Source organism: Lathyrus oleraceus, chromosome 5 (assembly GCF_024323335.1).
Source record: "Lathyrus oleraceus cultivar Zhongwan6 chromosome 5, CAAS_Psat_ZW6_1.0, whole genome shotgun sequence".
NCBI classification, from domain to species: domain Eukaryota; kingdom Viridiplantae; phylum Streptophyta; class Magnoliopsida; order Fabales; family Fabaceae; genus Lathyrus; species Lathyrus oleraceus.
Genome location: NC_066583.1, coordinates 626,306,744 through 626,378,832, shown reverse-complemented (window position 1 = coordinate 626,378,832; position 72,089 = coordinate 626,306,744). Strand labels below are relative to the sequence as shown.

Below are 72,089 nucleotides of genomic sequence, written 5' to 3'. Positions count from 1 at the left end.
ATCATACCAAACAATATCATCATTAGTGAGAGACATAAGTCTCTGGGACCACCATAGACATTGTCGGTTCTCCAAGAAAGCAGGTGTCTGAGGCAAGTGTGAAATAAACCACTTGTACAAAATAGGAACACACCACACAATAGTCCCACCACCTTTAGAATTCCTCAAATGCAAAGAGAAATACATGTCACCCAACAGAGTCGAAATAAGATTCCCAATCAAGAAAATTCCAATGGCGTTAACATCAACAACACCGTCAATGTTAGGGAACAAAGCTAGACCATAGATGAGCAATACCAAGATAGCTTCAAAAGCATCCATGCTACCGGCTTGAGAAAAAACAGTAGCTCTACCAATAAGGAAGTCAGAAGTCAACCCAAGAATCCCTCTTTTCTTCACCAAATGAGCATCAATCTCAGATTTTTTTAGATGAAAAGCTTCGGCTATGACGTGAGATCTCGGGATCTTCTCCAATCCACTAAAAAGTACCTTGTCGGATATGGGTATACCCAATAGATGAGCATGCTCCTCCAACATGGGTACAAGATGATAGTCGGGAAAAGTGAAGCACCGATAAAGAGGGTCATAAAACTGAACCAAAACACTCATAAGTCCTTCAACCACATCGATAGATAATACATGCAAGACCTTCCCATGACGTTGCTTGAAGTCCAATGGATCTAATACAAAGGATGATAACTTCTTTAGCTCTTTCAAATCAGAACATTTGAAACTGTACTTCTTAGTGTTCCTTCGTCCATAATCCATGGTCTGAAAACATTTGCACACAAGACCTTAGTTCCTTGAATTTTTTTTTATGATGAATGTTATGATACACATGTATGCATGAATGCAAGAATCACACACAAGGGATCCCACACAAGGCAAACACAAACAAAGGTCAAGGAATATTTTAGTACTAATGCATTTAAGAAGATGACACGACTCAAATTACTTCAACTTGCTGGAGTGAAACTTGATGGAGATTTTGAATATCTTTGAAGAGATCTAAGATGGTTGCCATGGAATGATTTTCCTTTAACGCACATGCCTACAAACCTTTATCGAGGAGAATTAGTTTCCATTGAGTTAGAGAACAGTAATGTTAACATTATGTGGAAAAAAGTTCAGGTATTGTTTTATTGTTGTTGCATTCATGAGTTATTTTTACTGTATGCATCTTAAATTGAATCACTATTTTATTATATGGTACTTTTAGGTATTGTTTTCGTCTTTGCTTCAACCGGTCTTTCAAATTTTTCTCGTACCAAAAGTTTTCCAAATATTCAAGATTTAAGTCTATATTTTATTTTACAGAATATGGATGTCAATAGGAGCGGTGGTTGTTTGTTCCCCCAATTATAGTTATCCATATTGGTTAACCTTTAATTCTGAAGGTTCTTCGGTAACTTTTAAAGTCCCTCGAGTGGAAGGGCATAACTTGAAGACAATGATGTGGATTGTCTATACTTTAACTCTAGATAACATAACACAAGATGACCTTAAAAATGTTTTAGTGAATAATTACACAAGACCACCATTCAGCTCTATAAGAGAGAGGCATTACTCTCTTTTAAAAATGGATTCAATTGTTTCAAACCACACTTGGGAACTTGTTGACTTACCAAAGGGATCAAGGCCCATTGAATTCAAGTGTGTGTTTAAAAATAAATATCACAGTGATGGTACCTTAAACACTTATAAGGCCATTTTAGTGGCAAAAGGATTTAGACAAAAGGAATGTATATATTACTTTGATACATATGCACTGGTAGCAAGGACAACCACAATTTGATTGTTGTTTGCCTTAACCTCTTTAAATGACTTTGTAGTTTATCAGATGGATGTTAAAACAACATTCCTAAATGGATATCTTGATGAGGAAATCTACATGAAACAACCAGAAGGCTATGTGCTTCCTAGAAATGAACTAAAGGTATGTAAGCTTGACAAATCCTTATATGTCTTAAAACAAACACTAAAACATGACATCAACAAAATTGATTCCATGATACTTTCAAATGGATTTATTCCTAATTCTGGTGACAAGTGTTTATACACAAAAGTGTGCAAAACCACTGTGATATATGTTGATGACATGCTAATAATTAGCAATGATTTGAATGGAATTCTAGAGACAAAGAGGTTTCTAACTTCCACTTTCAAAATGAAAGATCTTGGACTTGTTGACACAATTCCAGGGATCAAAGTTAAGCGAAACAATGAGGGTTATGAACTTAGTCAAATACACCATATTGAGAAAATGCTTAATAAGTTCAAACACCTAAAATTTAAGGAAGTAACCACTCCATTTGATCATGTCGTCAAACTTCAAAAGAACAATGGAAGAGCAGTAGCTCAATTGGAATATGCAAGTGCAATAGGGTGTCTTATGTACTTAATGCAATGTACCAGGTCCGATATATCATTTGCAGTTAGTAAAATGAGTAGATTTACTAGTAATCCAAGTAATGAACATTGGAAGGCAATCACGAGGATTTTTGGCTATCTACTAAAAACCAAAAACCTTGGCCATCATTATGGTAAGTTCCCTGCCATACTAGAAGGATATACTGATGCGAGTTAGATATCTAACGTTGAAGATCATAAATCTACAACTGGGTGGATATTTACACTAGTTGGAGGAGCAATTTCTTGGAAGAGCAGGAAACAAACATGCATTACTCTTTCAACCATGGAATCAGAGTTTGTGGCTCTCGCTTCCGCTGGTCAAGAAGCATAATGGTTGAGGGATCTTTTGTTGGAAGTTCCATTGGCTAAAGATAATGTTTCAAAGGTGATGATACATTGCGATAGCCAAGCCACTTTAGCAAGAGCATTCAGTGAAATGTATAATGGAAATTCTAGGCACATAAGACTTAGACATTCGTTTGTGAGAAAAATGATTAAGGATGGAATCATTTCACTCATCTATGTACGAACAAGCTATAATTTGGCCGATCTATTTACTAATCCACTGGCCAGAGACTTAGTAAAAATAACCTCGAGAGACATGAGGTTGAAACTCCTTGAATAAGAGTTCCAACAATGACGACAACTCAATCTTATGTTAACAAAACATTAACTTCAAGATTCAATGGGTAACAACAAGTCGTTGATTTGGATGTAAGTCAGGCATTGGGTAACAATGCTGACTATTTTAAATAGAGGGTATGAGGTTTTCAAAACCTCTTAATGAAGTTCATAATCGAGGAAAAGTATCTCAAGGAAAAGGATATAACATGAACTTCACCTATGTGAATTTCGAGATGGTGTCGTCTCAAAGTGAGAGTTGGAGTTTCTCTCATGGAAAATTCACGAAACAAGATAGAATATGGACATAAATATGTGCTAAGCGAGATATGTAGAGGAAAAACCTTTAAAGAGTGTGTGTAAGGTAACACTGGTCTAATCATATGGATTAATGGTTTAAAAGCATTGTTATCTGATATTCTGATTAAACTTTACGTTATCCTCACTGAAGTTAAGTTTTAAATCGAAAGATACCTAACTGTATTAACACTATTTATATCTCATTTTCTGGAATTAGTTTTGTCATTTTTAGAAAAAGTGGGGGATTGTTGGAAATTATAAAAAATAATTTCCATGAGTGTGTTCTAATATGACAAAAATGGGCAATTGAGTTAACGACAATAATGCATTGCAAATAATCCCACATAGAAAGTGGAGCTAATATTAAAAGCATTTATAAAGACCTTGAAACATTAAAGTCACCAAAGGAGCCAAAGATGATAAGGTGCCACATAGACATATATGGTGGTCGCAAGCATTATGCCACATGTCACATCCAAACAACCCCTCGTCGGTGTAGCCACCGGCAACACCGGCTCCGGATCTGGGACCAGTTCTGAGGGCATGGGCGTAGAGGAGCTAGTGGTGGCTTGTAGGAGAAACTTGAGCACTTATGCACGATGCATTAGAGCAATCAGGCTATTCACGACGTTAATGAGTCGGCACTCCGGCGGCCGACCTTCGGTTAACATGCTGCAAATTAATTCTAAGTATTGCTCAAAGATTTTGGTTGTTGCTTATAGTTTGAATTTCGAATTCAAAATATACAACACTTCATGAAATGGTGTATTGTATTATCATAGGTGAACCATTTAAACATATGGTGAAAAGGTGTTGTTTCATCAAGAGATGCAAACTTATGAAACAACACATGCATGACCTATAAATACATGATTATGAATTCAAAAATCATTCACTCAAAATCTGCACATCCTCTTAAACATTCCAGACACACTTCCTTGTATTCGAGTTCTTCACCCGTCTTGTACAAACTCGATTAACATGCTGAATTATCTTGGGTATTCTTGCTTTTTGACTCTAAGACATCAAAGAGAGCGCTTGAAATACTTTTAAGGAAAGCGACTTCATTCACGATTCAATCTGGATTCAACCGGTTTCATCTTACTATTTTTTGTTTAGTTGATGATATAGTGGTCTAACATTTGGTTTTAGTGTTGTTGTTTAAATGAAGTTTTTAAGGTGGTTGATGAAGTGAATATGAAAAATGGAAATGGCTTTGTGGTTGTGGTAGATGGTTTGAGTTCATAAAGGTGGGAATAGTTTTGGATTGGAAAAGTTTATGAGAGGTGGTTGGGGAGAGTAGTATTTTTTTGTTGTTAATGGTGAAGTAAGGGTTTGTTGTGTGGGTCGTGTTTGGACGGTGCAACAATAGTTGTTGTGCAAGAGGTTAAATGGTGGTTGGAATAAGAGAAAAAACAACAAAGAGTGATGGTTTTTGTTCGTGTATGGTTGTTTGAGAAGGTGATGAGAGTGTGTTATGGATACTGTGATCTGAGGAGGTTAATTGGGGTGTGTATCAGTGGTACTTGGTGAGGAGTGCTTGTTGGAGAGTGAGAATCATGATGGTGATGGTGGTGCAGGTGGTTGTTATGTTGTCATAATGAGTTTCTCTAAGCGCATGAGGGAGTAAGATATGGTATTGATATGTGTTGTGTTTTGTTGAAGAAGGAAAGAAAATAAAAGGTGGAAGAGAAGACTTGGTGGATTGTGTTTTTGTAGAAGGAGAAGAGGAACATAAAAGAACTATTTTAATGAATGAAATGAATAGTCACATGAAGATGATGAGCTACAAGTGGCGGTCAACATTGAAGGAGAATAGACTGTAGAGTATACGTGAATATGCACTATGAGTTTTGCTACTTCTTATTTTTATTTTTTCAATTAGTGTGTGTGAGTCTCAAAATAATGTTGGTGGTATGTATCATGCAGAAAAAATGGTGAGTGAGAGATATATGTTGTAGAGGATTTTCAAAAGTTGTTATGGATGAAGAATGTTGAAAATGTGTCAAACGTGAGTAGTGTGGATAATAGTCTCGCATTGGTTGGAAATGTGTAGACTTGAGCATTTATAAGTGAGAGAACTCACACACATATCATCTTAAGGTTTTAGGTAAATATATGGTGTGCCTCTCACAAAGTGACCGACTTACTTGTATTGAAGTCAACGACGCCAGTGTGGCGAATAAGAAATGTTCTGTTGAAGAGTGTCAACGAAAAAACTCCCCCAACAAAGAAGGGAGAAGCTAGTGTGTGTAGTAGTGATGTGTGGTCCCCTCATTCTCAATGAGAGAGAGAGAGCTTATGAGTATCTCCTGAGTCTCGTTTGGATTTTCATATACATGAAAAAATGGTTTTTCTTTTTGTTTCATATGAGAGAGAGTAACGTGTGGGTATGAGATGTCAATTTGATGGGTCCAAAATGAGAGGAAATGACGTGTTTTAGTGGAGAGAGAGGGAATCAAAGTGAGAGTTTTTTAGTTTTCTTTTTCTGAGTGAGGGGGACGCGTGTCCTATTTTTTTAAAGAGTCATTAGATCCTCTTTTGTTAACTATCATCCCATATTGCGCTTGAAAATGATAGGGGAGCTCCAATGAGAGAATGTCAAGTATCAACTTTTTACTGACAATTTGCTTCCTTTGATTTTTTCTATTTCTCTTATTATTTTTTAATTATGAAAAAAAGTGTTTTCGTAATTAAATTAAAAACAAGCACATAACATGAAATCAAACTAAAAATACATTTAATTCTAATTAATTCTACTTATTATTTTGACTAAAAAAACAAAAATAAAAGGATAAAAAATGAATAAAAACCGAGTGTAAAAATGCTCGAAAAATTAAAATGAATGCACTAAAATGATCAACACGAAGTAAATCTCTCAAAAATATATAGGTTTTGATTAAATTTTGAAGTGAAAAATGACTGGTTAAAAAGGAGTCGAAAAGTAAAACGGGCACGCCAGGTTAAACTACGCGAACTGTAGATTAATAAAACTGACATCTGCAAGTTCGATCTCAAAACTTTTTTCCCGCCAATTTTATATACATTCGAGAATCGATTCAACCGGTTTATCTGTAGAACCAAAAAATTATTTTGGTAGACATTTTAAGCATTATAAGGAATGAAATGCGTGCTATGATATGTAGATGATGCAAATGTCCTGACGAATATATTGATTTATTGATCTAGGGGCAAAATTAAGGTATGACAAAAGGATAGTGAAGAAAATCTTACTTTCAAAGCGTCTTCATCTGGGCTTGAATTAGCACTCTCAGTCGAGATTAATTTCCTCGCCATGTTGTAACACCTCAAAATTTGCCCTCCTCTTCTTGGAACTAGTTTAGCATATTGCATTTCATTTTTTAGGACATTAGGCATTGCATTTTGCATATCATCTGAAAATAAGAAAGTCATCCTCCAGAGTCTTTTCAGAGATGGAGAAGTTACATGATTCAAGCCTGAAGGTTTCCATGGATTGATGATCAACCATCTGAGGGGTTTATGCTTTAGTCAGGGTTTCTTGATTCCTCAAAGGTCTTGAGCATTATCTTGTTTGCAAGGGTATATTATCATCATCATGGTTCTATCATCCTCAAGGGCTTCATTATTCATCCTCAAGTTCTTTTGGATTAGGGTTCTGACCCATGGTCAACCCTGATCAGTGGCATTCTTCCAGCTAGGGCTTCTCAAGGAGATGAAGTATTTTTATTGAGATGGAGATCACATGGTTATATTGAGAAGATTACATGAGCTAAGGTTTCATTTCTGAGCAAATTCCTCAAGTGTTGGAGGCTCAAGCTGATCAGAGCATGTCAAGGGCATCTGAGGACCCTAGAAAGTCAACTGTGCAGTCAACTGAGGGCTATGAGGTGGGGAAATGAGTTTCAACACTTCAATCATGTTCAAAAGAGGTCCATTTGTCATTTCAAACATCTATCTTGAAGATTTTGAAGTCAGGGCAAGAGTTTCCCAAAATGGAAAGTGACCTGTAATTGAAAGTTTCCAAAAATGGCAAGTTTTTGGTACACACTCAACTTGACTTTTCAACATCAAAGAAGCTTCAAATGGATTTTTGTTGAACATGAAAGTTGAAGATCTTTCTCTCCTCTTTTCAAAATGTCCTATATCATGATCATCTGATGATTGGTTGAGAAGTTATGGTAAAATGATTACAAAGTATGCATGGAGGTTCAACTTGGCATAAGTTTTGATCCAAAACTCCAAATTGGTCCACTCTTTTTGCAAAATGCTCCTTGTGACCAAGAGATTACAAATGAATCACTGCCTTGCTTGAAAAATCTCATATGATCATCATTGTTCACATGTGCTTTTTGGAGGGAAATTCAAGAATTCAAATTTGGTTGATGCTACAAACAATTTAACACTTCCATTGTGTTTATTGGATGATTTGGAGTGAAATTCAAGCTCAGCATGGCACTGTTCACGTGCACATTGGTCATGCTAGGTGTATTTGGCAATTTTGCAAAACACCTCATTTTTCCTAATCATGTTTAGCCAAGGCTTAAGTGGGATTAGCAAAGTGATTAACAGGGAGTATATAAGCCTAATCATAACAGAATTTGCTCATAACAACACATTCTAGATCTGAAATTGGATTTCCCTCTCAAATTTCTCTCTCTTCAATTTTCAAATTTCTTCATCCAATTCCACAAAACTCTTGCATAATCGTGTTCAGCATGCATCATTGATGAGGAATCAAGGTTTGGATTGAAGAATTTGGTCAAGAATCGCGTATATCCAAAGCTTGAAGATGAACATGGAAGCTTCAAGTTAAGCTAGATCTGGTGGATTTCAATTTCTATTTCGTGCATAAAGCTTCAAATCAAGATTACTGGAGTGGATCTGGAAGTTCTGGAGCCTTGAACACGCGTATTTGATCACTGCAAGTTCAAGTAAGCTGAAATTCGAATCTCTTGTTTTGCCTTTTCATGTATAGGATCTTGTAGAGCTTGCTTTGCTGATGATGCTGATGGTTTTAGAATTTAAAATGGATAAGAATTTAGGAAGATATGATGAATTAAAGTTTGAGTGTTCATAATGTTTTTGATCGATCCATGCATGTTAGGACGAATTAGCCTAGATGAGTGTGAGATTTGTGATCTACGTTGCGAGACGGTTCCAACGGTATATAGTTTGTCCAATTCTGGAATTTTTGTTCTTGAGCTCCGCCGTGGATCCACCGGAGAAGAAGGCTGAAACCGCCTTGTGCCGCCGCCTGCTACAGTGCCTAGGGTTTCAGGCTTAAACGCTGCGTTTTGGCCTTGGAGCGCCTTTAACCATGAGAGCGCACGTTCGATACTGGCCTCGTGTGGTTTTTGTGATTTTAATTTGAGTGCTCATGGATCCTTGCGCGTCTGAGTTCGAGTCTTGGCAAGCGCATGTTTTGAATTTATTTTTGAGCGCTCATTTTTACCTCCAGCGCATGAGTTCGAGTCTTGGCAAGCGCATATTTTGTATTTTTGAGCGCGCCTTCAACCTTGCTAACATGTGTTCAAGTCCTGGCTATGCATTTTGTGAATTTCCATTTGAATTATCATGTTCCCTCCATTATTCCATGTATATTCCATTTTATTTGTTCATCTTCTAAAAATCATAAAAAATAGTAGGCATGTCCAAATTGATCCAAACTTTTTTTCACATTCTTGTTTTGATGTCTAGTATTTTTTTGATATGATTTGCATGAATCGCTTAATTCTGGATTTTTAATTGTGAATTGTTGATTGCATCATGTGCCAAATTGAAGTGCCATGTTCATTTGCTTATGAAATGCTATGCTTTAATCCAATTGCCTTGAAATTTGACATGCCTGATCATAACATGTGACATGATGTTTTGGCTTTTGTTTGGCATTTTTATCATTTGATACCACTGTTTTGGACACATGAACATATGTTGTGACATTTGGTGTAACATTTGGTGCCTTACACTTGTGCATTTTCATTCATACACCAATTGTTGTCTTCTGGATTTAATTTTTGGTATGATGCTTGTTCATAACATGTTAAACTCACATAAAAAATTTCATGATCATTGAATGCTTTTCTGTTTTAATGTGGATTTTCTATCTTTGATGTTCAATTTTGATCACATTGCTTGCCTTTGCCTTATCTTGTTCATGTGATGGCTTTGCCTTTTGAATTGGCTTTGGTCCTTTTGAGGACTCTTTCTTGTTTGATTAAATGTGCTTCATGTGAAATATTGACTTCTGTTTTGACTATTTGATTTGCCTTTGACCCTAGTCTTTGTACTAGTGGTTTGTACTCACCAATTGTGTTTTGTGTTTCAAGTATTTAGCACTAATGGTTGGTGATCTCATTACATGAGATGCCATTTGCTTTGATCACTAACTCTTGCTATTTTGTAGGTTCTAATTGATGCTCATTGCCTCACTTGATTGCTTGAGCATTATTCATTGAGTTGTTGTTTGTTTTCTCTATTTGCTGTTTGACTGTCTTACTGAGATACTAACTGGTTAGCTTTTGTACAGGTACATTAGTCGCTTTTAGCTCTTGCTTGAGCTTTGCTTTGGAGTGTGGTTGATACACCACTTAGGTAACCACTCTTTTACTCCATGTAGTCTGGAAGTCCTGCCACCTTTTTGGCAGGCATTTGGCTGAAGTCCTCCTTAAGAGGCCATGATTGTGTATGTTTATATTTGTGCTGAAGACGTCTAAATGAGGCATGTTATTTGTTAAGTCCTCCTAAGCGAATAGGCAATTGACAGATAGAAGGGCTTTGCAATCAATCCCCTGTTATTCAGTTGAGTCTTTCATTATGCTCACACTACGTGCTGATGCTTTTGAATAAACACCCAAGATATTGTATAGAGTCAGTCAAGTGGAATAGGGTCCCTCATTCTGGATCCCCACATCTTCTTTATCATAAGCTCACCCAGGCCAGGGTTAAGAGCATGAGGTCTCATCCTCATTTCCATTTCATCAGCTTCACCCTAACTCTCAATGTTAGTGGTTAAGAGCTACAAACCACCTTTGTATAGTTCGGCTTGTTTGTCGAGGTTGATATGACCCCTCTTGACTAAAGCCTTACCCTTGTATGTTTGAGCCCCTTGTTGGTGTGTTTACTTCATGTTGTATATGTTTTTGTGTGGTGTGATTGTATCCCCATAGGATTGCTAGACTTCGTACAGTCTCTCGTTTGCATGTCAATTAAGGTAGCACGGTTCCTTCGTCTAGGACTTCCTTTCTTGCATGAGCATTCCTAAAACACAAACAAACTCTTTGATTATCTTTTCTTAAGGACACGTTAACTCCTTCTACTACAGGTGAGTAAGTCTCCAAAGGTCGAGCATCCGGTAGATTGTGTAGTAACGTCGTTCATCTAAAAAACACAAAACAAACAGAAATAGGTCAGCCGAGCTACGGTGCTCTGATTCTCAACCCTTCTTGAGATACGTATGCAGCAGGGTAGGGCCTGTGCGAGCAATAACTCTTTAGTTTCCCTACTTTGATTTGCTCTCTTTTGCATTGCATGTAGGACTTTTTATACACACTTTATACATAAATAGCAAACGTGGATCCTGTGGAGTACCACAGACGTGAAGGGGTGCGATAACCTTCCCTTCACATAACCGCCCCCCTTACTCAGTTTTCTTTGGTTCGAGACTTTGTTTTATCCGTTCCCTCTTGGTTATGCAGTACTACCTTTCCCTCCTCTTGGGATAAAAGTACATAGCTGGCGACTCTACTCTTTTTTTTCCTCGCCGCTCTTTTTCGCGTTTGTACCTGGATTCGGGAAATCCTAGGGAGCGACACATGTCAGTCACTTTTTCACCTTTCCCTGCATAAGCTTTCCTCTCCTTCTTTGTTTTTGGAGTGATAGCTACTTTATGGCTAGGGGAGACTTTCCTAGCACCAACGCAAGTGTTTCTGGGTTTCTTTTTTTGTGAAGGAGATTCAAGAGACGAATCTTTAATTGTAATGGGTTTAAGAACGGTATCAGTAGTTTCACCCTTGATGGTTACATGATCAACTTGCAAAAAAAGAATAAGAAATTCAAGAAGTTAAAATGTTGTAACTATTTATGTTTGGCAACTTAAAAGTGTAGTTTCAAATTTTTTGGAAACTTACTTTAGTTTGTTTGGATGAAGTTGTTTCTACCTTAAGTTGTTGGAGCACTACTTTAGAACTGGCAGCGTCTCTTGTCCTTTTTTTTTGTGTTCGACAACTGTAAACGTACAAAATCAAACGTGAATACAAGAAGAAAGAGGTGGGAGTTAAAAGGTTGATGAAGAGATCTTGTGGCTTTCCCCACCCTCGTGTATGGGAGTTTAGACCCTGACATGATTTATATCGACATGAAGGTGGCCTTTGAAACTGTATATGTCATGCTTAGACGAAGTCACACGCTGAGCAAGTTTCAAACATCATTTTTTCGCACCTTCGAAAATTCCCCACAAACGAACCACCTTGGAAACGATGGGGGAAAGCCAAAGCCACCTCACTGGTGGACAAATGGGGAAATCTAGGAGGGTGAAAGTTTAAGGCGAAGGCATACTTGTCCTTCACGTAATCAAAAATGCGCAAGTTTGGAAGTTTCGCCATCATTTTTCCTTTAATGTAATCGTTGTTTCACGGATCATCCGACTAAGTTCATCAGGGTCATACACAATTTCAAAGTATTTATGGAAAGCCTTGATCTCCTTAATGTATGTTGGCTCTACCTTTTTTGAATTTTGGCTGCAGAACAGAAAACACCTCAGTTAGTTGTTGAGTTAATGTGGAAGAATTCATAAATTCCTTTGCATGGTACGTTTTACACCAAGTGTCGAACTCTAGAGTATGGTAGAGAATTGGTTGGAAAGCGAATAGAGTAAGCGTGAGGAGATCAACAACATGTCGAGCTAACCTTGGAAGGTACTTGTCTTTAGAGAAATCCATAGTGCAAAGGCATAACTCGCTTTTTCGTCAGCATCTGGGTTAATCGAACACCCTTAATATGTCTATCTCTAATGGTTGCATCAACATTGCTAGGCTTGTCAACATTCAGAGGAAGTTCAAAGGTGGCATTTAGCCAAAGTTGGAGTAGCCAAAAAGGTCTTGATAACAGCAAACTGTCTTTGGGTTGCAGATTCCTTAAGACTTTTGTGGCTAGACATAGGGATTCATAGAGGGACCCTAAGATCAGTTGGATGAGGCAAACATCTTTACCTTTATGTAGTTGGTTAGCCAAGGCAATGTGTCTTTTGGAAACTTTAATGATTTGCAGCAGAAGATGCACCTTGACAGCCATAATGTAAGAAAGGTAATGTCCTCTTCATCCAAAACTTTGTTGTTGTCAGTAACGTGGTAATCTTCAATGTACTTGCCAAAACAAGCACGATTATCGTCGAAGTTAATGGTGTCTTCGCCACTTTCGTTAGGGTCGAAAGTTTCACCAGTTGGACGAAGGCCAATGATGGGTGCTATGTCAAATAAGGTGGGTGTCAGCATCCCACAGGGGATGGAAGGTGTTAATTGTGCTTTCCTGTAAGTACAAGGATGCGACCAACATATTCTGGCAGTAAGCAAGACTAGTTCTCAACAATTGAATTAAGTTAAAAATCCCATATACTTCCAGGTTTCACTCATCTTCGAATCACTTTTGTTTAGCCATAGGATGTAATCGCCATGCTTTTTGGTAGGGGAGCTGAACAAAATACACATAACTTGGCAGTCATATATTTTAAGTTCAAGGGTTCTTTAATTCTCACTACAGGTTTTGTCCTATGATAAGTGGGGAAAAATCCATAAACTTAGTAAGATTCAATGAGGGATTGCGCATTTGACCCATGAGTGCATGGTGTCATACGGTGAACTGACTTTATGTGTTTTAATCGCAATGTCGCGGTTAGCAAGAGTCGCCACCGACTTTTCTTTTATCCCATAAGGAAAGGTGGAAAAGAACAGGAAAGACCTTAATTTAGATTCTTAGGTTCGGGAGGTACATTATACAAAGGGAAGGTATTAGCACCCTTTGTATCCATGGTTATCCATGGGCTCTTAATTGCTCAATCATTTATGTTTTTCTAGTTTGAAAAAGTGTTTGAAAAATGGGTAGAAAATGTTTTGAAAAGGAGAATTTAACTTTGTAATGATTCTTGTATGAATGTATACAAAGTGGTTATCTCGTTTAGTTTTGAAAGTTGTTTTGAAAAGGGAAGTTGTTTAGTTTTGAAAGTGGTTTTGAAAGTGGTTATGACTGAGCAATTAAGGGTTATACCTGTCCGAGGTCTTTCCGGGCATTTCCTATCCTTATGAGGGTAAAACTGTCCTTACTATTGAGAAGTAAGTAATTTTACCCTTTGGATGTAAAAGGGTCATCGTAGGGTCACCGATTGGTCATTGAAGGCAACAGTGGTGAGGATACCTTAGCATTCGAAGGGACTATCATCATTTAACCGTAGGCTACACCGAAGGGACATCGAGGGACAAAATCGTATTTTCGAAGGCAACATCCGAGGGACTATGATTTATTTTATGATGATTTAATCGAAGGGTCTTTACTAAGGGTATCCCCATATTCGCGGGACATGATCGTTATACCGTAGGGCAGCAAAGAGAGGTCCAAGATCACTTATTTAAGGTCATATTTTAAAGTCAATGAAGTAATTAAGTCCATACTAAAATCAATACATTAAAATTAATACATTAAAATTAATACATTAAAATTAACACATTAAAATTAATTAAGCAATTTAGGGCAGCTCTTCACAAGGGTATCCCACAAATAAAGTGGAAGGCCTAAACGGCGATCTTTTCCTGGGACATATGAACCTTTGCAAAATTCAACAAACGGGTTAGAGTACCAAATCCGGGTGTAATCGTGGATTACACCGTAAAAGAAAAAAACAACAGCAAGAAAACAGTGTATAATTAACATAGGATCGACCAGATACGCATAAGACATAACAAACAAAATATTGGCGGCTGCCCCGTTCGCCTCTGCCTCGCCTAGCGAAGGCCTAGCGAATACTCGCTACATGCTCGCTTAGCGATGTGCTAGCGAGCGGCTGCGGGTTTTGAATTTCAGAACAGTATGACTTCAACCTGCGGCATGGCTTATGGCATCCAACACATAATTATATGGTTCATCATTCACAATATCTAGGCACACTTAAATTCACATGCAAAACCTCAAATATGTTTATGAATTCAATTATAATATCACATGCAAGTTAAGAACATAAAGCGGTATCACATGCAAATTAAGAAAATAACACGATAATAGTAATGCAAACCTGTTTGCAATCGAATTGCAACCTTGAATTGGCTAGCCGGATTGAGTTGGGCGGAGGTAGCTTTGCGGCCGCCGGCTTTTCCTTCAGGGTTTTCCGTCTGTGAGCGCTAGGGTTGGCTTGCTAGGGTTCTCCTTTCCTCCCTTTTTCGTTCTCTTTCATTACTGAAGTGCTGGTATTTATAATGCCCTTTTTCATGACCTAATGGGCTCCGAACGAAGCCCGAAATTTTTTGTTGTCTGTCAGCCTCGCTAGGCGAGCTGGTAGCGAACGTTTGCTTCGCTAGGTGAGCGTGTAGCGAACGTTCGCTAGGCGAGCGTGTAGCGAACGTAACGTTCGCTAGGCGAGCGTGTAGCGAACAGGCCAGTTTGGGCCATTTTCTGGATTGGGCCATTCGTGAGCTGGGCCTTTGTCCCTTTAAGATCAGTGCCATAAAATGAGTTGGAATGCCCCTGAAAAATGTCTTGAACTATTGATGGGCAAATTTTGGGGTATGACAGCTGCCCCTGTTCAATATTCTTGAACCGAGAGAGTAGAATGGTATGTGTCGTTCGTGGTCTGGAGGTGAAAGATTATTGAACACTAGAATGCCCCAAAAATTTGCACTTGCCAATTAGTCTTGGTGGAGATGGGCTTAAAGATGCCATCCAGGTAGTTTGATGAGGAGATTTCCAGATTCTGTCGTACGTTAGACGATATCTGGAGACATGTATGTCACACCGGGTCGTACATCAGACCGTATAGTGAGTCATCCATTATGCTGTCGACTTCGCCGGGGAGTCGGAGTATGCTATATACTGCTGGGGATAAGGGATCAGGATGGATCATACACTGGACCGTATCTGAGTATCAGAGTGAGTTGTTCGTTAGGCGGATGACTTTGATGGGGATGAAATATCAGAACGGATCGTACGCTAGATCGGTTATGAGTTGCAGAATGAGCCGTCCGTTAGGCTGAATCTGCTTGAAGAGGGAGTAGTCGTATACCAGACTACCATTCAGAAATGTACCTGTCCGAAGGTAGCACCTGAGTAAGGGAGTAGCCGTATACCAGACTACCATTCAGGAATGTACCTGTCCGAAGGTAGCACCTGAGCAAGGGAGTAGCCGTATACCAGACTACCATTCAGGAATGTACCTGTCCGAAGGTAGCACCTGAGCAAGGGAGTAGCCGTATACCAGACTACCATTCAGGAATGTACCTGTCCGAAGGTAGCACCTGAGCAAGGGAGTAGCCGTATACCAGACTACCATTCAGGAATGTACCTGTCCAAAGGTAGCACCTGAGCAAGGGAGTAGCCGTATACCCGACTACCATTCAGGAATGTACCTGTCCGAAGGTAGCACCTGAGCAAGGGAGTAGCCGTATACCAGACTACCATTCAGGAATGTACCTGTCCGAAGGTAGCACCTGAGCAAGGGAGTAGCCGTATACTAGACTACCATTCAGGAATGTACCTGTCCGAAGGTAGCACCTGAGCAAGGGAGTAGCCGTATACCAGACTACCATTCAGGAATGTACCTGTCCGAAGGTAGCACCTGAGCAAGGGAGTAGCCGTATACCAGACTACCATTCAGGAATGTACCTGTCCGAAGGTAGCACCTGAGTAAGGGAGTAGCCGTATACTAGACTACCATTCAGGAATGTACCTGTCCGAAGGTAGCACCTGAGCAAGGGAGTAGCCGTACACCAGACTACCATTCAGGAATGTACCTGTCCGGAGGTAGCACCTGAGCAAGGGAGTAGCCGTATACTAGACTACCATTCAGGAATGTACCTGTCCGAAGGTAGCACCTGAGCAAGGGAGTAGCCGTATACTAGACTACCATTCAGGAATGTACCTGTCCGAAGGTAGCACCTGAGCAAGGGAGTAGCCGTATACCAGACTACCATTCAGGAATGTACCTGTCCGAAGGTAGCACCTGAGCAAGGGAGTAGCCGTATACCAGACTACCATTCAGGAATGTACCTGTCCGAAGGTAGCACCTGAGCAAGGGAGTAGCCGTATACCAGACTACCATTCAGGAATGTACCTGTCCGAAGGTAGCACCTGAGCAAGGGAGTAGTCGTATACTAGACTACCATTCAGGAATGTACCTGTCCGAAGGTAGCATCTGAGGAGATAAAGGTCCAACTTGGTCGTACATTAAACCTTACTTGAGTTGTTGAAGACCAGAGTGGATCGTACGTTAGATCGTATCTGAGCTGGAGGTCCAAATGGGTCGTACGTTAGGCCGTATTGGAGTTGCAGCATGAGCCGTACGTTAGGCTGTATCTGAAGAATCCGAGGACTTGACGGTCTAACTTGGTCGTACATTAGACTGTCACTGAGCAGAATCTGGTCTAACTTGATCGTACATTAGACTGTATCTGATGACTGGAAGGTCTAACTTGGTCGTACATTAGACTGTATTTGATGACTGGAAGGTCTAACTTGGTCGTACATTAGACTGTATTTGATGACTGGAAGGTCTAACTTGGTCGTACATTAGACTATATCTGGGCAGAATCCGAGGACTTGACGGTCTAACTTGGTCGCACATTAGACTGTCACTGAGCAGAATCTGGTCTAACTTGGTCGTACATTAGACTGTATCTGAGCAGAATCCGAGGATTTGACGGTCTAACTTGGTCGCACATTAGACTGTCACTGCAGAATCTGACTTGAAGGTCTAACTTGGTCGTACATTAGACTATCTTTGCAGAATCTGACTTGAAGGTCTAACTTGGTCGTACATTAGACTGTCTTTGAGTGGTATTTGAAGATTTGAAGGTCTAACTTGGTCGTACATTAGACTGTCTTTGAGTTATTGAAGGTCATAATGGATCGTATGCTAGATCGTATCTGAGTTGTTGAAGGTCAGAATGGATCGTACGCTAGATCGTATCTGAGTTGTTGAAGGTCAGAATGGATCGTACGCTAGATCGTATCTGAGTTGTTGAAGGTCAGAATGGATCGTACGCTAGATCGTATCTGAGTTGTTGAAGGTCAGAATGGATCGTACGCTAGATCGTATCTGAGTGGAAGGAGTTATATGTTGAGATGAATCAAAATGAACCGTACGCTAGGCTATATCTGATAGTATTTGTATATGTTGTATTTGCGATAAATGTCTGGGATGAACTTATAGATGCCATCGTTAGGAGGATGTCTGAATGAATATTGACATGGAGTATATCTGAAAGATGCATCTGAAGAAGAAAGTAGTCGTACGCTAGACTACACCTCGGAATGTACCGTACGCTAGGCAGTATCTGAGGGATATAGTTGCATCTTGAATGTAATTGATAAAGATGTCCGTCTGAATGGACCTTTGTTTTGACTATGTCAGGAGGATAATTGACCTGAAAAATAAAGTTAGCTTCATGCCATGTCATGATGCATGAGATGCAAATGTTGTATGCATGCGTATGCTGTGAAATGATGTAATGAGCGAATTATGCGTCTGGAATAAATGAGAGCATTGTATACATGTATTTGTTATGAAATGATGTAATGTATATGATGCGGAATGAAATAAATGTGAACATTGTATGCAGGTATGTGATGTGAAATGATGTAATGAATGAATTATGCGTCTGAAATAAATGCGAACATTGTATGCATGTATATGTTATGAAATGAATGAATTATGCGTCAGGGGACTCTACTGGGGAAATAAATCTCAGTCTTCTGGTCGGAGATATTTGTATTGATGACCCTGTCTCAGCTGGGGGTATTTGACCTTTATCTGATGGCAGAGATATTCAACAGAGCCTGGCTGGGGGTAGAAGAGATGACCAGTCTAGTGATGCCCATTTCTTCTGGGGAATAACTGGCTTAGCCGGGGAATAGAATTGGCAACAGATTCATTGGAAATCCTGGTTAGACCTTCTCCTCGATCCTGAAGTCCTTCAGTAATTGTCATTGTTATTTTATGCATGTATTTTGATAAACATTGATCATATTCAAATGCATATATCAATTCAAGTTAAATCAATGGACGTTTACGCAAACAAAACAGAAAAGGTAAAACAAAAGCATCTTTTTGGAAATGAAATTGTATTGATTTTGCAAGAGGGCCTATAAACAGGCAATTCGTGTACAAGGAGACAGAAATCCTAGTAAGAGGAAATTGTCAAGCAAACAAAGAGAAAGCTATGCAGAAAAAGTCCTATCGATTCTAATTCCACCACTGTCATTATGTCTTCAAGCATCTCATCTCCTACTGTCGGATAGAAGTGATTGGCTTGTTCAGTCCCTTGAACTTGGTTGAAGCAGACAGAGAACGGGGCATAGTCATACGCTTTAATCCCTAATTTTTGCCTGGACCGCCTTTTCAGGTTTTCAGTCCACCGGGATACCCTTTTTTGCTCAAGCCGCCTTTTTAGGTTTTCGACTTGCCGGGTGCATATTTTTTATGTTTATCCCTAATTTTTGCCCGAACCTTTTTGGTTTGCCGGGATGCCCTTACTTTTGCCTAGGTACGTCGACCTAGCAGGTCTCTTTTATGCGTAGTATTTTTTAACTATGTCCGCGTTCACAGGATGCGGGAAGTCTTCGTCGTCCATTGTGGCAAGTATCATGGCTCCACCAGAGAATACCTTCTTAACTACAAATGGCCCTTCGTATGTGGGAATCCATTTGCCTCTGGGATCACCTTGTGGTAGAGTGATACGCTTGATAACTAAGTCGCCGATTTGGTACACTCATCTCTTGACCTTTTTGTTGAATGCCTGGGTCATGCGCTTCTGATATATCTGCCCATGACAAACAGCCGCAAGTCTCTTTTCATCAATCAGATTTATCTGATCGAGTCGAGTTTGAATCCATTCATCCTTATCTAAGCCCGCATCTTTCACAATTCTTAGAGAGGGAATCTGAACTTCCACTGGTAAAACGGCTTCCATTCCATAGACTAAAGAGAAAGGGGTTGCCCCTGTCGAAGTGCGGTAACCATGAAGAGCAAAAGGTAACATCTCATACCAGTCTTTGTATGTTACTGTTATATTCTTGATATTGTTAGCAGCCTCCACGGCGTCGTTCGTCTTTGGTCGGTACGGAGAAGAGTTATGGTGTTTTATTTTGAACTGCGTGCAGAGTTCAGTTTAGTACCATTATCAGTGATAACTCTTTCAGGAGACAGCAGGTTCCTCGAATGTATATTTGATAAAATCCATCTTAGAAGTCAATAAAGTGGTATGATTCAACATATATTGTCTTAGTCGGCGAGCAGCCCAAGCCAAAGCGCAGCAAGCTTTCTCGAGTTGTGAGTATCTTGTTTCACAGTCGGTACCTTTTGCTAAGGCAGTGTATGACATGCTCTTTTCGACCAGACTCGTCATGTTGCCCCAGCACACCCTATTGAATTTTCTAACACGGTCAAATACGTGATTAAAGGTCTTCCTTCAACTGGTGGCATCGGAACTGGAGGTTCTTGGAGATATTTCCTGATTTTGTTATTCATCATTCCATACCATCTCTTGATTTTTCTTTTTTAGTAATTTGAAGATGGGTTTGCAGGTAGCAGTCAAGTGTGGAATGAATCGGGCAATATAATTCAAGTGTCCCAAGAAACCTCTGACTTCTTTCTTGTCTATTTCAGTACCCAGATTTGCAATTTCAATTGATTCCTCTTGCGGCTGTATGGTCTTTTCTTCTTGCAGTAGTCGGGCAAGTTCTCCAGGGACTTCACAATCTTCCTCACTTCCATCCTCGGCTTGGTAGATCGGATTTTCAAAGTCATAATGAACAGTAGCAGAGTCATTACCAACAGGATCCAGAGTGGATATGGATCGGCAAATTGTTACGTGAGTGTGTGCAAGAAAACATAGCTTATTTGAAAAATGACAGGAAAGATAAAGAGCGCAATATTTGAATGCAAAAAGTCCATTGATCTATTGAATATGAATATGCTTATGAAATGACAAAACCCTTAACAAATTAGCTATTGTGCCCCGGGCATAGACACAATGCTTTTGAAATACTAAAATAGCAATAACAATTACTCATGACTAAAGGAAATCGGGATAGTGTCTTCAGCCTTCCAATTATTGAGTCCGTCGCCAATTGTTGGGGAAATCCAGCTATCCAAGTCATAATCGTTATCAGTATCTTCCACAGCATTGACAGTCTCGCCCTGATTAGGCAGAGGAGCAGTGATGACCTTAGGAGTCTCAGGCGGATCCAATTCAAATTCTCCGGCGTCGATCATATCCTGAATTTTGTTCTTCAACGACCAACAATCGTTTGTATCATGCCCGGGGCTATCGGAGTGATACGCACACCTGGCATCGGGATTATACCTAGGAGAAGTAGTGTTGGGTTTTGCAGGAGGATCTCTGAGGGTAATCAAATTTGCCTTTAGCATACCCTGCAGTGCCTGTGTTAAAGTCATATTGATCTTGGTAAACTGCCTTCTTCCCGGGTTAATGTGCCTCACAGATTTCTTGTCTTTTTTCTTCTCGAACAAGAGAGCCTTCAGTTCCTCCTGCCCCCTGGATAAGTTCAAGATCATCTTCTGGAGTTGAGCATTCTGAGCATGGAGATCTTTGACAGTTTGTTCGAGGTCCATTTTTCTGTGTGGAGGAAAACCGTGAGAACACTGATCCCTTTAGAGTACCTGTTATGCAATGTTATGCTATGCAATGTATGAAATGTTTTCAAGGACTTTTGGAATTTAACTTTGCATAAACTACCAAAAAAAAGAAACTTTTTTATTTTATTTTATTTTATTTTTTTTATTTTTTATTTTTTTTATTTTTTTACAAAACGGAGCAAAGTTAAATCCCTAAGTCCTCGAAATGGTTAGTATAATGCCATGATGTTATGATGTCATGATGTTATGATGTTATGTAGATAACAAGCACAAGCAAATCACACAATAATCATTCCTAGGTTTTAAGGCTTGCATGAGTTCCATAGGTAAGTACCCTCCCCACTGAAGCTTGGTTAGTTCAACCTGTCCTAGAATAGTAATCGGGTTCTAGAAGGATCTCAGATCATCGACCTTTCCTTAAGTCCACTTCAGTGCAACACCAAGTGGTTGACCGAAGCTTCCCTAAAGTCCAATCTCAAAGAGTGTAGTATCGAGTCTCAACCAACCCCAGTCGGAACCGAAGTCAGTTATCTCACTACTTTCTAATGGCCAGGATGAGTCAATTAGGGTTCTAAAGGTCTGGTTAATGCTTTGATGACACCACGCGGAAGCCAAATTTTTCCTCAAATAACATGAGGACCATCAGGACAACCAAAGTGTCGCATTAACCGTAGCCATCATTTTAACCATTCCAGTATACGCCGGATAGTCGCGATGATCTATTGCTACTTACCTAAGGTACACTAGATCCGGGTGTAAGATCTTTCACTCAAAAATTCCCTTAAAAGAAGGAACGATTTGAAAACATAAATGATTTTTTTTTTAAGGTGACCTCTCTTTGTCATCCCCAGTGGAGTCGCCAGTTCTGTCATACGGTGAACTGACTTTATGTGTTTTAATCGCAATGTCGCGGTTAGCAAGAGTCGCCACCGACTTTTCTTTTATCCCATAAGGAAAGGTGGAAAAGAACAGGAAAGACCTTAATTTAGATTCTTAGGTTCGGGAGGTACATTATACAAAGGGAAGGTATTAGCACCCTTTGTATCCATGGTTATCCATGGGCTCTTAATTGCTCAATCATTTATGTTTTTCTAGTTTGAAAAAGTGTTTGAAAAATGGGTAGAAAATGTTTTGAAAAGGAGAATTTAACTTTGTAATGATTCTTGTATGAATGTATACAAAGTGGTTATCTCGTTTAGTTTTGAAAGTTGTTTTGAAAAGGGAAGTTGTTTAGTTTTGAAAGTGGTTTTGAAAGTGGTTATGACTGAGCAATTAAGGGTTATACCTGTCCGAGGTCTTTCCGGGCATTTTCTATCCTTATGAGGGTAAAACTGTCCTTACTATTGAGAAGTAAGTAATTTTACCCTTTGGATGTAAAAGGGTCATCGTAGGGTCACCGATTGGTCATTGAAGGCAACAGTGGTGAGGATACCTTAGCATTCGAAGGGACTATCATCATTTAACCGTAGGCTACACCGAAGGGACATCGAGGGACAAAATCGTATTTTCGAAGGCAACATCCGAGGGACTATGATTTATTTTATGATGATTTAATCGAAGGGTCTTTACTAAGGGTATCCCCATATTCGCGGGACATGACCGTTATACCGTAGGGCAGCAAAGAGAGGTCCAAGATCACTTATTTAAGGTCATATTTTAAAGTCAATGAAGTAATTAAGTCCATACTAAAATCAATACATTAAAATTAATACATTAAAATTAATACATTAAAATTAACACATTAAAATTAATTAAGCAATTTAGGGCAGCTCTTCACAAGGGTATCCCACAAATAAAGTGGAAGGCCTAAACGGCGATCTTTTCCTGGGACATATGAACCTTTGCAAAATTCAACAAACGGGTTAGAGTACCAAATCCGGGTGTAATCGTGGATTACACCGTAAAAGAAAAAAACAGCAGCAAGAAAACAGTGTATAATTAACATAGGATCGACCAGATACGCATAAGACATAACAAACAAAATATTGGCGGCTGCCCCGTTCGCCTCTGCCTCGCCTAGCGAAGGCCTAGCGAATACTCGCTACATGCTCGCTTAGCGATGTGCTAGCGAGCGGCTGCGGGTTTTGAATTTCAGAACAGTATGACTTCAACCTGCGGCATGGCTTATGGCATCCAACACATAATTATATGGTTCATCATTCACAATATCTAGGCACACTTAAATTCACATGCAAAACCTCAAATATGTTTATGAATTCAATTATAATATCACATGCAAGTTAAGAACATAAAGCGGTATCACATGCAAATTAAGAAAATAACACGATAATAGTAATGCAAACCTGTTTGCAATCGAATTGCAACCTTGAATTGGCTAGCCGGATTGAGTTGGGCGGAGGTAGCTTTGCGGCCGCCGGCTTTTCCTTCAGGGTTTTCCGTCTGTGAGCGCTAGGGTTGGCTTGCTAGGGTTCTCCTTTCCTCCCTTTTTCGTTCTCTTTTCATTACTGAAGTGCTGGTATTTATAATGCCCTTTTTCATGACCTAATGGGCTCCGAACGAAGCCCGAAATTTTTTGTTGTCTGTCAGCCTCGCTAGGCGAGCTGGTAGCGAACGTTTGCTTCGCTAGGTGAGCGTGTAGCGAACGTTCGCTAGGCGAGCGTGTAGCGAACGTAACGTTCGCTAGGCGAGCGTGTAGCGAACAGGCCAGTTTGGGCCATTTTCTGGATTGGGCCATTCGTGAGCTGGGCCTTTGTCCCTTTAAGATCAGTGCCATAAAATGAGTCGGAATGCCCCTGAAAAATGTCTTGAACTATTGATGGGCAAATTTTGGGGTATGACACATGGGTATTTCCAGGGATGGAGTAAGGAATGATTATTTGGGACTTGTAGATACTGAGATTTTCTTCATAATGGGGTGGTTCCGGAATGTATTCTTGATTTCCAACAACATTTGCAGAAGGAAGCATGTGAGCTAGTGGGAGAAACTCTTTGGCAGCTTTTCTAGTCTTTATCTTGTAAGCCATTGTATTGAGTTTGGGAGTTTTTTCTAGTAACTTGAGAGAAAATTTACAAATGAAGGGTTCTGGAAACAATGGAAGAAAAGAGAAGAAAAACAAAAGAAAAAGTATTTATAGTGAATGAGAAAAACCATTCAGTTCTTATGTTTGACAAATGGGACGAAGTGGGTTGGAACATGTCATCTCCTGGGAGGAGGGATCGAAATGATTCGATACACTTAGCTACACCATCCTACGAAGGTGTATCCACGATGATATAAGTTATGGTTTAGTGGGAAAAACACGTTTTCGAGGTGACTAATGATGGAAACGTCATGATGCCCATGACGTCAGCCCACTAGCTGAATAATGCGTTGAGAAAGAAAAAAACGCCCTTATCTCTTTGTCGTCGAAAGAGGCCTTTTTATGGGACAATTTGTTAGCTAAGATTTTCAAAAAAAGGGAAAATCTCAGCATGAACATAAGTCAAAGGCAGTGAAACATTTGATGGCGTATACATCGTAGAAGTCTCAAATAGAGAAAAATGGGACTTAGTATATTTTGGAATGCGTTTGGACGATATTTTCGACAATAACACTTCGACAGTGGCAAGCGCGTCGAAGTGACGGTTATCTGAGTGCGCAAAAGCGTTATATTCAAAAATCAGTAACTACTTCTTAGTTTTATCCTGAAGACACATAAAGAGAAAGCATGAGCGAAATGCATGCAGAAGTCTACGTGACTAAAGCTGAAGAATGGACCATTAGGAAGCAATTATTTCATGTTAGTATAAATAAAGTTTCTAGTGTTAGAATTCGGGGTGTTCATTTGTTTTCATCACAGAATCTCACATATACTCAAAATACCAACGTTAGAGAAACGAGTTTGATTGAGATAATGTGTGAATTTTGAAACACCATCTTTAATTTAATGCAAAGTCTTTAAATTCCTTTACTATTTATGCCCAATTGTCTTCGTCTTTATCTTGCTTGCATTATCACTTTATTTTTGTTCATACAATCTTCTTTGTTTTTTTATTTACTATCGAAGTCACTCTTTTTACATCTTTCTACAACAATTTCGACCAAGTCGAAAGTAGTCTTTCTTGAACCAACACTATAAAAGTATAACTTTTTAGCACTATGTCCTAGGATTCTCTAGTTGATCTTGCAAGTAACCTTTAAGTAAGAGATCAATGACTGTTTACGAAATTTCAACATAAACAAATTGACACACCCAATGAGACATGTGCTAAAACTCTTGTCTGTTATAGATAACCATAAGTTTCCTTCATAAACTTACTTTGTGTTCATGAATCATTCTGAGTATTTTGCATACGTTCCAGAAGTAGAAAGTCTTTATGACACGTTCTGACTTTTTTATATAAAATAGTAGGATATTCTAATTGATTACATAATTTTCTTTATAAAATTTAATTTTTATTTTCTTGCAAATAATGGAGATCTCAAAATTCTCAATCTCAATCATTCACATTATTTGACACACACCCTTCACTTTTCACACATGTCTAATCTTAAAAAGCTACTAATCTTAAATAAGTTTAGTCTATATTTAAAATATATTTAGGTATTTCAAGAAGGAATAGAATATTTTTTTTAAAATCAAAAATATAAAAAAAATAATGGAATAAAATAAAATGTATACTATCTCCGCTCAATTCGGTCCATTTTAAATTAATTCAAACAATAAAATGTAAATTTATACCATTTGATTTGATTCTATTATATCAATCAAAATATATTTTTAAATATAAAATATTAATTGTTCAATAATTTAAAAATAAATAAATTATAATAGTGTATTTAAAATAAAAAATATTCAAAATTAATAATTCATTTTAACTTTTTATATAATTTTTTAAATTTTATAATTTAATTAATATTATTTTCATCATCTTCAACACTACTCCATCCGTTTTTTATTATAAATGGTTTTTGATTTTTCACATGTATTAGAAAATATAATAATTGTGGTACGAAAAAGAGAAATTATAAAAGATTTTACAAAATTGTCCTTCATTAATTATATTAAAAAGATAAATTAAGATAATTAAAAAAATAAAAAATAAATACTCAATAATATAATAAAAAAATAATATTAATGATTCATTGATATTTTAAAATAACTTATAATGTCCTAAAAATTATTTTTACGCAGCGATTTATAATAAGAAAAGGAAGTAGTATTTAATAAGAGATGCTTTAATAAGAATTCATTTTAATCGTACATATTTTGTTTTGTTTTTTTTTTAAAAATAATTTTTATAATGTAACATATTTTGATGTAAAAAAATTTATAAATAAATTTTTAATAAAAGTTTCAAATGAGAATTTGGTTTGAATAGTTATTCTTAAATGTTATTTTAGATATTTCATCATTTTATCGAGAAAAAAAATTGGATATCAAATTTTTTAAAATCACTTAATTTTAAAGCTATTTCAAATAGCTTTTCATAAAAATCATTTTTGAAATAGATTTTTTTGAAAAAACTGTGATTTTAAGTATAGTTTGATCTTCAATAATATAGGTTTATTTCATAGTATATCAAAATTAATTTTTTAATTTATAGAAGTAAATTAAAAAAAACTTATAATATTTTAAAAAACATTTTTGTAAAATCCATTTTAAAAAATATAAAGAAAAAATCCATTTTCTTATGAGCTAAAACAATTTAGTTCAAGATGTTTTAATAAGAATTCATTTTAATGGGTGTAAATTAATGGATTAGGCCACTCATTATTGTATGGCGGAGGGAGTGCTAATCGAGGGAATATTCTTTATCATTAAATTATCTTTTCTTCCATCAATACAAAAAAAAAAAGTGTTCATATTTTCAACAAGTGGAGCGCCAGTCTAGACTGAAATATAAACAGAAGAGTTTAAGTTGACTCCATCTCCTGCTTCCTTGATTTATTTATTTGTTGAATTCGCACACTTCTCTACTCTTCACTTCACTTCACAACCTTCCTACTAATTTTCTGATTCCATGTCTTCCTTCTTCCCGGACGTCCCCAAACTTCACAATTTTTTTCACGATCCAACAATGTTCCACGAAGTCTTCCTAAGCTTCAGAGGCCAAGACACTCGTTCTTCCTTCACTTCACATCTCTACGCTTCTCTTCGAAACGCCGGAATCGACGTCTTTAAAGACGATCATGGGCTTCCAAGGGGAGATAACATTTCATCATCCCTAATTCAAGCAATTGAAGGTTCTCAAATTTCTGTTATCGTTTTATCAGTCAATTACGCCGGATCGCAATGGTGTCTCAAAGAATTGGTGAAAATAATGGAGTGTCACAGAACCACAGGCCAAATTGTTCTGCCGGTGTTCTACGGTGTAGATCCTTCTGAAGTACGTCATCAAACTGGTGAATTTGGAAAAGTGTTTCGTAATCTTTTGGATAAGATTTCAAACGAGGAGAATGAAGATAATTTTGTAAATTTGAATTTAGGAATAGATTGTGGATACTCGCTTTTTAAATATCAGCTTTTTCAAAACCAGCTTCGTCAGGTTGCTAGCCTTGCTGGCTTCGTAGTACTAAATTACAGGTAATTTTAAAGTTTCACAATCCATTTCGATAACTTTTCCATTTCGACGGTTGAGGTCGGTATGATCAGTAGAGCTGGTTATATGGACTGAGGTCCTCGACGCGAACTAGCCCTGTTTAACCTGTTGCCCGCACGGGTTTTGGTTCGCTTTTTAGCCTATTTTAACTTTACCCGTCTTTGACGTTTAGACTGTGGGTTATGCTGGTTTTATTTGCGGATTTGTTCATAACCCGTTTAAAAATTATTTTTAAAATTAACTTGTTACTGCTCGCGGGTTGCACGTGGACCAACGCGGGCCAGACTTGGATCACTGTATTAGACCCGTTAATAATTGTGGACGGGCCAACCAGATCCCTTTAATATGCGGGGTTAAACACTCAAGTTAGTGTTTGATAGAGATGACAAATACCGGGGATATGAGGGGGCATGAGTTTGAATCACGCTTATATAAAAAGATTAGCCTCCAACACTCAAGTTAGTGTTTAAGTGAGGGCTCTAGTCGATGCTCGAGAGTATTTGTCTATGAAGTCCGGATACAGACAAGACGACCCTGCTAATGTAAAAATCATAGGACACAGACACGATTATATATATTTTATATATTAATGTAATAATGTAATTTATGGACAAAATTTGTAAAGAGTTTAAGATAAAACAATCAAAAATTCTTTCAACATTTTCAAACAAATTTCAAACATGATAATTGATATTCATAAATACTTTGTGAAAATTGAAGCAATGGTGTGCAAAAATGTAAAATAATCGGAGAAGATAAAATAATTTTGTGGAAACAAAAACAGTGAAATATAAAAAAAATAAGGAATTTTAATTGTGTTGTTTTTATAATGAATAAGTTGAATATGAAAGTTAAAAAACCTATTAGTTTTTTAAATTTTGAAAAAAATTTGATTAAGACTTATTTTTTAAAAAAAAATTCTGGAATTTTCTTAATTGTACTGTGTCCTTTATTTGAAATAAGGTGTCCGCAGTAATTAAATATTTTTTTTTCTGTTAGACACTTCAAAAACGATACGTGTCTTACGAGTGTCGGTGTCCGCCACGGCGACATGCTGTGTGAATGGCGTGTCGAAGTTTCATAGATATTTGTTCATCTTTTCGTGAGTTAACGGAGAAATTTGGGTGTATTGAGCGACTATTATTGAGTCGGTCTTATTGTGCCTCTGTCTACCCCGAGACGAGACTTAAAAAAGTTAAATTTTTATGGTTATTAGACTACTGTCGTTAGAATCATATTACAAAAATGAAGTTTTTAATAAGTATGAAACTTGTGTTTAGGGTTATTTGTAACATGAACCTGACATCAACTTGGACAAGCCACGTCGTCACTTAACGTGAGACATTGACACCTCTTGTAGAGTATTTTGGCTGCATTAGACAATTTAGAATGCAACTTGATATTTTATAAATTTGGCGTTCTATATTGCCAAATACTTACAATTTCAACACTCAAAATGATGGTTTATTGGCATTATTCCCTGCACTCTAGAGTTGTTTATTTTAAAGAGACTCATACTCTATAACTCAGTACATCATACATCAAAACTTTCTGTATACTTCTGCAATGCATCATAACTTTCTGCATGTGTTGCATGTCTTCTATCTGTGTATGACAATTTCGTGTCGAATAACGAGGAACAGGGAGAATGGTGGTGATTTCAAGAAGAGAGTCACGATAGCGATATCAATGAAAGTTGAAAATTTTAAATTTATGGTGGTGATAGTATTAATTGGATTAAATGGGTGTGGTTTATGTTACATCAACCATACTATATGAAAAAATATTATGCATACATTTTAAAACATAATGTAACAAAGTGACATGAAATCTTACTATATGACTGTCTGAAAATGTTATGCAATAAACATAGTTTGTAGACTCTTTTTTAAATAATATTTTTTAAGAAAATATCTGGAAAGTTTATTCAAACTTTTGATGAAAACTAGATGGTCTTTGGTTTCTTTTATGAAGGAATGAAAGTGAGGCTATCAAGGATATTGTTGAAAATGTTACACGTTTGCTTGACAAGACAGACTTATTTATCGCTAATAATCCGGTGGGAGTTGAATCTCGAGTGCAAGATATGATTCAAGTGTTAGAAAAAGATAGTCAACAATCAAATGATGTTCTCCTGTTAGGGGTGTGGGGTATGGGGGGAGTTGGTAAAACAACCATTGCCAAAGCTATTTACAATAAAATTGGCCGCAATTTTGATGGTAGAAGCTTCGTTGCAAATATTCGAGAAGTTTGGGAGGAAAATGCTAGCCAAGTCAATTTACAAGAAAAACTTCTCTTTGATATCTTCAAAGAAATGACAACCAAAATACAAAGCATTGAAAACGGAAAAATCATATTAAAGGATAAACTCTGCCATAGAAGAGTACTAATTGTACTTGATGATGTTAATACATTGGACCAACTCAATGCTTTGTGTGGAAGTCATAAATGGTTTGGTTTGGGGAGTAGAATAATTATCACAACAAGAGATAGACATATACTTCGTTGCAATAGGGTTAACGAAGTATATGAAATGAAGAATATGGATGAAAGTGAATCAGTTGAGCTATTTAGTTGGCATGCATTCAAGCAAGCAAGTCCTGCAAAAGATTTTGCTGAAATTTCCAGAAATGTTGTGGAGTATTCTGGGGGACTGCCGTTGGCTCTAGAAGTCCTTGGGTCGTATTTGTTTGATAGAGGGCTAATTGAGTGGCATTCTGTATTGGAGAAACTCAAAATAATTCCTAACGACCAAGTACAAAAGAAGCTAAAAATAAGCTATGATGGTTTAAATGATTATACCGAGAAAGAAATATTCCTTGACATAGCTTGTTTCTTTATTGGGATGGACCGAAATGATGTTATCCTTGTATTAAATGGTTCTAGACTTTTTGCAGAAATTGGAATAAGTATCCTTGTTGAGCGAAGTCTTGTAACTGTTGATGATAAGAACAAGCTTGGAATGCATGATTTGCTACGAGATATGGGAAGAGAAATCATTCGTGAGAAATCACCAGAGGAGCCTGAGGCGCGTTGCAGGTTGTGGTTTCATGATGACGTGCTTGATGTATTATCAAATCAATCTGTAAGAACTTCGTATACATAATTTTCAATTATTCATTAAAATATCTAAAGCTTGAGAAAGGAAAACAAAAGAAAATCTGTCATTTGTTAACATTCATTAGGTGGTTCTTGGCTTCTAGCTAGTAACAAATGATTGGTTTAAATAGTAGTATATGTGCAAAGTATCTGTTATGTTATGATTGATTTTAATTAATAGGGAACAAAAGCTATCAAGGGGTTGTCTCTGAAGCTGCAAAGAGCTAATGCAAAATGTTTTAGTACTAATGCATTTAAGAAGATGACACGACTCAGATTACTTCAACTTGCTGGAGTGAAACTTGATGGAGATTTTGAATATCTTTCAAGAGATCTAAGATGGCTGTCATGGAATGAATTTCCTTTAACGCACATGCCTACAAACCTTTATCGAGGAGAATTAGTTTCCATTGAGTTAGAGAACAGCAATGTTAACATTCTGTGGAAAGAGGTTCAGGTATTGTTTTATTGTTGTTGCATTCATGAGTTATTTTTACTTTTAGGCATTGTTTTCGTCTTTGCTTCGATCGGTCTTTCAAATTTTGCAAGTAGCAATAATTTTCCAAATATTCAAACTGTGATGCATATTAATTTTTGTTATGAAACAATAGTTCAGCTAAATTTAAAAATTCTTAAATTGCATATTGTTCTACAAACTTATTTTACACTATTATCCAATCATGTATTTACACTTCAATCAAAACCTCATCTTTCAAGTAAAGTGGTTGTGAGAATGAAACTTTTTACAACATTATGTAAAGAAATTTATTCTTGTTTCAAAATTTTGCACACTATTGTAAGTATTTTACTTTCCACTCTCAAAGCTAGTGGGATATTCTAACTGCTTACATAAGTTTCTCTATAAAATTTAATTTTTATTTTCTTGCAGATGATGGGAGATCTGAAAATTCTCAATCTCAGTCATTCACATTGTTTGACACACACCCCTGACTTTTCATACATGCCTAATCTTGAAAAGCTAATACTCAAAGATTGCCCAATGCTGTCTGAGGTTTCTCCTAGCATCGGACATCTAAATAAAATTCTTCTGATAAATTTGGAAGACTGTATTAGCCTTTGTAGCCTCCCAAAAAGCATATATAAGTTGAAATCGTTGAAAACTCTCATTCTTTCCGGTTGCAGAAAGATTGACAAGTTTGAACAGGATTTGGAACAGATGGAATCTTTAACTACCTTGCTTGCAAATAACACTGCAATAACAAGAGTGCCGTTTTCAGTTGTAAGGTCCAAAAGCATTGGATACATTTCTATGTGCGGCTATCAAGGATTTTCACGTGATGTGTTTCCATCTATCATTTGGTCTTGGATGTCACCAACAAATGATGTCATATCTCTATTTCAAACACCTACTGTCATGTCATCCCTGGTTTCTTTGGTTGTACCAAGTAGTAGTTCCCATCAACTATCATCTTTTTCTAACCAACTTCCAAGGCTTCGAAGTCTTTGGGTGGATTGCAGCTCTGAAGACCAACTTTCTCTTGATGCGAAAATAATTTTGGATGCTTTATATGCCACCGTTTCTAAGGAATTCGAATCAACTGCATCTACATCACGAGTATCAAATATTCCTACTTCTACATTAATTCAAACTACATCACGAGTATCAGATATTCCTACTTCTACATTAATTCAAAGCAGCAGTCAAGTGCAGGTTTTGGGATCAAAACATTCCTTGAAGTCACTTTTAATTCAAATGGGAATGGATTGCCAAGTCACCAATATTCTCAAAGAGAAAATTTTACAGGTTTGGCTTACTCTCTCTGTCCCCTTTCATGATATTAATAATATACTTGTCCATTAAGTTTTAAGTCTATATTTTATTTTACAGAATATGGATGTCAACGGGAGCGGTGGTTGTTTGTTCCCCAATGATAGTTATCCAGATTGGTTAACCTTTAATTCTGAAGGATCTTCGGTAACTTTTAAAGTCCCTCGAGTGGAAGGGCGTAACTTGAAGACAATGATGTGTATTGTCTATACTTCAACTCTAGATAACATAACAGAAGATGGCCTTAAAAATGTGTTGGTGAACAATTACACAAAGGCCACCATTCAGCTCTATAAGAGAGAGGCATTACTCTCGTTTAATGATGAAGAGAGCCAGAGAGTAGTATCAAGTTTAGAACCGGGTAACAAAGTGGAGGTCGTTGTTGTTTTTGACAACAATTTCATTGTGAAGAAGATAGCGGTTTATCTTGTATATGATAAAGCAATTGGTAGAAGTATGGATCTATATCATTTACCAGATTTGAATGTTATTGCTTGTAGTGATGATGAAAATGAATGCTCTATCAAGAGATTTCTTACTCTAGGACAGCCCGCTGATGACTTCAATCAGAACAGAAAGAAGAAGAATCGAGTGGAATGAATCAATGAAAGATGGTAAAACAACGAATGAGTAAAAATCAATTCTTATGGTGGCTGCAAACCTTTACCTGGCATAATTCAAACATTGCAACTCCCTTTCAGATTCATGATGATGAACTTCAACTATGAGTGTTTAAAGCAGTAACTGCAAAGATAATTTACTGGGGGAAAATGTTTACAATATTTAAAGAGTTCATTTTAGTGAGTGGTACAATTCGTTACCTGGGGAAAGTTTTAATCATCCAAGGTTGTCTATATGCTTCAAGTTCTGAATAGATTATGTAACTAATTAGAATTATCATGCCACATTTTGTTACTACTGATAATTACACTGTTCAAAATGAACTTGGTTTTCATGCACTTAATTTTGAACTGGACAAATATTGTGAATGTGTTGAAATTGATGCATATTTTTAGAATGTTCAAGTAAAAATAATTGGCAATGTATTAGAGACAGCTAGAATAGTCTGAAGTTGCTACATATTTGTAGATATGCTATATATATTTATTGGAAATCATCCAACAATTAGGATTTCAAAAAAAATGAAGAAGAAAAGAGAAAAGAGAGAAGAGAGAAAAATTATATTTGAAAAGTTGTTAAGCTTTTAAAAACGGTTAAGTATAAAACTATACAATGTCATGTCTATTTATAGGCGATCAGGGTTCAAGTCCAAAACTTACAACTCAAGCTAAATGTTGTATTCAACTCCTTTTATTTCGACTAGCTATTCCGACACAGTTGAATATTAGTTTTTCTTCAAAACATCGAATTACAACTTCTAACACACCACCTAATTTATATTTTCGAGACTTCTCATCCTAATGCTTCTTGTCAACTCATCGAACCTGACTTTCTTATGAGGTTTGGTGAGTATGTCAGCCAGTTGCCATTTTATCTTGCAATGCTTAAGTTCAAGTTTTCCTTTATTAACCCGATCCCTCAGAAAATGATACCTCCTTTCTTTGTGCTTACTTCGACCATGACACACTAGATGATTCGCCAAGTCGATAGCTGACTTGTTGTCGACAAACAACTTCTTTTTTCTCAGTTTCCATTATCTTGAGATCTTCGAGCGACATCTTTATCCATGCTACTTGACATGTTGCATATGATGCAGTCACATATTTAGCTTCACAAGATGACAAAGCCACAATGCCTTGCTTTCCTGAACTCCATGAAATTGGGGCACCTACAATCATGAATATGTAGCATACATTACTCTTTTTCATGTCTTGATCTCCACTGAAATCTGAATCAGTGTAGCAATATACCTCTGCATCGACGCTGGTCTTCTTTTTCCTCGACATCAGCACACCATGATCAATCTTACCTTTGATGTAGCTCATCATTCCCTTGACTGCTGTTAGATGACATTCTTGAGGCTTCTCCGTGGACCTACTCAACAATCCGACACTTTGACAAATGTATGACCTAGTAATGAAAAGATATCTCAAGGATCCAATGATTTGCTTGTATAGTATTGCACTTACAAGCTCATCATTTGTTTTCTTTCTCAAATTTTCTCCAGTCTCCAATGATGTAAGAGCTTCCTTACGGCTACTCATCTCGAACCTCTTCAAGATGTCTTAAGCATACTTCGTCTAGTACATAAACACTCATTCACTTATGTCTTTAAACTCCATCCCTAAGAAATATGACAAATTTCTTAGGTCGGACATTTCAAACTCTTGCATCAACTTCGACTTGACACTTTTGATTTCCGTCTCTTCTGCACCTGTAATCAGCAAATCATCCACATACAAGCATATGATGACTCGACTAAACCTGCTTGCATTATTAACATACACTTCATGTTCTGAGACAAATTTTGAGAAACCTGCTTCGATTAGGAAGCCATCTATTCTCTTATTTCAAGCCCTTGGGGCTTGCTTCAAACCATATAAATCCTTCCTCCATTAAGTCTCCATTAAGCTATACATTCTCTAATTCACCCATCATCATCACTTCTTTTATTAAGTCACCATCTGCATCGATTGCTTGATATGGAAATCTCTCATATCCAGCTAGCCTTGTTGACTCAGTTCTTGCTCTAGTCAATTTTCTAACAATCTGCTCAGGCGGTTCTTTGTTTCAATTGATTGCGACTTCAGTCTGTTGGTCTTCATCAAGCAGAACTGTGACTGTTTCTTGCTCCTGTTGAACTAACCCTTGGCTCCAATTCCACCATTTCCTTTCATCCACTAGAACATCTCAATTGATCACAAGTTTATCATCATTTGGTGAATATAGTTTCTATGCACTAGTAAAATGATAACCTATGAGCATCATAACCTTACTTCAATCATCTAGTTTTTTCCTCTATTATCCAGGTACATGTCTGAAGCACATTGATCCAAGGACTCTAAGATAACTAGCATTTGGCTTATGTCCTATCCAAGCCTCATAAGGTGTCTTCTCGACTATCTTCTTTGTTGGACATATGTTTAGAATGTATATTATTGTCTAAGTTGCTTCACCCCAAAATCTCTTTGGCACTTCTTTAGCTTTCAACATGATCTTAGTCATGTTTCAATATACTTCTATTTTTCCTTACAACTATACCACTATGCTGAGGTGTATAAGGTGCAATGACCTCATGCTCTATACATTCATCAGTGTAAAATCTCTAGAGGTGTATTTGTAACACCCCAATTAAAATAAGCTAATTATTTAATTTAAATTAATATTTTATTTATTAATTTAATTGAATAATTGGAAGTTTGGATTAATATTATTATTTTGGAATAATAATTATTGGGATTATTATTATTGGATTATTATTTTATAATTGGAATAAAAGTGGAAAATCAGTAAAAAGGTCCCATTTGGTAAAAAGGTTATTGTTTTCACGTGAAAAGGAAAAAGAGACAGAACGTGGAAAAGGGCAAAAAGAGAACCAGAGAACGAAGGTTGAAGGAAGGAGAAGCTTGGAGCTCAGAGGCTGCCGGATTAACTCAGGTAAGGGGGGTTTATCGTTGATTGACGGGTATTATATGATAATATGTCATGGGTAGTGATAGACCTTTAATTTACCTTTGAATTGGATGATTATGATGAATTGTGGAATTACTTGATGAACGAAATTGGGTGATAATCGAAAGAAATTCGTAAGAATTGTATGTGATAATGTTAGGAGTTGTGAAATCGAATGGGGAATGATTCGGGTCAGATGATATGAGTGATTTCTGTGTAAATATGGACTGTGGAAGGGTAGATCGAATAGAACTCGTAGCAGAAAAGCCATTGCAGATCTGAGAATGCTGGTTTCTGGTCATACGCGTATGGCACTAGGCAATACGCGTATGGGATGGCTGGTACGCGTATGGCGCTAGGCAATACGCGTATGGATGAGGAAGATGAAGTTTTGAACGTAAAATGGTCTCTGGTGGTACGCGTATGGGGAAGTGATACGCGTAGCATACGCGTATGGAATTGGGCAATACGCGTATGGCTGGGTCAGGATTTGGGCAATACGCGTATGGGCATAGGCGATACGCGTATGGGCAGGATTGTGATTTCCTGTGCTGTTGTCGTGCAGTTTTTGACTGTTTAGGCTGAGTAGTGAGACTTAGCTGAGGTATGATGTAATGGGGATCAATTCCCGTTGTTTTGAGTAGTATAGTTATTAGTAGAGTGTGCTAATACTGTATTTGATTTATAGCATGTTGTGATATGCTTTTGTGATAAATGTATTGACAATGTGTGTTGGTTGGTATGCATTATACTGTAAATGTATCAGTTATGTATGCATCTGTGAATAGACTGTCATATGTTTATTCTTGAGTTGTTGTTGTTGTTGCATTGCTAGGTGATTAGCATGCATAGTCTAGCCTTTGGGGGCTGTAGCTAATTCCCATTGTGAGGAATTAGTGAGTTGTGGATTGTTGTTGATGCTTGCATACTAAATGAGTAGCGTGCATAGTCTAGCCTTTGGGGCTGTAGCTAATTCCCATGGTGAGGAATTAGTGAGTGAGTCATTAGATCTCAATGAGTGGGACTAGTGAGCTCAGTAGCCGTATCCAGAGGGATCGGTGAGCTTGGACTATATGTTCAAGAAGAGTCGGTACCGCATGTGTAGAGTCTCATTGCATAATGAATGCATGGCATAACCTTTGGGGCTGTAGCTAATTCCCATTGTGAGGAATTAGTGAGTAAATCGTTGTGTTGTGTTGTTGGTGTTGAGCATGTTTTGATATATACATATGCTATTTGTTATTGTTGAGTATGAGGTTGCGTTGATACTGCCGTTATGGAGTGGGTAGTCTGGTTAGGGTGATTTGAGGCGTTATTTACTTAACATTACATGTTGTTGTATAATGCTTGTTATATTGATTGAGAAACTCACCCTTACACTATTTTTCAGGTAACCAGCTATGAGTGAATAGAAGTAAATGCTTGGAGTCTAGAGTAGTCTCCTAAGGGGTCATGCTCTGATAGATGTAACATCGGGATGGGATGTTTGAATATGTTTGATTTTGTTGTTGATCAACTTTACATGTAAAGTGGTACATGATTTAAATGTTGATTTTTAGTATCCGCTGCGAATTATGCAAAGAACCCTATTTGGATTAAATAAATGAGCATGACAGGTTATTTTGATGAATGTTGTGAAATAATTGTGTGACACCCTTCGGGGCATAATTACTCTGATTAATGTGTTATTATTTTTAATTAAATATTTTGGGGTATTTAGAAGGGTGTTACATTAGTGGTATCAGAGCATAGTCGGTCGTGTCGAGTCGTAGTTATTCTGTTTCCCCTGTACGGGATAGGTGTTGTGTAACCCTATCAGTACTTATTGTTTAGTTGTTTGGGTTTCAGAATAGAGATGGCTGGAAGAGGTAGAGATGATGCTGCGATTGCTGAGGCTCTGGGTATGCTAGCTGGAGTACTTGGAGGAAATCCGAATGTTGTGGGAATGGGAGCTGCTCGTCAACTGAGTGAGTTCCAGAAGAACAATCCTCCAAGGTTCAAAGGAGCATACGATCCAGATGGTGCTCAGAAATGGTTGAAGGAGATAGAGAGGATCTTCAGAGTAACTGATTGTGCTGATAACCAGAAGGTCAGGTTCGGTACACATATGCTGTCGGAGGAGGCTGATGATTGGTGGGTTGCTACCCGCACTGAGTTGGAAACTGCTGGAAATGCTGATATTTCTTGGGCTGTGTTCAGAGAGAGATTTCTGAGGAAGTATTTTCCCGAGGATGTCAGAGGAAAGAAAGAGATAGAATTCTTGGAATTGAAGCAGGGTAACAGGTCTGTTACGGAGTATGCTGCGAAGTTCACAGAGCTGTCAAAGTACTATACTCCTTATAGTGAGGCTGCTGGAGAATTTTCGAAGTGTGTAAAGTTTGAGAACGGGTTGCGTCCCGAGATCAAGCAGGCAATTGGATATCAGCGAATCAGGGTGTTTTCTGATTTGGTTGACTGTTGCAGGATTTTTGAACAGGATTCCAAAGCCAGAGCAGAGAGCTATCAGCAGAGGGTTGATAGGAAGGGTAAGAATCAGGTTGATCGTGGGAAACCGTATGCAGCTGGCAAAGGTTTTCAGAAGCAGAGTGGGATGAGGAGGCCTAGTGGGGGAGATTCTAGTGCTCCTGTTAAGTGTTACAGATGTGGTCGGGCTGGACATCGTGTTCATGAGTGTACCAGTGCTGAGATGAAATGTTTCAAGTGTGGAAAAGGTGGTCATTTGGCTGCAGAGTGCCGGTTGAAGACTGTGACTTGTTTCAACTGTGGAGAGTTGGGTCATATCAGTCCACAGTGTCCAAAGCCAAAGAAAGAGAATCAGTCAGGAGGCAAGGTTTTTGCTTTATCGGGTTCTGAGACTTCTGCAGATGATCGTTTGATCCGAGGTACGTGTTATATTAATGGCTTTCCTCTTGTAGCTATTATTGACACAGGTGCTACTCATTCTTTTATATCCTTGGATTGTGCTGTGAAACTTAAGTTAGAGATATCTGAGATGTTGGGTAGTATGGTGATTGATACTCCTGCGAAGGGTTCAGTGACTACTACTTCTGTTTGTTTGAATTGTCCTTTGAGTATTTTTGGTAGAGCCTTTGGGATAGATCTTGTGTGTCTCCCGTTAGTGCAGATTGACGTTATTCTGGGCATGAACTGGTTGGTGTGTAACCGAGTTTCTATCAACTGTTTTGATAAGACAGTGATATTTCCCGAGATTGAGGAAGGAAAGAGTTTGTTTCTATCAGCGAGGCAGGTGAATGAGGAAGTAGCAGATGGAGCAGAGTTGTTTATGCTGTTAGCGACTTTGGAAGCTAAAGATAAACTGGTGATTTGTGATCTGGCTGTGGTGTGTGATTTTCCTGATGTGTTTCCGGAAGAAGTGAATGAATTGCCACCAGAACGTGAAGTTGAGTTCTCGATTGAGTTGGTACCTGGTACTAGACCGATATCGATGGCTCCGTACCGTATGTCTGCTGTTGAGCTAGCTGAATTGAAGAGTCAGTTGGAAGATTTGCTGGATAAGAAATTTATCCGTCCGAGTGTGTCACCGTGGGGTGCACCAGTGTTGTTGGTTAAGAAGAAAGAAGGTACTATGAGGTTGTGTGTGGATTACAGACAACTGAATAAAGTGACGATCAAGAATCGGTATCCTTTACCGAGGATTGATGATTTGATGGATCAGTTGGTTGGTGCAAGTGTGTTCAGCAAGATAGACTTGAGGTCTGGGTATCATCAGATACGTGTGAAGACTGAAGATATTCAGAAGACTGCTTTCAGAACAAGGTATGGACATTATGAGTATTCTGTAATGCCTTTTGGAGTGACTAATGCGCCTGGAGTATTTATGGAGTATATGAATAGGATTTTTCATCCGTATCTGGATCAGTTTGTTGTGGTGTTTATTGATGACATTTTGGTGTATTCGAAATCTGAAGAAGAGCATGCTGAGCATTTGAGAGTGGTTTTAGGAGTGCTGCGAGAAAAGCAGTTATTTGCTAAACTGTCAAAGTGTGAATTTTGGTTAGAAGAGGTTAGTTTTCTTGGTCATGTGATTTCAAGAGGTGGTGTTGCTGTTGATCCTTCTAAGATAGAAGCGGTATCTAAGTGGGAAGCTCCGAAGTCTGTTGCTGAAATTCGAAGTTTCCTTGGTTTGGCTGGTTATTATAGGAAGTTCATTGAGGGATTTTCTAAGTTGGCGTTACCATTGACGATGTTGACTAGAAAGGGGCAAGCGTTTGTTTGGGATTCAAAATGTGAAGAAAGTTTCCAAGAGTTAAAGAGAAGGTTAACTACTGCTCCTATTCTGATATTACCGAGTTCGTCGGAATTATTTGAGGTTTATTGTGATGCTTCATTGTTGGGTTTAGGTGGTGTGTTGATGCAGAATAAGCAGGTGATAGCTTATGCTTCGAGACAACTAAGGGTTCATGAGAGGAACTATCCGACACATGATTTAGAGTTGGCAGCTGTGGTATTTGTTTTGAAGTTGTGGAGGCATTATTTGTATGGATCAAGATTTGAAGTTTTCAGTGACCATAAAAGTTTGAAGTATTTGTTTGATCAGAAAGAGCTGAATATGAGACAGAGGAGATGGTTAGAGTTTCTGAAGGATTATGATTTTGGTTTGAATTATCATCCGGGTAAAGCAAATGTAGTGGCTGATGCGTTGAGTCGGAAATCCTTACATATGTCTATGTTAATGGTTAAAGAGTTGGATTTAATTGAGCAGTTTAGAGACTTGAGCTTGGTGTGTGAGAGTACTCACAATAGTGTTAAATTGGGAATGTTGAAGCTAACAAGTGGTATTCTGGATGAGATCAGAGAGGGTCAGAAATCCGATATGCTTTTGGTTGATAAGTTGACTTTAGTGAATCAAGGTCAAGGTGGTAAATTCAGAGTTGATGAGAATGGTGTTTTGAGATTTGGCGATCGGGTGTGTATTCCGGATGTTACTGAGCTTAAGAAGAGTATCCTGGAGGAAGGACATCGTAGTGGCTTGAGTATCCATCCTGGAGCTACGAAGATGTATCATGATTTGAAAAGGTTATTTTGGTGGCCGGGAATGAAAAGAGAAATTGCAAGTTTTGTGTATTCCTGTTTGACTTGCCAGAAGTCGAAGATTGAGCATCAGAAGCCGTCTGGGCTAATGCAACCGTTGGCTATTCCTGAGTGGAAGTGGGACAGTATCAGTATGGATTTTGTTTCTGGTTTGCCGAGAACAAGTAAGAATTTTGAGGCTATTTGGGTGATTGTTGATAGATTGACGAAGTCGGCTCATTTCATTCCGATCAGAATGGATTATCCGTTGGAGAGACTAGCTGAGTTGTATATTGAGAAGATTGTGAGTTTGCATGGTATTCCGTCTAGTATTGTTTCGGACAGAGATCCTAGATTTACATCGAAGTTTTGGGAAGGTTTGCAGAGGGCTTTGGGAACTAAGCTGAGATTGAGTTCTGCATATCATCCGCAAACTGATGGTCAGACTGAGAGGACGATTCAGTCGTTAGAGGATCTTTTGAGAGCTTGTGTTTTAGAAAAAGGAGGTGCTTGGGATTGTTATTTGCCGTTGATTGAGTTTACCTACAACAATAGTTTTCATTCGAGCATCGGTATGGCACCGTTTGAAGCTTTGTATGGTAGGAGATGTCGGACGCCTTTATGTTGGTATGAGTCCGGTGAGAGTGCTGTGGTTGGACCGGAGATTGTTCAGCAAACTACAGAAAAGATTAAGATGATTCAGGATAAGATGAGAATTGCTCAAAGTCGTCAGAAGAGTTATCATGATAGGAGGAGGAAGTCACTTGAGTTCCAAGAGGGAGATCATGTGTTTCTTCGTGTTACTCCGATAACTGGTGTTGGTCGAGCTTTGAAATCGAAGAAGTTGACACCTCGATTTATTGGTCCTTATCAGATTTTGGAGAGGATAGGAGAGGTAGCCTATCGTATCGCTTTACCGCCGTCGCTTGCGAATTTGCATGAGGTTTTTCATGTGTCTCAGTTGAGGAGGTACATTCATGATCCGTCGCATGTTATCCAAGTAGATGATGTACAGGTGAGAGATAACCTGACTGTTGAAACATCACCTATGAGGATCGAGGATCGAGAGTTGAAGCAGTTGCGGGGTAAAGAGATTGCCTTGGTGAAGGTAGCTTGGGGAGGACCAGCAGGTGGCAATGTGACTTGGGAACTTGAGAGTCAGATGAAGGAGTCTTATCCGGAGTTGTTCGCTTGAGGTATGTTTTCGAGGACGAAAACTCTTTTAGTGGGGGAGAGTTGTAACACCCCAATTAAAATAAGCTAATTATTTAATTTAAATTAATATTTTATTTATTAATTTAATTGAATAATTGGAAGTTTGGATTAATATTATTATTTTGGAATAATAATTATTGGGATTATTATTATTGGATTATTATTTTATAATTGGAATAAAAGTGGAAAATCAGTAAAAAGGTCCCATTTGGTAAAAAGGTTATTGTTTTCACGTGAAAAGGAAAAAGAGACAGAACGTGGAAAAGGGCAAAAAGAGAACCAGAGAACGAAGGTTGAAGGAAGGAGAAGCTTGGAGCTCAGAGGCTGCCGGATTAACTCAGGTAAGGGGGGTTTATCGTTGATTGACGGGTATTATATGATAATATGTCATGGGTAGTGATAGACCTTTAATTTACCTTTGAATTGGATGATTATGATGAATTGTGGAATTACTTGATGAACGAAATTGGGTGATAATCGAAAGAAATTCGTAAGAATTGTATGTGATAATGTTAGGAGTTGTGAAATCGAATGGGGAATGATTCGGGTCAGATGATATGAGTGATTTCTGTGTAAATATGGACTGTGGAAGGGTAGATCGAATAGAACTCGTAGCAGAAAAGCCATTGCAGATCTGAGAATGCTGGTTTCTGGTCATACGCGTATGGCACTAGGCAATACGCGTATGGGATGGCTGGTACGCGTATGGCGCTAGGCAATACGCGTATGGATGAGGAAGATGAAGTTTTGAACGTAAAATGGTCTCTGGTGGTACGCGTATGGGGAAGTGATACGCGTAGCATACGCGTATGGAATTGGGCAATACGCGTATGGCTGGGTCAGGATTTGGGCAATACGCGTATGGGCATAGGCGATACGCGTATGGGCAGGATTGTGATTTCCTGTGCTGTTGTCGTGCAGTTTTTGACTGTTTAGGCTGAGTAGTGAGACTTAGCTGAGGTATGATGTAATGGGGATCAATTCCCGTTGTTTTGAGTAGTATAGTTATTAGTAGAGTGTGCTAATACTGTATTTGATTTATAGCATGTTGTGATATGCTTTTGTGATAAATGTATTGACAATGTGTGTTGGTTGGTATGCATTATACTGTAAATGTATCAGTTATGTATGCATCTGTGAATAGACTGTCATATGTTTATTCTTGAGTTGTTGTTGTTGTTGCATTGCTAGGTGATTAGCATGCATAGTCTAGCCTTTGGGGGCTGTAGCTAATTCCCATTGTGAGGAATTAGTGAGTTGTGGATTGTTGTTGATGCTTGCATACTAAATGAGTAGCGTGCATAGTCTAGCCTTTGGGGCTGTAGCTAATTCCCATGGTGAGGAATTAGTGAGTGAGTCATTAGATCTCAATGAGTGGGACTAGTGAGCTCAGTAGCCGTATCCAGAGGGATCGGTGAGCTTGGACTATATGTTCAAGAAGAGTCGGTACCGCATGTGTAGAGTCTCATTGCATAATGAATGCATGGCATAGCCTTTGGGGCTGTAGCTAATTCCCATTGTGAGGAATTAGTGAGTAAATCGTTGTGTTGTGTTGTTGGTGTTGAGCATGTTTTGATATATACATATGCTATTTGTTATTGTTGAGTATGAGGTTGCGTTGATACTGCCGTTATGGAGTGGGTAGTCTGGTTAGGGTGATTTGAGGCGTTATTTACTTAACATTACATGTTGTTGTATAATGCTTGTTATATTGATTGAGAAACTCACCCTTACACTATTTTTCAGGTAACCAGCTATGAGTGAATAGAAGTAAATGCTTGGAGTCTAGAGTAGTCTCCTAAGGGGTCATGCTCTGATAGATGTAACATCGGGATGGGATGTTTGAATATGTTTGATTTTGTTGTTGATCAACTTTACATGTAAAGTGGTACATGATTTAAATGTTGATTTTTAGTATCCGCTGCGAATTATGCAAAGAACCCTATTTGGATTAAATAAATGAGCATGACAGGTTATTTTGATGAATGTTGTGAAATAATTGTGTGACACCCTTCGGGGCATAATTACTCTGATTAATGTGTTATTATTTTTAATTAAATATTTTGGGGTATTTAGAAGGGTGTTACAGTATTCACCACCACCATCAGTTCTTAGTTTCTTTAACTTGCATCCACTTTGTTTCTCGACATGCAATTTAAACTTCTTGAACTGCGTGAATACCCCACTCTTCCTTTCAATAAGGTAAATCCACATATATCTAGGGAATTTGTCTATGAAAGTTAGAAATAACAATTACCTCCATTTGACCTTACTACAAAAGGTCCACACGTCAGAGTGAACAAGCTCCAACTTTTCTCTCAACTTCATGGGAAAGTCATGTTTTGAAGCTTTCTTAGCCTGCTTTGCTTTGCCACATTCCTCACGCACTTGACTTGGTTCTTTCACTTGAGGTAAGTCATACACCATCTTCTTTTGATTGAGCATACCTAGACCTTTGAAGTTTAGGTGTCCATACCTGTGATTCCATAACCAGTTCTTATCTTCAACCGCAGTCGAAGCAAGACACTGATGATCAACCATGTTGATCTCAATCTTGAAGGTTTTTATTTTATTTTCCAATGGTACCTTCAGAATCATCCTTCCTTCACCATTATACACCTTCATCAAGTTTTCTTCAAACTTCATGTTATACCCTTTGGCAAGTAATTGACATATGCTTATCAAGTTACTTATCATTGAAGGTACATACAATAGGTCACTAATGTTGGCTCTTTGACCATTTCTTCTTAACACAAATATGTTTCCTCTTCTCTTTGATGTAACATGTATGCCATCTGCAAACTTGATCACTTTCTTGACCGTTTCATCCAATTTTGTGAACCAGTTTTTATTATCAGTCATGTGGGTGTTGCATCCAGAATCCAAATACCACATATTGGTCTGTTCATTATTCGACTGAGTATTTTCCATGATTAACATATCATCAAATTTGCTTTCTCCAGCATGTGCATATTGCACTTCATCATCATTTTTTGCTCTTGATTCCTTCTTTCTTCGACAATCTCGAGCATAATGACCAAATCCTTGACAAACGTAACATCGCGCCTCCTTTATGTCAACTTTCTTCCATGGATACTTGTTGGCCATGACTTCCTTGATTGAATCAGCGCGATTCTTTGAATTCTTGATGGACTTCTCATCATTAGCTAGATTCTTTCTCTGCTTAGCCTTTTCTTTCCCAGATTTCTTGGTGAATCTTGCTTGCATTGCCTGTTTAACCACTTTCGCCCTCCCTGAGTTCCACTGCTTCAATCTCATCTCATGAGCCTCCAATGAAGCTTGAAGTCCTTCCACCTTTATCTCAGCTAGGTTCTTTAACTCTTAAATGGACACGACAATGTAGTCAAAGTTTGCAGTCATAAATCTCAACATTTTCTCAATCTTTTACAGGTCAATGATTGATTTACCATTCGCCTTCATCTGGCTTGTTAGCGATACCACACGCGTAAAGAATTCTGAAATGGGCTCATCTTCTTTCATTTGATTCGTCTCAAGTTGCTTCTTAGTGTTTGCAACTCCACCCTTTTCAGTTTTTCATTCCCGTCGTACAAGTTCGTTAACTTGTCTCACACTCCTTTTGTTGTTTCTTCTTTAAGGATCTTCTCAAACACATTAGGATCCATGCATTGATGGATCAGAACATAGCTTTTTCATCTTTTTTTCTTTGTTCCTTGTGCGTAACTTGTTGACCATCATTCACATTCTCTTCCAATGCAAGTACTCCATCGTTCACGATTCCAGCCGCATCTTGAAATCTGAAGATGACCTTCATTTGTACAATCCACCTCTCGTAGTTCTCCCCTTTCAAAACTGGTAGATTGGCTGGAAATTATGTTGATGTTATGTTTTTTTTTGCCATTGATACCAACTTGTTGGAACTAATGAAACAATTAGGGTTTTAAGAAGAATGAAGAATAAAAAGAGAGAAAAAAATAGAGAATAGAGAAAAAATATATTTGAAAAGTTGTTAAGCAGTTAAAAACTGTCAAGTATAAAAGTTTATAGGCGACCATGGCCCAAATCCAAAACTTACAACCCGAGTTAAATGATGTATTCGACTCTTACTACTTCGACCCATTCGAATACTAACTTTTCTTCAAAAATATCGAATTACAACTTCTAACAATATTAATGTCAAGATTAGCTTATAACCTTAAAAGATCTATAACAAGGTAATATAGAAAAATGAAAGCATCTTTATACACTTATAAATACAGAAATTTAAGCATAATTGTATAAGTGTCGAGAATATAATGTCAATAATGTTCAGGGTTTATCATATTAAACATTCCATTTGTTATAAAACTAAATAAAACAATATACAGATAAAAGAGAGGAAGAGAAGATAGAAAGTAATATTATATTATCTTCTTCAAAAGTACATTTTACATTTCAATGTGAATCTTATTTATAGGATCTAAGGAAGATGGAAAATCACATTTACTAATAGGAAATAGGAAGATGAAAATAAGTATAAGGATGGAAATCCACTTTTATCTTTATTCATAACACTCCTCCTTGGATGTCCATTGAGAATATGCCTCGTTAAAACCTTACTAAAAAAACCAGTGGGAAAAAATCTAGTGAAGGAAAAAGAGTACAATATCCTTTCATTTCTCCCCCGCATTGGAACGATCATTTCTTCGATGAAGACCAATCTTTTGTACTAGTTGATTAAAAATTCTACTTGGGAGTGACTTTGTGAAAAGGTCTGCAAAATTATCACATGAATATATTTATTGGATGCTTATATCACAACTCTTTTGAAGATCATGAGTAAAAAAGAACTTTGGAGAAATGTGTTTTGTCTGGTCTTCTTTAATGTAACCATCTTTCAATTGAGCGGTGCATGTAGTATTATCTTCATATATGGTCGTTGTATTTAATTTTTCAGAAGATAAACCACAAGTATTTTGTATTTGTTGAATTAAGGATCTCAACCAAATGCATTCTCGACTTTCCTCATGTAATGCTAAAAGTTCTGCATGATTAAATGATGTTACTACTATGGTTTGTTTCACCAGTCTCCATGAAATAGTTGTACCTCCACATGTAAATAAATAACATGTTTGTGATCTACCATTATGAGGATCTGACAAGTAACCTGCATCTGCATAACCCGTTAATTTGAATCTGGATACTTTGGTATAAAACAAACACTTGTCTATTGTACCTCTAAGATAACGAAGTACATGTTTGACTCTATTCCAATGTCTTAGTATGGATGAAGAACTGTATCTTGCTAATAGATTGTCAACAAATGATATATCAGGACGTGTATAATTCGCAAGGTACATTAGTGCTCCAATTGCACTAAGATATGGTACTTCAGGACCAAGCAATTCTTCATTATTTTCTCGAGGTCTGAAAGGATCCTTCTCCATATCTAATGATCTAACAACCATTGGAGTAGACAACGGGTGACATTTGTCCATATAAAAATGTTTTAACACCTTTTTTATATAGCCTTCTTGATTTATAAATATTCCTTTGTCCAAATGTTCAATTTGCAAACCTAGACATAATTTTGTTTTTTCTAGGTCCTTCATCTCAAACTCGTTCTTTAAACAATTCATAGCTTTTGGAAGCTCTTCAGGAGTTCCAATAATATTTATGCCATCCACATAGACAACTATTATTGCAAATTCTTTTCCTGATCTTTTTATAAAAATACAAGGGCAAATGGAATTATTTGTATATCCCTCTCTAAGTAAATATTGACTGAGACGATTATACCACATTCGTCCTGATTGTTTCAGCCCATAGAGAGACTTGTTCAATCTTATGGAGTAGCTTTCTCGAGATTCGAAGTTGTGTGCATCTGGTATATTGAACCCTTCAGGGAATTTCATGTAAATTTCACTATCAAGTGAACCATACAAATAAGTTATTACAACATCCATCATGTGCAAATTAAGCCCTTCATGTGCTACAAGACTTATTAGATATCGAAAAGTGCTTGCATCCATTACAGGTGAATATGTCTCATCAAAATCAATTCTAGGTCTTTGTGAAAATCCTTGAGCGACAAGTCGAGCTTTATATCTCACAATTTCATTTTTTTTTCATTTCGTTTTCGTATGAAATCCCATATATATCCAACTGGCTTCACACCTTGAGGTGTTCGGACTACAGATCCAAAAACTTGCCTTTTGTAGAGTGAGTTTAATTCTGCTTCAATTACATCTTTCCATTTTGGTCAATCCTCACTTTGTCTACAAATTTTGATATATGTTGGTTCCTGATCCTCTTTACCACTTATCTCATTTAGCGCTATATTGTATGCAAAAACATCATCAATGTCTACTTCGTTTCGGTTCCGTTGTATTCCATTTTGGACAAGATTTATCGATATCTCTTTATTTTCATGAGTTTCAAGTACCTGATCAATCTCTTCCAGAGATGAAATGTTTATTATGTCTAAAGGTTTTTTAGATTTTCTATATCCTCACTTGGGCCATCTTTATTCTTAGCTCCCTTTCTTGTTCGAGGATTTTTATCTTTGGAACCGATTGGTCTGCCATGCTTCAGACATGGTTGAGATTCATTGGATTGTCCAATAGTGATATCAATTTTTATTGGAGCATTTGTAGTTGATATATATGATTTAGTCACACCTTTTGGATCAGTGAATGCATTTGGTAATTGATTTGCTTAATTTTGCAGCTGAATTATCTTTTGAACTTCTAGTTCACATTGTTTTGTTCGAGGATCAAGATGAGATAATGATAATTCATTCCAACTGATCTCTTTTTCCAGCTTCTTATTCTATCCCCCCTAATGCTGGAAAATTTGATTCATCAAAATGACATTCATATCCAACATATATTCATATTCATATACTTTACAATATATGGACATTCATATCCAACATATATTCTCATTCTCCTTTGAGGACCTATCTTATTGCACTGTTGTAGAGAAATTGGAACATACACCGCACATCTAAAAATTCTTAGATGGAAAATATTAGGTTGTTTACCAAAAACTAATTGTAAAAGAGAAGAGGTGTGGTGACTCGTTGGCCTGAATCAATGTTCCAGTATACAAAATTGCATGTCCCCAAGTAGAAACTGGGAGTTTGTATTACATAATAAGTGGTCTTGCAATTAATTTTATTCGTGTAATAAATGATTCTACAAGTCCATTTTGTGTATGAACATGTCTTATTGGGTGTTCGATCTCAATTTCAATAAACATATAATACTCATAAAATACTTGAGATGAAAATTCTGCAACATTATCAAAACTTATTTTCTTAACAAGATAATCGGGAAAATAAACTCTTATTCATCTTTGATAGCATTATCAAGACTTATTTTCTTGACATCCATTTTTATCTTTATTCATAAAACTATTATTAATTTTCATACTACATATATTTGGATGAAATGGATTCACTAATTAATTTCATTTTATGTTATGCAAGCTTTTTCAAATAAAATAAACTTCCATTGCAAAAACACAAATAGAAGTTCATGTTTTGTTTTCTGCTGAAATTTGGAGTTAAAAAACTATCTAATGGCAAGAAAAGTTTATCATTATATCTCTTTGATAATTGTATTGAGTATTCAAATTCAAATGGATCCAAATAAAAATGATTAAATAATTTAAAGAATTGAATACTGTAAAAAAAATCAAATATTTTTAAATGTGTTTGGATTTTATTTTATGAAAAAAACTTAAATTGAATTGGATTTCAGATCAAATTTTCAAAATATATTCAAAAGGACTATATGTATATATTTTAATACTTGTTTATTTATATTTATATTATATACTACTTTAATTTATTCATTTATTTTAATATTCTTTATTAGTTTAATTTATTTATTTATTTTTAATATTCATTTGTTTTTGAGGTCATCTATTATTATTTTGTAATTTTATTTTTTAATATATTCTAGTATGGTATATATTACTTCAAATTTATTATTGGATAGTATATTTATAATATTAATACTAATAAAAATAATTTATAATTTGGATGACTAAAAATCAATTCAAATTATTGAAATTGAATCATATCAGATTAAAATTTTTAAATTAATCATTTGAATTGCAAAAAAAATTATTTTCCAATAACATATATTTTTATTTCAAAACTTATTCGAATCGCATTGTGATCACCCCACCCCTCAGAATGAATAGCTATGTTTGAATACCAAACATGATGGTCAGCTACTTATTTTTCTTTATTTAAATTGGGTGTGGTTTTTGAACTTCCTTTTTTTGTTAGCAATCTAATTACTAAATTTATTATCACTTATGTTGTTTTTTGGAATAAAACTGAAAAATTATTAGAAAATAAATAGATATCTATTTTGTCTTTTATGAGTTACTCTTTTCATTATTATGAGTGTTTTTTTACTCCATGAAAGTTCATAATTATTCATAATATTCGAAAATGCATTTTTGGAAACACTTTTTTACACATTTCTCAGCATAAGTTAATGAGGCATTCTATTTTGTATATTTGGTTAATCTGGAGATGCATATTCCTATCAATCCTTAATATTTCGGAGATAATCGTTAACATAAATTAAACATTACATTTTATTATAAATTGGTGGTTTAGCAATGTTGCAACATCTTTAGAATGTCGTTGGTCGCTCTTGCAATTGTTGCATCCACTTCAACTGGACCCTTTGTTGAGTAACGTTAAAATGTCCTCCAAATAACTTTTAAATCATCACACGTCTTCAGTTCAAACATGGTGAAACATATCTTTCATTCGTTGTAAATCGAGTGTGAACGATACTCGAGCTTGACAACTCTTCGATTTTCTCAAATATCGCATGATAGTATTTAGTTTGGTTTTCAAATAAACGAGAAACATGTCATCAGAGATCCTAAACTGAAGTGAATGATTTGTGCCATTGAAATACACAAATGCAAGATATGGATATGTACTCATTCTGGTTTTTGTAAAAAAATGAAATGAGAGACCCCTATTTATACTAGTTGGAGATCCATTTGAACCTTAGAATTCATATCCTTTCATTAGGACATAGTTCAGATATGCATACCCGGACACATCATATTTTAAAAAAACAAATAAAAGCGTGTCTGAATATATATATATATATATATATATATATATATATATATATATATATATATATATATATATATATATATATATATTATATATATATATATATATATATATATATATATATATATATATATATATATATATATATATATATATATATATATATATATATATATATATATATATATATATATATATATTCAGACACACCTTTGTTCGCTATTTATTGAAATTAAAATTGGGTGTGTCAAGATATACAAAACTAGTAATGACACAGAACTAATAAAACACACAAAAACATAAAAATTGGGACATTGTCCAAAATATATCCCCAAATTCTCTAACATTAAAGTAGGATAGAAATTACATATGACACAAATTATATCGAGATTACATCATTGACACTATTATATACAAAAAAAACAAGTTATATTGTTAGATTAAAACTAAAATGTATCAAAACACATGTATTTTAATTGATTTGCATAAGAGGGAGATTTGTGTCCGTAAAATACGGTTTGTGTTGCTACAATATCCTTGGTGTTAACACCAATACCTATCGAATTAACTTTAGTCGATTTGAATTTGTGACCACGTATGATTATTTGTGATGCTATGATTATTTGTGATGCTATGTATTCTTAAGTATTTTTTCTGCTATGTTACTGTAGTTTTCATGTTTTTATGCGTAAGCAAAGTTGGTTGAGGACAAGAAACAATTTAAGTGTGGCGGAGTTTGATAAAATGTAAAATGCATTACTTTATTAGCTCAGTTTGCACGTGTTTTAGTGACAATTTTATAGATTTTTGTAGTGTTATGCTGGTATTGTATGTTCATTTTAAGTATTTGTCAGTTGGAGACCTTTGTGCGTTAAAATGATGAAAAACGGAAAAAATAGGAAGAAAATACAAGATTTTTGATGTCATGGCTGGTGCATTGATGTCATGACGATCGTCATACCCCAAGGAAGGTCAAACCGTCAACATCTGGTCAACAAAACAAGGAAGACACGTCAAATCACCATGACAGGCAAACTGTCAACCCAATTGACACTCATCATGACCCATGATCGTGAGCTTATATGGATGAGTCATGACGGGCATACTGTCGCATCCGCGAAAAAACAACCGGCGGGCTAAAACAAAAACAACACAGAGCCGCCACTGCGCGTTATTTATCCCAAAATAGGGAAAGGAAACGCTCAGAGAAACCTGGAAAAGCATGGTCTCGCGACCAAAGAGAAAGGGTAAGGGAGTCGGTTACGCAAGGGGAAGGTATTAGCACCCCTCACGTCCGTCGTACTCGACGGGATCCACGTTCTAAAAGAAAGAAAAGGTTGCTAAAACATCACACACACAGGGAACGCAGGTGGGGTTAAGGGGAAGAGAGCTCGATAGGACATCGCATCCTATGCCTACGTATCTCGTCTGGAACGAGAATCAGAGCTGCCGTAGTTCGGCTCACGCACGCCAAACAAGCAAACACAAACACAGGCAAACATGGAGCCTGAATGCCAATCACTGGACTTACATCAGCATCCGAACCAAAACACGCACAAAACGGCAAACGTGGAGCCCGACCGCCAATCACTGGACTTACGTCGGCATCCGAACCAAACACAAGATAACAAGCAAACACACACAAAAAGAAAAAAAAGTGCCCGGAGAGACCTCGCACGGTCTCCTGCCTACATACCTTGTCTGGAACGAGGATCAGGGCGATGTAGTTCCCCTGAAAGGGAAAGAAAATCTAGCCAGAAACTAAGGGAAGACACACTACCAGGGAGCTGTACTCGAGCCTAGTGTTGTCATGCATCATTGCCCTACGTTCAGGTTTCTACCTACTTGCACAACTGCAGTTTAATCCTATCCAGGAAGGAAGCAAGCATACAAGCATACAAGCCAACAGAGCAAACAAATATTCACAAAGCACACACTATAACCAATCAAGTGGGCTCAAACAATGGGTTTGACTGCCTCAGCAAGTCATCTGTACATGGGTAGTATTCGCTCTTAACCTTGCCATTACGGGGCTAAGGTGAAGTAGATGAAAAGTGAGTGAAGATTAGACTTCACAGCTCTTATCCCTGACCAGGGAGAGCTTCAGACAAAGGAGCGTGGGTCCAGAATGGAGGGACCCTTCTACGCTCAAAGACTCTGACTCAATTGCGCAACAGCACAAGATCTTGGGTTTGTGTCCCAATGCATCAACACACAGCCGTGTGAGCAGAGGGACGACTCAACAAAATAGCGGGGGATAGATTGGATATCCCTATGATCCGCCAATTGCCTCATAGAGGTCTTTACCTGCTTGGGCACAAATGTAAACAACCACAAACATCGCCTCTTAAGGAGGACTTCAGACAGTTGCCTGGCCAAGTAACAGGCCAGGTCTTCCAAACTACATGAAGAATAGAAGTCCTACCTCAAGTGGTTTAAAAACCAAGCAGCAGCAAGCAAGTTCTTAAAGAACTGTAAGCGACTAAATGTACCTGAAATCAATCAAGTATCATCAGTACTCAGACAGACAAACAGTAAACAGCAAATGGTTAATCAGTTAATCTGTACAAGCAACACAAGTTAATGCACACAAGTGCAAGCTATAAGCTCAAGCTCAAGCATCAATCCCTACAAAACAAAGTCATGTTAGTTCTCAACATCAAACAATCTCAATTCAAATTTCCTTGAAGCAATCTCCTTAAGCATTGTGCATTTCATCCTGAAAATCCACACCAAATGTGAGAAACTAGACCACTAGGCCAAGCCTAGGGTCCAAAAGGGAGAAAAAAATCTAAACAGCAAGCCAAACCAACCAAAATCACATTAAAACAAATCAAAAGCAAATGCAATTGGTCCCATGCTTATATCAATCACCATTATCATTTTATGCACAATATACCACAAACTAGGTCAAATACAACACCAAAAGTCCAAACAGAATGACTTCAATCAAAGGCATACCAAAACAATTCCAAAAATCCTCAAATAATTCACACCTAAACAGGACACAATCAACAAGTAGCATGTCAATTTTCAGCTCAATTGGACAAAAGGAAGTAGGTCAGTGAAAATCAAGAAATCCAGACACAATTATTCAAGCCAATTCATAGCACCAACACAAGCATTCACTTCAATAATTCATAAAACAGTGAAAACAATTAAGAAATGAATGGGACCAAAAGCATGATGTTCTACAATGTGTCTACAATGCTCATACCAAATTTCATCTTCATCCAATACCATATGAGAATTTCACAAAAGAAATACAAACATCTGTCACACAATGTTGCAAAATGAACCAACAGTGAAGAAAATTATCAATCAATTTGAAAATGACATCAAAAATTCTAGCAAAAATCACATGCAATATAAACATATCAATGATCATCGACACAAAATTTCAGCTCAAACCAACATTCCTAAGCATTTTAAATAAAATCAGAAAGTTGACCTAGCTTGGTGTGACACAAATTGTCACACCTTAATCCAAAAATTCATATCTAATCAACCAAGTATCCAAAATTCACAAACTCTACATGAAAATCACCACCAACATGTCCAGAATAAGCACAAAAATTTTCATTCATTTCTTTGGAAGCATGAGCATTTCATGAAGGTTTTGGCATGGTGTATACAAAATGAGCACATATAATCAAACCCTAAGCCAATTATTTTTCTACACATGCAAAAAATTCACAAAAAATATCATTAAATTCTACACATCCTCATGAGCATGGCACAAAAAATTTCACAAAAATTGGATGAAAAATGAGTGAGTTATTAATTTTCTAAGATCATGTAATCAAATGGAATTGAATAAGAAAAAGAAAAATGAAATAATAATTACTTATTAATAAGGCAATGGCATGTCACGTGTATATTATAAGAGCAAAAGTGCAAAGGCCTATGTAGAAAATGATTTAGCAAAATGGTTCAGCAGAAGCTACAGTAATTTTTTTTAAAAATCACATGCGCGCGCTACTGTAGCATAAACATTAACCGCATGGCCAAACGCAAGCAGTGGAGATCTACAGCGAAATTCCAGAAAATTTTTAAACACTGTTCATGCGTTCTTCGCGCGCTTGTATTCATCGTCATCTCCAGCTCCGGTCAAGAACGAAACTCAACGAAAATGGACAAGCGAGGTACCGTTGGAACCGTCTCTCAACCTAGGTCACAAATATGCTAACGATTTTGCCTAACTCTCACTATATCTCACGGATCGATCAAAAATGCAAATGACATCAAAACTTCAAATCGAAATAACTTTCTCTACAGTTAATCAAATCAAAAACTAAGAGTATCACGTTCATCTACGTTGCAAGCTCTACAATAAGCATATCACAATTTAAAGAATGATGAAATTCGAATTCATGCACCTTGGCAATGGCAGTGACGATTCTTGAAGCTTCTTGATGTAATTCTCCAAAACAGGTGAAGAAGAAGGTTGAGGAAGATGAACGACACGCTTAGCTTAGCTCAATGTTGATCCAAGTGGAAGAAATCTCAATTCACCATTGTTGAACACACTTTGGACAGTCACGAATCCAATGCTTTCTTGCTCCAAATCACCAAAACAGTCCAAGCTAATGATCCATGGAAGATGAAGCAAAAGGAATTTCGCCAAATGATTGAGAATTGATGAAGATTGATGAGAAAAAGTGATGAAGCTTTTTGGAGAATTTGAGAGGTTCTTGGTGAAATTCTGTTAGATTTCTTGATAATTGTGATTGTTGATCCAAATTCAGTTACAATTAAAGCTTTATACTCTTGCTTAATCACCTTCTAATCACCAATTAACCAAAAATGAAATAATTAGCATAATGTGGTTTTCAAGTGCAAGGGCAAATTTGGCATTTCACATAAGGGCTCATGACAGCTGTATGACAGCTCATACATCTCCTAAATGCCATTTGGAATGTGTTGGCTTTGGTTTCATAGCAATTGGCATTGTATTTCTCATTTTCCATATGTCATGCCAAAAAATGCATTTTCAAGTGAAGTTTCAAAATGGCCTGGCCAAATATTGCACCTTGAAATGTTATGACAGTTGAAACCATCTCTAATTGGCATATGTGGTGTGTTGCAAAAACTCCCATGCCAAAATTCCAATTATTTCTCAACTTGGACCATTTTGCCCTTGACTTTTTAATTGTACACTTGAAAATTGACTTTTTGCATTGACCATTTTTGATGAATTCCAATTATGCACCATGAAAGTTCATGTTAAATGGAGTTTTCTCATAAAAAGATCACTCAATTTGGACACTCCATGTGAAAGTTATGCCACCTTGATTATAAGTCTTTTTTGAAATTGAATGGACCATAACTTATCAACCATACATGGGAATTTCAAGTTCTTGGACTTTTTGGAAAAGTGAGACCAAGATCTACAACTTTCATGTTGAACAAATTTTAATTTGAAGCTTCCTTGGACATGTAATTTTGAGGTCAAAAACTTTCCATTTTTGGAAACTTCCATTACAAGTCACTTTCTATTTTTGGCAATTTTTGCTCTGACTTTATTTTCTCCATTCTTGAGCTTTGACATGTCAAATAACACTTGTTCCAACATGAATGAAGTGTATCCAACTCTCTCCCACCTCCAAATCCATAAAATCAAGCACAGTTGACCACAGTTGACTTTTTCAACTGATAGATGAATTTGGCAATGCACTGATCAATCTGAGCCCCAATCTTCTGATGAAATGGCTCAAGGATGAAACCCTAGCCTCAATAATCTCCATAAAATCATGGAATGATCCTCATATCCAACATAGACCCCATCTCCTAGCCATGCCCTGATTGGCTCAATGCAATTGATTAGGGTTGACCAGTGGTCAAAACCCTAATCTCAAGGAATCCTGATCAAACACTTGATGATGACAAACCATGATGATGATGATGAATCATTTCAAACAATATGAAGACCAATCTCCTTGAGAATCACAAAACCCTAATTTGGACCTCCACATCCTCAGATGATTAATGACCAGTCCAAATGAAACCCTAGCTTGCACATCTCCACCTCTTATCTTCTGACCAAGACTTAGGAGGATAACTTGCCCAATGTAACCACATGATATGCAATATGCAATGCCTAATGACCTAAAAATGATATGTAATATGTTATGCTAGTCCCAAGAGAAGAGGGCAAATTTTGAGGTGTTACAGCTGCCCCTATTCAATCCACTGTGAACCTGTCGATATGAATAGCCTCGGCTTTCAGATGATCAGGATGAAGAGTGATTGAATACCAAGAACAGACGAACAATTTGCACTCTGATGGGAAAATAATTAACAATGCCTCTCAGAATCGGCAAAGAAACAGTCTTGAAGAAAAATCCGTCGGGAACGGAGAAAACTCGGCTTGATCACCGAAACAGCAAAGTCGACCTGGATACCAAAATAAATGGTAACGCAGGGATAACCATGGCCTGAACACCACACATCCGCTGGGGGTTATCATTCCTTTCTTTTTTATGCTTTTCTTGAACCCCGAAATTTTCTGATAATCGCTCTTTTTCATTTTCTTGAACCCCAAAATTTTCTTTCGCGCCAATGATCCCCGATCACTGCATTTGAACCCCGTTCTCCTATTTGCCAAAATAATGAACCCCATTCTCCGGTTTGAACCCCAGTCGCCTGACGATTACTCGCGATCGCCATTGTGAACCCCGTTCTCCAGAAAATGCCTCAACATTTCCCTTTCTCCATTTAAACCCCGTCTCCAGAAAATGCCGCAACATCTCCCTTTCTCCATTTGAACCCCGCTCTCCAGAAAATGTCTCCACATCTTCTTTTCTCCGTTTGAACCTCGATCTCCAATTTCTTGTGATAATTCCGCTGGCAACGTCGGAAATAACACCAAACACCACTCTGAGGGCGACATGTCAGAGGGTATACCTTCACAAAGGAAGGTAGCATGTGTATCTCTTCATCCGAAGACACCTATAACGACCTCCATTGGACTCCGCCAAAGTCTTAGGTGACACATGAACAGAAGATAATCCTAAGGACCTCATCCCGGATATAATCTTCAACTCCAATCTCCATTTGGACCCCGATCTCCAGAAAATGCCGCAACACTTCCTTTTCTCCAGTTGAACCCCGGAATCGCGCTGATCGCGTAACGTCCTTTGATGTTATTTCCATCTCTGCTCGATAGAAAATTTTCTCCAGTATCGCACTACTGGGAACACTACTGATTTGACGTCATGATGCTGAACTCCTCAGAGTAACACTTTCAACCAGACACTGACTGATGACTGGGAGAAAACTCGACGTTTACTGGACATCGAACAATGATGTTTACAGGCACCAAACAATGATGTTGACAGGACATCAAACAAGGATGTTGACAGGACATCAAACAAGGATGTTGACAGGACATCGAACAATGATGTTGACAGGACATCAAACAATGATGTTGACAGGACATCAAACAAGGATGTTAACAGGACATTGAACAATGATGTTGACAGGACATCAAACAAGGATGTTGACAGGACATCGAACAATGATGTTGACAGGACATCAAACAATGATGTTGACAGGACATCAAACAATGATGTTGACAGGACATCGAACAAGGATGTTGACAGGACATCAAACAAGGATGTTGACAGGACATCAAACAAGGATGTTGACAGGATATCAAACAAGGATGTTGACAGGACATCAAACAAGGATGTTGACAGGACATCAAACAAGGATGTTGACAGGACATCAAACAAGGACTGGGAAATAACTCGACGTTTACTGGACATTGAATAATGATGTTGACAGGCATCAAACAAGGACTGGGAAATAACTCGACGTTTACTGGACATCGAATAATGATGTTTACTGACACCAAAGAAAACTCGACCAGACACTTACTGATGACTGGGAAATACTGTTGCTCCAAACTCACAATGCTAAACTCCTCGGAGTATCGTTTTCACTGTTCGGCAAAACCACCTCTCAAACGGTAACCACGGCTCGAGTCGCGCTGATCGCGTAACACTTCTATCTCTGTCCGACGGAAAAGTTTCCTCCAGCATCGCACTACTGGGGAATATTGATGATCTGACATCATGATGCTAACCCATCAGAGTAACATCTTCCAACTTCTGTCGAAACCACCTCTCAAACAATAACCACAGCTTGAGACTAGCATATGCTTGCAATATGATGCATGATTGATTTTTCTGCGTAATGCTCCATAATTATGGAAATGCTACGCGATTTATTATTTTTCTATGCAACATGCTATGCTATTTTTTCATGATGAATGTATAAAAAGTAGCCCCCCTCAAGGGACTCTTCTGAAGAGCACGAGACACTCTGTTAAGGAACTCGTCAATACTCCGATCTCCACCCCGCTGGGGAATAGCACTGATGCTGCTGGGAAAAGGTAATCCTTGCTGGGGAAGAACCTCCTTTGCACCCAATCCGCTCGGGAAACTGCAGGGGATAAGAACCACCAACACTCTGTGGGGATACAACAATCTTCGACTTGCTGGGGATATCAATCCCAACTCTGCTTGGAGAACCCTCACAGATACCTGGCAACTTCACTGGGGAAATGCTCACAGATAGCTCCGCTGGGAAACAGCAACCTCCAGGCCTGGCGACTGGGGAAGCATCGATCTGACACCTGCTGGGGATAACCATCCTGACCCTGCTAGGGAAACGAATGCCACTCCGCTGGGGACTACCCATGCAATCCATAGATAGAATCAACCCAGCTGGGGATGCAAATATCAGTCTGCTACGGGAACTCATCCAATCCACTGGTAGGATAAACACTGCTGGAGATATATTTCACTGAAACCCGCTCCACTCGGGGAATAGCAACCTTCAGGCCTGGCTGCTGAGGAACACTGTTTTAAACCTGCCGAGGATAACCATCCTGACTCGGCTAGGGGATCCACAGACCTTGGATCTGCTGGGGATTTAGTCCTCTAATTCTGCTTGGGGACTTAGCTGAGGAAATGAGAAAAGTTGGTGCAGAACACCCGTCAACTCGTCGAACCACGGTATCCGCCTCCCAATCTCGTATCAGCTTTCCACTTTTGAGAATTCCCAGACTCGTCTGGACCTTTTCTGCTCCATCATCTTGTATTCCCAATCGCTCCGCGCTCGACGGAATGCGAACTCCTATGGATTATACAGACTTTCAATTTTCCGACTTTGAAGAGTCTTCTTGATTAATTCCAAGGATCGTCGGACGTCTCGACGTCTCTCATCGCTTCTCTACCCACCATTCGTCCCTGACTGGACCCTGCGGGGAATTTTCACAGACTTTCCAGTCTTCCGATTTTGAAGAGTCTTCTTGATTAAAATCAAGGATCGTCGTAAGTCTCGACGTCTCTTCGTCATTCCTTCATACATTCGTCCCTGATTGGACTCCCACGGGGATTTCTTTTATCAAAAGCTTCCACATCACAACCTGCAAGTGAGTGAAAATACTTAACAGTTCCTGCAAAACAGATCGTTAGATAAAACCGTGCCCCAGGCGTGTCAAGATTTCAACACTTGGGTCACCCAACCTTCCGAATAAGATTTCAAGCTTTCAATCTTATAAACATGCATTGGAAGGGACCTGTATGTCTTAAAATGCAACATTCTTTATCAAATAATCGGATGTTTTTGCAATCAAAGTGGTAATGAAAACAAAACACAAAATTATTTGACTGAACATGCATTTTATTGATCGGAAAAGTGTGTGGCTCAAATTGAGCAATACAAAGGAAGCAATTCCTGAAAAGAGGTAATTACGCATAAAAGGAAAAATCTATCCTAATGGCAATGTGAAACCCGTGATCTCATCGAGTTCCAACTCGGTTACACCCCATATGTCCTCAGACTCTCCTTGCTTTCTGCCTTCTGAACAAGACGATTCCGACTGACCCCTACCGGGTATTATCCATGATGCTTTAACCAAAGCGCAAACGATCATGCCAGACGCAGTTGTTCGTTTCAATCCCTCTTTTGCCTGGACCGCCCTTTCGGGTTTTCAGTCCACCGGGATACCCCTTTATGCCCAAGTCGCCTTTTCAGGTTTTCGACTTGCCGGGTGTACATTTTTTCTTTTTATCCCTAATTTTTGCCCGAACCTTTCTTTTTGTTTTTTGGTTCGCCGGGATGCCCATTTTTGCCTGGACTGTTTTATTCTTTTCGTCCAGCGGGTCTTTTTACACGAAGTATTTTTTAACTGCGTCCGCATTCACAGGGGATGGAAAATCCTCGCCATCCATGGTCGTTAGCAACAAGGCTCCGCCAGAGAAAACCTTCTTGACCACGAATGGACCTTCATAATTCGGTGTCCATTTGCCCCTTCGGTCGTTTTGAGGAGGAAGGATCCTTTTCAGCACCATATCACCCACGTGATATACCCGAGGTCGCACCTTTCTGTCAAAAGCACGCTTCATCCTTTGCTGGTATAACTGCTCATGACAGATGGCTGCTGACCTCTTTTCTTCTATCAGGCTCAACTCCTCGTACCGGGTCCTTACCCATTCAGCCTCTTGCAACTTGACGTTCATCAGGACTCTCAAAGAGGGAATCTGAACTTCAACAGGTAATACAGCCTCCATTCCATATACCAAGGAGTTGCCCCAGTAGGCGCACCAAGGTTCGATACCCAGGATACCAGTTTCCTACCCAATCACACCGTCGGTGCATTCAAACGTTATCCGGGCAACCGAAGCTTATTCACCTTAACCTCCCCATCAGACATCAGAATCCGTTCGGATTCAGGGTCAGGCCCCTCCTCCGGGATCGGCTACTCTCAATCTTTCGATCAGAGCACCTCGAGATATCCTCATCAGGGAACTCAAACTTCATCGGCTGATGACCCTCAACGGGTTGCGGGGCGATGTAATCGGACAATACACCCCTTGATTACTTTCTGAGAGTATCCCAAATCAGTCAACATTCTTTTGCACTCTCGCGACCTGTCCGGCCGATGCTGGATTCTCAAACCCATACTTGATCGGATCCATCTCGGAAATCCACAAAGTGTTATGAACCTGCATACATTGTCTCAGTCGGCGAGCAACCTATGCCAAAGTACAACAAGTTTTCTCGAACAGTGAATGTATTGTTTCACAGTCGGTAAGCTTTTTGCTAAGGTAAATTGCATGCTCTTTTCGACAAGACTCGTCATGCCGACCCACTTCACCTCGTAGACCCCTCGAGGGCTGTCAAGTACCAGATTAACAATTGCTCCTTAGGGAAACATCAGAATCAGAGGCTCCTGCAACTTATTCTTTTATTTTTTCAATGCCCCTTGGCAATCATTATTTCACCTGACCGTTTGATCTCTTTTTCCTTGAATGGGTTCCCACGTGGCTGTCAGATGAGATGTGAACCATGACATGTAGCTCAATCTACCTAATAGACCACGAACCTCTTTCTTTATTCTCGGTTCAGGCATATTTTTTTTATTTTTTTTTTAGCAGGATCAACCTCGATTCCTCTCTTCCAATGAACCCCAACATCTTACCGGACCGCACTCTGATAGTGCACTTACTTGAATTCAACCTCAGTTTGAATTATTTCCACTGGTCAAATGACTTGCCCCGGTCTGCCAGATGCCCCTCTCCTGTTTGGGACTTTGCTATCATGTCATAGCATAGCATTCAACTTCATGATGAATCATCTCATGAAACAAAGTCACCCTGATATGTGGCATCGGCGTTCTGCTTCTCTAGAGGACAATCTTCTCTCCATGGTAGCTTGTGCACAATGATATCGGTGTTCAACCCTGGCATATTCTGACATGACCATGCGAAAGTATCCACATACTCCTTCAACAAGGCTACCATTCTGCTCTCGACTTGCCTCTGAAGCGGCCCTAATTTCACTTCCTTCCTGACCTCGGCGGTGCTTGGAATAACAATCTCAATCCACTCCGCATGCGGCTGAATCACCCTCTCCTCTTGTTTCAACAACCTGGCTAATTCCAGCAGATCACAATCTTCTTCGTCTTCTTTTTCAGCAAGATAGATTGGATTGTCTAAGTCATATGAGGTGTAACCAAATTGTTATCAACGAGATCCGGAGAATTATTTTTCGACTTTGGGACGAGACAAATCAAAAAGAAAAATGAAAACAAACATTGCCATTTTTATTTGTTTTTAAACTGCAAAAATAAATGAAAAACAGGGAACACCGCTTTTAATTGAAAAACATCCATTTATTAATGATGCAGAAATGTTGCAAAATATGAACATGAGGTGGCCCTTACAATGAACCATTACGTGTCGGGCAACACGTATGGCTTTCATGCAAATAAAACTGAAAACAAGAAATTATTACTCTTCAGGATGAGTGACAGTGATGATCTTTTTAAGCCTTCCAGTTCTGGACTTCCATCCCTGGTACGCATGGCTTTATCCAACCACTGAACTTGCAGTCACTGTCAGCCTCTTCACCCATCACACAGACGTGATCTGAATCTTCAGTAATTGCACTCACCACTGCCTGACCATGCGCCGGCATGGGATTAGCATTAACATTCGGTGGTGGCGCAAAATTAATAGCCTTGGAGTCTACCAGATCCTGGACAACATTCTTGAATGCTCTACAACCCTCAATGTTATGCCCCGGTGTTCCAGAATGAAATTCACACTGGGCGTTCTCATCATAATTAGGAGGCCTCTGATCTGATCTCATCGGAACCATCGCCCTCGGCTGAACCAACCCAAGATCCATCAACTTTTTGAACAGAACCGCATATGTCACGGGTGGCTTGTCAAAATAGCGATCAATCCCTTTTCCTTTCACCTGGTACCCAGCTCTCTGTTGAGGTGGCTGACGTTGCTGTCGTACTGACTGATTACCAGCAGGGATGGTTACTGCAGCAGTGTGCTGGTAGTAACGATCCCCACCGTGTTCTCTATGGGCATACACAGCACTTGATTCACTCTCATTCTTGCGCTGACCGTTCCCAAATGGCTTCTTTGATCCTGATGCCGAAGCATTACCCTGTATCTTCCCCATTTTCAGCCAACTTTCAATTCTCTCCCCAGCCACCACAATGTCTGCAAAGTTGGTTACCGGACAGCCCACCATTCTTTCAGCAAAAACCCCTTGCAGGGTACCCATGAAGAGATCAGACATCTCTCTGTCAACCAACGGAGGTTGAACTCTGGCAGCCAACTCCCTCCACCTCTGAGCGTACTCTTTAAACCCTTCGTTATTTTTCTGAGACATACCCTGCAGTTGGGTACGACTCGGGGCCATGTCAGCATTGAACTGGTACTGTTTAAAGAACGCATCTCCAAGATCTTGCCAACTCTTGATGTCAGCAGATTTTAGCTTGGTATACCATTCCAGGGATCCTCCGGACAGACTGTCCTGGAAGAAGTACATCCATAGCTTCTGATCTGTCGTGTATGCAGAGATCTTGCGGACGAAAGCTTGGAGATGGGTTTCCGGGCAGGAACTCCCATTGTATTTGTCAAACGCGGGCGCTTTGAACTTTTGTGGGATCACAATCCCCTCGACCAGCCCCATGTTGGACATGTTGACAAATCCCGGAGTAGCATGGCTTTCCAGAGCCCTTACCTTCTCTGCCAGCAACTGAATCTCTTTGTCTTGTGGTTGGGCACCATACTGCCCAAGCGGCTCATTCAGCATAGAGAACTGATCGGCCTCTCTGTCCTCCTCCCTGTTATCATCGACCCCAAAGAAAGGCGGGAACAAACTATCCTTCAGATTATGCCCCAGACCGGGCCCAGGCTGACCACCAGCAGTACCAAAACCAGCATTGTTGTTCACCATACCTACGGTTGCTCTTTTTTCACCGTCTCTGGATCCACCCAGCCCCTGACTGGAGACACCATCCAGATTAACAACACTGTTAGCAGCTGAAGCCCGCTCGAGCTTTTCAACTTTGTCAGCCAAAGCTTTCTGACCAACTGCAAAACCCTGCATAATGTTGATCAGCTCATTCATTTTGTCTTTCAGCTCGAGAAGATCAGTACTTGGAAGATCCATCAGTCTGGGAGTATTGTGGCGAGTAAAGTATCTGTGAGGACGGGTCGAATGCAAGGGTACAACTCTACGAGCACGCGCAATGGTTCCTGAAACAGACAAGCCCGTTAGAACCCGACACCTGCAAAACAGCAAACAGGTTAATATGCATGAATGCAACGTCTGTCCATATGAGGAAGATTCTGTCCTTCGATTCTGGTTTCATCGAGACAGATAATATTTCACCAATAACATTTTGACATCCAGATGTCTCTCAACCAGATTCTCACTCCATAATACTCCCCATATGACTAGACGTAGGTTTGGTGCAGATGAATGCAAAGTGAGAATGATGCAAATGTATGAATGCAATGCATTGCCATCCTCCAAGTCCTATGATCATCTGTTGCTCTGAGTCACAGCCCTGATCTCTGAACCGATCACAACCATCTGAGGGAACATGTAACCACAAATCCAACTCAAGGGTTCCGAAATAAACGGAAGAAAGATACATCATCATCATCATCATCGCACATCTCTAAACAGATACCCACAATCATCTGAATAGGCCCGGGGAATCCTGAAATAAATGGATCCCCACTGATAAAATCGGCCCGGGGAATCCTAAAATAAACGGATCCCCACTGATAAATACCACGGACAGCACTCCGGCGTCTCAGAAATAACTGGCCATAAATCCGACTTATAAATACGACTCTGATCCACGGAACAAAAAGTCACCATCTGAGTCACCATCTGAACATGCATCTACAAGAAATCACCCTCCCCTCACAGGTAAATTCTAAACAGGTTATCCTAAGGCGGATAATAGTCTTGACAATCGGGCGGAGATACTCAATGGGTTTGCCCTTTCGGGTGTGCCATTGTAGCTCCCTTAAGATCGTCTAAACCAAAGATCCGGGAAATGATCGGTCACCAGAGTCAATAGTTCAGATGAAGCAACTCAACCAAAGTGGAGTACCCCACAGAGGAAAGCACTATCAAATGAACCTCGTCTGGCTTGTGGCATGTCACGTTGCAACAATATGCTGATAAAGCAAATGAGGAACGTGAGACCACACTAATCCTAGGTGTATACTCGGGCCTGGGTTTTAGCCCCACTCAGAACACCCACCCCAAACAGAGGAACCACCTGCACAGAGGACGACAATAATGATAGTATGATGCATGCAAATATTTATGCAAATATATACACTGGTTAGAATAATAAATGCAATAAATAAAACAAAACAAGCAACCTAAACTATCCTAGAATGCTAGGAAGGACTCGCTTAGGGAAGATGGACCAGCACAGGTCAACATCATATGCTCCCCAGCAGAGTCGCCAGCTGTCGCATCCGCGAAAAAACAACCGGCGGGCTAAAACAAAAACAACACAGAGCCGCCACTGCGCGTTATTTATCCCAAAATAGGGAAAGGAAACGCTCAGAGAAACCTGGAAAAGCATGGTCTCGCGACCAAAGAGAAAGGGTAAGGGAGTCGGTTACGCAAGGGGAAGGTATTAGCACCCCTCACGTCCGTCGTACTCGACGGGATCCACGTTCTAAAAGAAAGAAAAGGTTGCTAAAACATCACACACACAGGGAACGCAGGTGGGGTTAAGGGGAAGAGAGCTCGATAGGACATCGCATCCTATGCCTACGTATCTCATCTGAAACGAGAATCAGAGCTGCCGTAGTTCGACTCACGCACGCCAAACAAGCAAACACAAACACAGGCAAACATGGAGCCTGAATGCCAATCACTGGACTTACATCAGCATCCGAACCAAAACACGCACAAAACGGCAAACGTGGAGCCCGACCGCCAATCACTGGACTTACGTCGGCATCCGAACCAAACACAAGATAACAAGCAAACACACACAAAAAGAAAAAAAAAGTGCCCGGAGAGACCTCGCACGGTCTCCTGCCTACATACCTCGTCTGGAACGAGGATCAGGGCGATGTAGTTCCCCTGAAAGGGAAAGAAAATCTAGCCAGAAACCAAGGGAAGACACACTACCAGGGAGCTGTACTCGACCCTAGTGTTGTCATGCATCATTGCCCTACGTTCAGGTTTCTACCTACTTGCACAACTGCAGTCTAATCCTATCCAGGAAGGAAGCAAGCATACAAGCATACAAGCCAACAGAGCAAACAAATATTCACAAAGCACACACTATAACCAATCAAGTGGGCTCAAACAATGGGTTTGACTGCCTCAGCAAGTCATCTGTACATGGGTAGTATTCGCTCTTAACCTTGCCATTACGGGGCTAAGGTGAAGCAGATGAAAGGTGAGTGAAGATTAGACTTCACAGCTCTTATCCCTGACCAGGGAGAGCTTCAGACAAAGGAGCGTGGGTCCAGAATGGAGGGACCCTTCTACGCTCAAAGAGTCTGACTCAATTGCGCAACAGCACAAGATCTTGGGTTTGTGTCCCAATGCATCAACACACAGCCGTGTGAGCAGAGGGACGACTCAACAGAATAGCGGGGGATAGATTGCATATCCTTATGATCCGCCAATTGCCTCATAGAGGTCTTTACCTGCTTGGGCACAAATGTAAACACCCACAAACATCGCCTCTTAAGGAGGACTTCAGACAGTTGCCTGGCCAAGTAACAGGCCAGGTCTTCCAGACTACATGAAGAATAGAAGTCCTACCTCAAGTGGTTTAAAAACCAAGCAGCAGCAAGCAAGTTCTTAAAGAACTGTAAGCGACTAAATGTACCTGAAATCAATCAAGTATCATCAGTACTCAGACAGACAAACAGTAAACAGCAAATGGTTAATCAGTTAATCTGTACAAGCAACACAAGTTAATGCACACAAGTGCAAGCTATAAGCTCAAGCTCAAGCATCAATCCCTACAAAACAAAGTCATGTTAGTTCTCAACATCAAACAATCTCAATTCAAATTTCCTTGAAGCAATCTCCTTAAGCATTGTGCATTTCATCCTGAAAATCCACACCAAATGTGAGAAACTAGACCACTAGGCCAAGCCTAGGGTCCAAAAGGGAGAAAAAAATCTAAACAGCAAGCCAAACCAACCAAAATCACATTAAAACAAATCAAAAGCAAATGCAATTGGTCCCATGCTTATATCAATCACCATTATCATTTTATGCACAATATACCACAAACTAGGTCAAATACAACACCAAAAGTCCAAACAGAATGACTTCAATCAAAGGCATACCAAAACAATTCCAAAAATCCTCAAATAATTCACACCTAAACAGGACACAATCAACAAGTAGCATGTCAATTTTCAGCTCAATTGGACAAAAGGAAGTAGGTCAGTGAAAATCAAGAAATCCAGACACAATTATTCAAGCCAATTCATAGCACCAACACAAGCATTCACTTCAATAATTCATAAAACAGTGAAAACAATTAAGAAATGAATGGGACCAAACGCATGATGTTCTACAATGTGTCTACAATGCTCATACCAAATTTCATCTTCATCCAATACCATATGAGAATTTCACAAAAGAAATACAAACATCTGTCACACAATGTTGCAAAATGAACCAACAGTGAAGAAAATTATCAATCAATTTGAAAATGACATCAAAAATTCTAGCAAAAATCACATGCAATATAAACATATCAATGATCATCTACACAAAATTTCAGCTCAAACCAACATCCCTAAGCATTTTAAATAAAATCAGAAAGTTGACCTAGCTTGGTGTGACATAAATTGTCACACCTTAATCCAAAAATTCATATCTAATCAACCAAGTATCCAAAATTCACACACTCTACATGAAAATCACCACCAGCATGTCTAGAATAAGCACAAAAATTTTCATTCATTTCTTTGGAAGCATGAGCATTTCATGAAGGTTTTGGCATGGTGTATACAAAATGAGCACATATAATCAAACCCTAAGCCAATTATTTTTCTACACATGCAAAAAATTCACAAAAAATATCATTAAATTCTACACATCCTCATGAGCATGGCACAAAAAATTTCACAAAAATTGGATGAAAAATGAGTGAGTTATTAATTTTCTAAGATCATGTAATCAAATGGAATTGAATAAGAAAAAGAAAAATGAAATAATAATTACTTATTAATAAGGCAATGGCATGTCACGTGTATATTATAAGAGCAAAAGTGCAAAGGCCTATGTAGAAAATGATTTAGCAAAATGGTTCAGCAGAAGCTACAGTAATTATTTTTTAAAAATCACATGCGCGCGCTACTGTAGCATAAACATTAACCGCATGGCCAAACGCAAGCAGTGGAGATCTACAGCGAAATTCCAGAAAAATTTTAAACACTGTTCATGCGTTCTTCGCGCGCTTGTATTCATCGTCATCTCCAGCTCCGGTCAAGAACGAAACTCAACGAAAATGGACAAGCGAGGTACCGTTGGAACCGTCTCTCAACCTAGGTCACAAATATGCTAACGATTTTGCCTAACTCTCACTATATCTCACGGATCGATCAAAAATGCAAATGACATCAAAACTTCAAATCGAAATAACTTTCTCTACAGTTAATCAAATCAAAAACTAAGAGTATCACGTTCATCTACGTTGCAAGCTCTACAATAAGCATATCACAATTTAAAGAATGATGAAATTCGAATTCATGCACCTTGGCAATGGCAGTGACGATTCTTGAAGCTTCTTGATGTAATTCTCCAAAACAGGTGAAGAAGAAGGTTGAGGAAGATGAACGACACGCTTAGCTTAGCTCAATGTTGATCCAAGTGGAAGAAATCTCAATTCACCATTGTTGAACACACTTTGGACAGTCACGAATCCAATGCTTTCTTGCTCCAAATCACCAAAACAGTCCAAGCTAATGATCCATGGAAGATGAAGCAAAAGGAATTTCGCCAAATGATTGAGAATTGATGAAGATTGATGAGAAAAAGTGATGAAGCTTTTTGGAGAATTTGAGAGGTTCTTGGTGAAATTCTGTTAGATTTCTTGATAATTGTGATTGTTGATCCAAATTCAGTTACAATTAAAGCTTTATACTCTTGCTTAATCACCTTCTAATCACCAATTAACCAAAAATGAAATAATTAGCATAATGTGGTTTTCAAGTGCAAGGGCAAATTTGGCATTTCACATAAGGGCTCATGACAGCTGTATGACAGCTCATACATCTCCTAAATGCCATTTGGAATGTGTTGGCTTTGGTTTCATAGCAATTGGCATTGTATTTCTCATTTTCCATATGTCATGCCAAAAAATGCATTTTCAAGTGAAGTTTCAAAATGGCCTGGCCAAATATTGCACCTTGAAATGTTATGACAGTTGAAACCATCTCTAATTGGCATATGTGGTGTGTTGCAAAAACTCCCATGCCAAAATTCCAATTATTTCTCAACTTGGACCATTTTGCCCTTGACTTTTTAATTGTACACTTGAAAATTGACTTTTTGCATTGACCATTTTTGATGAATTCCAATTATGCACCATGAAAGTTCATGTTAAATGGAGTTTTCTCATAAAAAGATCACTCAATTTGGACACTCCATGTGAAAGTTATGCCACCTTGATTATAAGTCTTTTTTGAAATTGAATGGACCATAACTTATCAACCATACATGGGAATTTCAAGTTCTTGGACTTTTTGGAAAAGTGAGACCAAGATCTACAACTTTCATGTTGAACAAATTTTAATTTGAAGCTTCCTTGGACATGTAATTTTGAGGTCAAAAACTTTCCATTTTTGGAAACTTCCATTACAAGTCACTTTCTATTTTTGGCAATTTTTGCTCTGACTTTATTTTCTCCATTCTTGAGCTTTGACATGTCAAATAACACTTGTTCCAACATGAATGAAGTGTATCCAACTCTCTCCCACCTCCAAATCCATAAAATCAAGCACAGTTGACCACAGTTGACTTTTTCAACTGATAGATGAATTTGGCAATGCACTGATCAATCTGAGCCCCAATCTTCTGATGAAATGGCTCAAGGATGAAACCCTAGCCTCAATAAGCTCCATAAAATCATGGAATGATCCTCATATCCAACATAGACCCCATCTCCTAGCCATGCCCTGATTGGCTCAATGCAATTGATTAGGGTTGACCAGTGGTCAAAACCCTAATCTCAAGGAATCCTGATCAAACACTTGATGATGACAAACCATGATGATGATGATGAATCATTTCAAACAATATGAAGACCAATCTCCTTGAGAATCACAAAACCCTAATTTGGACCTCCACATCCTCAGATGATTAATGACCAGTCCAAATGAAACCCTAGCTTGCACATCTCCACCTCTTATCTTCTGACCAAGACTTAGGAGGATAACTTGCCCAATGTAACCACATGATATGCAATATGCAATGCCTAATGACCTAAAAATGATATGTAATATGTTATGCTAGTCCCAAGAGAAGAGGGCAAATTTTGAGGTGTTACAGCTGCCCCTATTCAATCCACTGTGAACCTGTCGATATGAATAGCCTCGGCTTTCAGATGATCAGGATGAAGAGTGATTGAATACCAAGAACAGACGAACAATTTGCACTCTGATGGGAAAATAATTAACAATGCCTCTCAGAATCGGCAAAGAAACAGTCTTGAAGAAAAATCCGTCGGGAACGGAGAAAACTCGGCTTGATCACCG

The 72,089-nt window shown here is 38.3% G+C and overlaps 2 protein-coding genes across 2 annotated transcripts; one reads left to right on the top strand and one right to left on the bottom strand.

Moving 5' to 3' along the window:
• The first annotated feature begins 26,950 nt into the window (after positions 1 to 26,950).
• Positions 26,951 to 33,541, top strand: LOC127087257 (disease resistance protein RPV1). The gene is made up of 5 exons (XM_051028121.1): positions 26,951 to 27,693; positions 29,684 to 30,794; positions 30,990 to 31,265; positions 31,698 to 32,573; positions 32,658 to 33,541. The coding sequence occupies exons 1-5, from the start codon at positions 27,131 to 27,133 to the stop codon at positions 33,195 to 33,197; spliced, it is 3,366 nt and encodes a 1,121-aa protein (XP_050884078.1). The 5' UTR covers positions 26,951 to 27,130; the 3' UTR covers positions 33,198 to 33,541.
• A 624-nt stretch (positions 33,542 to 34,165) lies between these two features.
• Positions 34,166 to 34,762, bottom strand: LOC127082530 (secreted RxLR effector protein 161-like). The gene has a single exon (XM_051022770.1). The coding sequence runs from the start codon at positions 34,760 to 34,762 to the stop codon at positions 34,166 to 34,168; it is 597 nt and encodes a 198-aa protein (XP_050878727.1).
• Positions 34,763 to 72,089: the final 37,327 nt, after the last annotated feature.

Excerpts from the sequence above, each read along its gene's own strand:
- LOC127082530 (XM_051022770.1), bottom strand. The coding sequence starts at position 34,762 with ATGAGTAGCCGTAAGGAAGCTCTTACATCATTGGAGACTGGAGAAAAT.
- LOC127087257 (XM_051028121.1), top strand. The coding sequence starts at position 27,131 with ATGTCTTCCTTCTTCCCGGACGTCCCCAAACTTCACAATTTTTTTCAC. Across the intron at positions 27,694-29,683 it reads TTCGTAGTACTAAATTACAG|GAATGAAAGTGAGGCTATCA; the intron begins GTAATTTTAAAG and ends TCTTTTATGAAG. Across the intron at positions 30,795-30,989 it reads ATGTATTATCAAATCAATCT|GGAACAAAAGCTATCAAGGG; the intron begins GTAAGAACTTCG and ends TTTAATTAATAG.